Source organism: Sylvia atricapilla, chromosome Z, assembly GCF_009819655.1.
Source record: "Sylvia atricapilla isolate bSylAtr1 chromosome Z, bSylAtr1.pri, whole genome shotgun sequence".
Classification (NCBI taxonomy): Eukaryota; Metazoa; Chordata; class Aves; order Passeriformes; family Sylviidae; genus Sylvia; species Sylvia atricapilla.
In genome coordinates this window covers 2687534-2757655 of record NC_089174.1, presented here as the reverse complement: position 1 = coordinate 2757655, position 70122 = coordinate 2687534, and the positions used below count along the sequence as shown (strand labels likewise).

Sequence of the window (70122 nt, the reverse complement as noted above, 5' to 3'; positions counted from 1 at the left end):
GTGTCACTTGGGAATCTGTGCCTTCCACAGGCAGAGAATGACCTAGGAGAGCAGCAGCACAGTGCTTTGGGAATGTGGGAGCCCCTCAGTCTGTGAGCAGAGCCCACAGCTATTGTATGGGAAGTTGAAACGCAACTTCTCTTGCCTTCTGTGCAGATCCTTCTAGAGAAAGAGCATGAGCAGATCGTTCCATCAGAGATGCCATGCCACACTCAGGGAGAGCTGTTGCCAGGCCAAAAGCAGGAAGAGCAGCTCAGGCTGCAGGTGGAAGAGCACAGGAGAATGGCCAGGTAAGCCTGGCTCAGCAGGTGACAGAGTGAAGGGCAGGAAGAGGGGCATAAAACAGAGCTCTTGGCACTGAGGAGGCCAGGAGTCCCAGGGCATGGAAAGCACAGAGCCTTGTCATGTGCAGAGATCAGCCCTGGGAAAGGAGTGTTACAATGGAAGCAGAGGTGGGCAGGGAAACAGAAAGCAGTGGCAGAATGAGTGTGATTTTGGGGCTGAAAGAGGAAAAAGCTGATACTGATGGCAGCTCCCCACTGTCACTTGCTCTGCATTTGCATGTACAGAACATCGACGCAGAGCTGCAAGCAGCTGGCCGAAGCTCAGAGTGTCATCGAGGCAGTGAAGAGCAGCAACAAGGAAGACCTGAGGAGCATCCAAGAGGGGACGGATCTCCATCAGCAGAGAGGCGATCAGCAAGTGAGGTTGGTGTAAGAGTGACAGCCACTCCACTCATGGAACATCCTCTCTCTTGTTTTTTACAGAACGTCAAGGAACAGCTGCAAGGAGAGCTGGAGGAAATTAAGGCTAGGATCAACACAGGCGAGAAGAGGCTGGGGGAAGAAATAAAAATGCTCAAGACAGACTTCGTTCCAACCCTTGGGCTCTACAAAAGCTAGTGAGTGAAACAGCAATAGCCACCATAGTCACCAAACTGGTGCTTCCTGCCCTTCTTGCCTTTCCTCTGCAGAGCAGCAGGCAAGTGAGGTGATACCTCTGAGTGCCATCCTGCTGTAGGTGTCCAGCACAGCCACTGAGAAAAAGACATTTCCTGATACCTTGAACCTCAGCCGCTGCCCTGGACAGTGGAACTGGTCCTTGGGCTTCTGGTCAGCAGTCATCCAAATTCACTCCTGCTGGCCTCCCCTGCTCTCCTTGTTTATTGAGGTGTTTTATGGGAATGTGGTGACCCAGATGGAGGACTGAAACAAGCCCTGTGTAGCCCTTGTGAATCTGTCTTTCCCTTTCCTCCCAGTTGATGACTCTGGGCTAACAGGGACAAGCCGTAGTCTCTGACTGCTTTGTTCTCTTTGACTCGAGGAGGAAGTGTTGACATCTCACCTGGCAAGCCTGCAAAGACTTCCAGCAAATGGCTGGCACTGAGGAGCCTCAGGATGTGTGTGAGGTCTACGGAAGTTTCTCCACCAGAAGTGCTGCAGGTTGAGCATGACCTGCAGGTGGATGACGAACGACTCCACTCCGCGAGGAGGTAGAACATTTGAATAAGGAGCTGCAAGTGAATCTGCAGTCCTTGGATGGGGCAAGGAGTGCTGGGGGGAAGTGGAATTGGTCATTGGGCAGTCATGCTCCAGAATATCCATGAGAATGGAACATGAATCTGTCATGAACTTTGACTTCAACCAGCCTTTGGTTTGACGTTTGGTTTCAAAATGGACATCCAAAGAAATGCATTAAGAGCCCTGCATGTGGCTGACAGCCTCTTCCTAAAGGCTTGCATTTGAAATGGGGCTCTCAGGGGAATCTGTGCCAGCACCTTTCTGACACAAACTCATTTCTTCTCCCGATCTATGCAGACTCTCTCTTGTAGCTGCGGCAAGCCGCGTTGTCTATCGGAGCCTTTGCTCCCCAGCTGAGAAGTGGAGCCCGGGTATTTTGTTCCTGTCCAGCCCTGCCACAGCTGCTGCTCAGCCACAGCAGATCAAGGACAACTCCCTGCAGCTGCTGAGTACGTCTTGTGTCTTTCTTCTCTGAGGGACAGTGTGTTGTGTGCAGTGTGTCAGCATAGCTGTACCAAATAGTCCTCCTCAGTTTGATGTCACACGGACATTCAGGATTCCTATAGGATCCTGTGGTGGAAAATCAGTCTCTGCTGGCCATCTGTGCTTCAGAGCTGTCGGCTGCTTGTTGTGACCCAGCTGAACCACCAAGGGTTTCAGAGCCGCAGGCCCTGGGGCTGCCTTTGTATCTCCTGCAAGCTGGGATCCTCTGCTTCAAAATGAGCCTCTTGCATTTTGTTTCCCTCAGGGACAATTGTGAGCATGGAAAATCCCACGACAAAATATATGGAACTGGAAAATATCGGCCACGGGTGAGGTCCAATCACAGCTACTTCTACAAAATACCGTGGGCCATTTGTGTTTTTGTGCTGGACATATCTATCACAGTCTGATAGTCAGGCAAGCTGCAACATGTTCAGACACGGAGGCTAGATTGTCCCATCTCTCAGCACCCATCAGAATTTGTGAGCCTGGCCAGAAGGCATTGTCAAAGACTCCTCCACACTGCCAAGGTCTTGCCTGTAGCAGGGAACAGGACTCTGGTAGATCTCCTGGTCTCTCAAGTGTGGACAGCTCCCTGTTAATTTCCTTAGCATTTTTGTTGAGCTCTAAATCATCTGGCCACCACTAACACAGGAGAAGAATCTTCTTGGCCTGAAAGAGAACCTACTCCCTAAGAGCTGTGAGATAACAGGTTCTCAGGAACATTGGCATTCGTAGAGTTTCCTGAAAAAATATATTCCTTGGTCAGGATTAGAACTCTAACACTTTAGAAACTGAAACCCAAGAAGAAAGGAGAGAGCTCTCTTTCTGAGCTGAGGCTTGTAAAACTCCAACGTTGGCGGGCCCAGTGGCCGTGCACTTGAGAGGAAAGTGCATCATCTGCCTTCTGACAGAGCCCTCCTGCATCCTGCAGGGTTTGGGCAGTTCCAGCAGAGATCTCCTGTCTCGGCTGGCTTTCACTCCAACGTCTAAACGGTTTCTCCTTTCTTTGCTGCTCTTTTGTTTCTAGGACTTTTGGAGAGGTTTGTAAGGCACTCAACACTGCCACAGGAGCAGAGGTAAATGTCAACAGCTCCCACAGACTCTGCTGCTCCCCAGGGCTTTCCTCTCTGGTGTCAGCTGTGGCTGGAGCTGTGGGCAGAGCTGTGCAGCAGAGGCACAGGAAGCACAGACTGGTGCCAGCCTGCAAATTGCTTTTAGGACAGTCTTTGTCCTTCTCAGCTTCCAGAAGGAAGGCAAGGAGGACAGCGGTTCCTTTCAGAGAAGGACACGCTCCCTCGCTCTCAGTTACCCAAACAAAGGAGGTGCCTTGGAGCATCTCCCTGCTCTTTGGGGCTGCAGCTTGAGTCCTGAATTCTCATTTCTGGCTGCCAGCAAAGACATATGTATGTTACTGGGAGTTCCTTTAGCCACCTGCAGTGCTGCACTTGGGAACTGCACGTAGGGAGAGATCTACAAGGTGTCCCTAAAAGCCCTAAGCCCTGCCCATAGGCCAAGGTGTATCCACAGATCACTAAGGAGTGGATTACTTCTGAATCCCAAACACAGCAGCAAAGAGCGTGGTCAGAGGTCTGTGGGTGACAGCTGAGACATCCTGGTTACCAAGTGGACAAGAAAAAACATCAGTGCCCATGTGTCCTGTGACTGGCCCCCTAAAGAGCAGAGAAATGGGCTGTTGGAATGTCAGTCTCTAATGACTCCTTTGTCTAATGCCATGGCACTTTGGCACAGCTCAGCTGTGTCATTCCAGAATCACTTGCTCCAAGTGCATTGTGGTCTCGTACCGCTGAAACGGCAAGTGACTGCTTTTCAATATCCTTTTAGGTGGCCATAAAGAAAATCAATGTCCAAGGACCAAGGAGGAACTAATAAACATTAATGAACTCATGGTCATGAAGATGAGTAGGAATCCCAACCTGGTCAAGGCTGTTTAGACAGGTGAGTTGTTGTGCTCCTGTCCCATGAATGTTTGTTTACATTCTGCAAACAAGCAAGGTAAAAGCCCAATTTGGTCACTGGCAGAAAATAGCGCTGGTCAATTACTGGTAATTATTATTGCTGTGCTCATCTGCAATGGAGGGGAGGAGAGTGCATCTTGTCTGCATGACTACTCCCTGGCAGACGTAGTTTGAAAAGTGTTCAAAAACCTGATGGGTCACATCTCAGTAAACCAATAGCCTGTGAGCTCACTGCTACCACATTGTTTTGGGGCTTGATTGTTTCAAGTGTCTTCTTAGGTGTGGAGAAACTAACAAGGATTTGCCTTGGATTGTGTCCTCTCTTTTCCGTGGTTTTGCATGCCAGGAAGGCTAGGTGTTTCTTTCCAGAAATACCATGCCTGCCAGGTTTTTTAATACTGAGAGTTACTAACTGCACGTCTTTGCTTGCTAAGCCATCTAAGACATCTCCCTAATTTGCAGCTATGCCATTCCACTTGAGACTGCATAGACTGCCAACACTGCACAGCTGAGAGGGAATGTGGACTCCTTTTATTCTGCCCTTGTCTCAAAGGGACCTGGAAACAAGAATGAAGCCTTGTCTTCTCCAAACATCACGTAGCCATGTGCGTTGATCTCCACACCCCTGTTTCCATCCTCCTATTCTCAGCTACCTTGTGGATAGCAGTTCTGGCTGGTGATCGGAGTAGCATGGATGGAGGCACACTGAGTGATGTCCTGAGCAGGACCTCGCTGACAGAAGAGGACATGGCAATTATCTGTCGGGGAGGTCAGCGATCCCATCTGTGCTTCTCAGGGCTTGGGCAGGATTGTCTGTGAAACTGGGGCTCAGATCTGGAGTGATTCCAGGCTTTGTTTCTGTGTTGCTGGTATGCTATGGGCAAGCCAGAGCATCTCAAGTGAAGTGCCTGCCAGGCGCCCCTGCACTCCTGGACTCTGTCCTGTACACTTTCTCCTGGTGTTGGATTCTCGCTCTGTCTCTTTCATTTGTATCTGCTTTTCTCCCCTTTGCTATCCACGTGTTTACCTTGATTCTCTCTGCATGGTGTTCCTTGCTGTAAAAGCAAAAGTGCTGTGGCAGCAAAGTTTGAAAAATATTTGAAACAGAAGGAAAAAGAGAGACTCGTTTGTCACAGTCCCTCAGCTGAAAAGGACAGCAGTGCAGCCAAATGCTCTTTGCTTCTGAGCACATGCTCTGCCGCAGCAGTCATTCTGGCTGGTTTGCAGGGGAGAGTCTACACTGGTATGCACTGCCCCGTCCAGGGGACGTGTCCCTGCCATACTGACTGCACAAACGGCTGTTCCAGTGCACACGCAAAACCATAGATGACCTAGTTGGTTCCTCAGCCTTTTTCCCCACTAAGGTATCCTTCTTCCTTCAGCAAGCCCTACAATGTGTTGGTTGATGTTAGCCGTGCAATAAGGGGTGGGAAAGACGGGCGTTTCGACTGAATATCACCAAAGCGTGATTTCATCTGTAGAATTTAAGCAAATGTTACTTGTTAGTGTCAGAAGCACTGGTGGCCAAAGTACTTGGCGTGTGTGCTTGTGCCTGTTTGGAGTTACTTTTGGATCCTTTGATCTTTGGGTTATGGACTGAAAGGGGGGGTTTGTGCTGCTTTGGGACAGAGGAGAACTTTCCGGGTTTCTGTTGCGTTAGCTGTCTAGAAGGTTCAGTTGCTGTGCATGAAGTCACAGAGCACCCTAGGGCGGCTGCTCCTGTGACATCAGGGAAAGGCTGCCAGGTCACAGCGTTGTCAACAGGAGGTTGGCCTGGCGCGCGCAAGGCCTCGGCGTCCAGAGCAGCTCTGGCGTGCTCGTTGCAGGAGGACCCTGAATCGAGGGTGTTCTCTGGCAACACTCTGTGCCCTGAGAAGGGATTCTTTTTTCTTTTGCCTGCTATTGCACGAGTCTGTGGACTTGTGTAGGCATCCTTTTGTTTCCCCTGCGGTTGTAGGGTGTTGCAGAACACGTACAGGTGTCCTTTTTTTTTTTTTTTTGTACTTTTCCTTGCACGGGTCGGGGGACTTGTGCAAGTGGTGGTTTTTTTTCCATTTTTGTTCCATTTTTGTTTTCCGGCCCACGGACTCGAGCAGCCCTGCTGAAAGGATGGAGCGAGTCCGTAGAGCAGTCAGCAGGGCTCTCTCAATGTCATCCGCCGAATTTTTCATGGCCTGAGAGGTAAGTTGAAGCTTTTTCCTTGGGCAGCACATTAAACAAGAGTGCCATAAAGATGCCGTGGGTTTGGTAGAGCTCCTGCCAACAGCTTGGCTAAGACAGGGGCGTCTCTCGCCCAGCAGGGTTTGGACAACTTCCACAATGCCGACTGCAGAGCTTTGGGGGAATCCTTCTAGAACTCTTTGGTTCTCTCCAGAACTGAGAGAAAGCAGCTTTTCTCCGCACTCCGTCCTTAAAGGATGGGCCTGTCTCACTGGACCCTCCCTGTCTGTGTGCTCCAAGAGCAATTGGCTTTGCGCTGGAGGGCAAAGTGCCGAGCAGTTGGTGTGTGCTCCTGAAGCCCAGAGCTGGGCCTGTGTCTGAAGAGACTGGGAGCGCTGAGAGGGATTGGGGGAAGCTTTTGTGGGGAATTGTTTACAGCAACCATGTGGGACATGCCATTTGCTGCATGCCATTTACCAAAAGAAGAAGGAAGTGCAGGAAAAAGAGGAGAAAGAAGCTTTAGCTCTAGGTGGGACAGTGAGCTACAATGTAGGCACTGAGTGCTGAGGGCCGATTTGCATTTTCTCGGCCAACTTTCTAGTTCCTTAGTGGCAAAGCTGAGCAAAAGGTAGGCACAGCCTAGGGTATTGGCCTGTGGTCTTGCTTGCTGTGCTAAAGAGCTGTTGCTTAGGGAGGGATGTTGGGAAAGGAAAATGCGCTGTGCCTGGGTGGCCTTGTTCTGTTTGGAGGGATTCCTCAGCACAGAGAGTTTTCTAACAGCAGCTGGTCCATTTTCCCTTGCCCTTGGCAGGTCGTCTCAGAGGTAGAAGAAGTCAGGTCCACGGTTCGGTGAGTGACACGAGCACCCTTGACATTGCTGGTGTGGGAGTATTGTGGAGCGAGCTGTGCCCTTGGCCTGCTGCAGTTGAGTGCCAGCCTGGCAGGCTGAAAGGAAGTGGACATCCCTGTCTGCATGAGCACTGCCAAAAGGATTCCATTGGTTTCCTCCTTTTCCACCAAAGAGGTTGGAACTAATGAAAGTCAAGTTTGGCAGGCAGGAGGCTGCTTGCCAATTGTAGGCAGGCTGAAAAATCTCCTTTCAGAAGCATATGCAGTCCTGTCCAGACATTAGTCTCATCAGGCCGCTTGAACTGAGTTTTAACGACTGAGGCTCCCATTTGTATTCCAATTGTTGACTTCTCCTTAGGACAGCTGGGGACAGAGCTCAGCAGAAATTAGGTTCTAAATGCCAGCTTACTCTTTGTCCCTCATGCTGCTGTCTGTCTGCAGAGCACCACACCAGAAGCAGAACCTCCTCTGGCTCGCTCTCCTCCTCCAGAGGCCAAAGAGGAGGCAAAGGACAACAAACGTCCACATGTTGTCAGTCCAGGGCCTGAGCATCCTGAACCAGTAAGTGGCAGCTTTGGCTGGCTCAGTGCAAAGCTTTGGTGCAGTGCAGAGCTGCAAGTTTCTGATCAGGCAGCACTTGCCCTTTGTGGCTGAAGATGCTGAGGGCAGGAGCCCTGCCGTGACCCACGGCTTCAGCTCATCCATTGACACGTGGGAAATGGGACCTGAACTTTCACATGTAGGCATCCTTTTTTTGGCATTCTGACGGGGACTGTGAACTTCCCTTGGTGTCAGCTAAGCAGTAGCATGATGTCCCTTAGTGTTGCTGGTGTGAAAGTGAGCCCCGTTTGTGCACAGTGTCTGTGCAGGCTGCCTGTTGTCCGGGCAGAGAGCGGTCCCAAGGCGCAGTTCCCAGCCTTGTGGGCTACACAGGAGCCACCGCTGCCCGCAGGGACCTGCCCCTCTCCACGGCCTATTTAGGTAGCTATAGTCACGGCTTCCACTACAGCCTTCACTTTGACACGGCCCAAGTTTCCTGAGGAGAATGCTGAGCAGCTCTGCATGGCAGAGACAAAGCCTGTCTCTCAAGGGCTGGAATGCAGTTCCTATTGGCTGCTCTCTAAGGCCTGAAATCCTGAAGGGAAGCCACTTGACCACGGTCCAGCAGGGCAATGTTCCCTGCTTCTCTTCAGACGCTTACAGAGCGCGCCAAGGGTTGGTCGATTACCCGCATCAACAGCCCCACACACCAGCTTTTGCTTTCGGGTTGGCTGCGTCTCCGCTTGCTGCTTCTCGCAGCTGTCAGGAGGCAACGTTCCTGCTGTTCACTGCTTGTTTGTACTTTTCCCCCGCCCACTGCTTGCAGGGCTTGCTAGGAGAGCTTTCTGCCGGTCAGGACTCCTCGGCCAGGGCAGGAGAGGCGGAGTGGCAGGAGAGCACGGAGAGAGCGTGCAGAGCCCGGGAGTTCAGGTGTGTGCTGAGCCTTCTCCCTTTCTCTGGGCAGGGGTGGGCATTGCTGGGCTTTAGGAGCAGCCTGTCCAGATGCCACAGCTGAGCCCAAGTGCTTGGAGCTGAAGACTGGGCTTCCTGGGGTCCTTGCCAGCCTAAACCATGCTTGATTATTGGACTGGAAATTTGTACCCATCTCCTCCCCAAGCTATAGCTTGCAAGCTCTTTCCTTGTTTCACCAGTGAAAGCAAGAGTAGCTGTGAGACTGCTCGTCTGGACTTGCCAAGGCTGTCTTAGCCAAAGACAACTTTTGCAAGTCTGCTATCCACTGTTATCGGAGAGGAGCAGAAGACCTAGCAGGCAGGAAGCTGCTAAGCCTTCTGGAAGTACCTGAGCTTTCTGGAAATGAAATGTTTTGCGGCTTCTGGAAGCTTGTTTTACTTTCTCACTGGTATACAGTACAGACTCTTTCACCTGCATGAGTGACAGAGACGTGCTGGTCTAGGGCAGGAATTCCGGCATTCTCTGGAAGTGGCTATAGAGGGCTGTTGGAGACCCCTGAGACTGCCCAACGTGGGACACTGTACAGAGTCCTGGTTTTACCAGGAGACTGTTGCTATTGAAGCCTTGTTTGTCTGTGTCCTTGTCGTAGATGGAAGCAGTTGGCTGCACTTGAGGGGAAACGCCACTCCTCCCCAGAGAGGGCATTGGAAAGATCAACAGAGACAGCCGAGGAATGGTAGCCTCCGAGGGACCTGCTGAAGGAAGAGATTCCTGTGGCAGTGCCAGAAGTATGCTCACCTTATTCCTAGGCAGCGCCTGTGGGAGAGGGAAGCGCCCCTAGCAAGACCAGCCCAAATGCTTCTTCTGACAGACGGAGACTGCGTTGTTGTCGTTGTTCTTGTTGTTCTTGTTGAAAAATGGAGCCCCCCCTTGCTTCCAGGTTTGCCGCCCGCAGCGGCCAGCCCGCAGGGGTGTGGAGAGGCTGCTGCAGAAGTTCTCTCGCCAAGGGCACGCACTGTCCCAGGTGTGCAGGGAGAAGGCAGCGCTGGCAGAAGAGAAGGCTGCCCTGGAAGCTCGACTGGCAGCCTCAGAGAGGGACCTCCGAGGCCTTTCAGAGCAGCTGCTAGAGGCCAGGTAAAGGCAGGGAGGAGACCCTGGGCTGACATTATTGTAGGTCTGTAATTACCAAGGTGGTAAGCGTTAGGTCAAGATTTATTGCCTCTTGTGTGCTCTCCAGATGTCTCTCGGACAGAGAAGCAAAGAGACACGAGAAAAAAGAAAGGGATAAGGTCGCCTGAATATTCTGTTTCTGACAGCTTCAGCTCTCCAAGCTATTTTGGGCATCTGCTTGGGAGCCTTTGCGCATTCCTGTGACAAGTGCAACTTGGCACTGAATTGAGTAGCAGGGAAAGCGTGCAGATGTTTGCTGAAACCAGATGTTTGCCTCTGCTTTTGGCTTCTTCTTCAGTGTATCTGAACATCGAGCTTTCCTTTGCAAGCAGTTTGACCTAGTATTTTCCGAATTCAAGGCTCTTAGATGTGAAAGTTGTGAGCAGGGCGTTGATGCTTTGGGCAAAATCTGGAGGGTTGTGCTGAAAATCTTGAGAGCCTTCTGAGCTAACTCTGGTGAAGTATGGTGCAGGACCTAGAGCTGCTTCCAGACAGCAGCAGCAGCAGCTGCAGAAGGGAAAGATCTTGTGACTTCTCAACAGTGTCTGGGGATTCTTGCTGAGCGGTGATGCTTGCTCTCTTGTCCACACACCTCTGTAGCCTGCCAAGGTCCCTTTGGCTGGTCCCTCTTCCTTTTTAAAGAGTGCCAAGACATTTGGGCACTTAGTTAGCCATAAATAAAGACAGCAAGTGCTCTTGTTCATGAGCTTCCAGTAATTTAAATGGCAGCAACCCTGTCCCTCCTCCAAGGTAGTTCTCGTTCAGATAAAAACCTAGTTCTAGCCGGAGATTTCATCTATCGTGCATTCCCTTAGTGCCTTATACTTAGAGAGCATCTGGAAAACCTGGAAGCACCTCTAGGAACACTATGAATGTTATTAAATAGTGACAAGTCAGCCAGGAGAGCCCTGCGTTGTGTCACCCTGCAGAGTGACTCGGAAGGGCTGATGAGCTCAGGGCTGTGAGCAGGGGCTGGGCTTTTGCTCGTTGGCAGAGACTTTGTGGGCACAGCCACCCGTGTGGGATACGTCAGGCAACAGCAATTTGAGTTTGGCTGCAGAGATCAAACTCGGCTGGACTTTCCGTGCCGGGCTAGGTCATGAGGAAGGGCTGCCCAATCACCTGCAGGGGCCTTGCTTTGCTATTTTCAGTGGTCGAACTAGTCTTGCTGGATCTGAGTTTCCATGCGAGCCATTTTCCATACTCAGACATCGGGATCTGAAGGCACATCTTCCTGAAAAAGGTGCCCATGGCTGCCAGGAACTGTTTCTCTTCATCCTTGCAACTTGTAGGTCAGAGAAGGAGAGCTTGCAAAGCAGCCTGCTGGAGGCTCAGCGGCATATAGCCGAGCTGGAGGTCACCAGGAGCCGTCTGGAAGGCCAAGTTCACACAGCCATGCAGGCCAAGGCGGTGATCCTGGGTAAGAGCCTCGTGTGCTTTGTCTCTGGCAATCGCCCTGCCTAGTGCAGTTGTGCCTTATAGCCAGCTGTGTCTGCAGGGCTTCTGAGGTGTGAAGGAGCTGGGGGCAGGTCCATCCTTGCCTGAAACTGAAAGGGCTTAAGGTCAGTAGAGTGCTCTGCTTGTGTAGTCTCTGACTGTTGCCGTTTGTCCCGTTTGCAGAGGATGTGAGGGGCCTTTGTTGTGAGCTGCTAGCTCTAAGATCTCTCAACACGCAGCAGCGTGAAGAAGCGGCTCAACAGCTCCGCCGGACAGAGGAGCAGTACCTCAAGGCCCTCCGACTGTGCCAGGCTGCTCTACGAGAGGAAAAAAGGCAGCTCCAGGAAAAATGGGTAAGAAACAATATGCACCTGAAGTGTTGAGGCAAACTTGGGGGGCTGGCTTAGCAGAATAGCAGCCTGAGCATGTGACATGGGTGCAAGCATCTGCTGTAGGCTACACGTTGCTGGGCCAGGCAGCAGAGGCCTTCAAGGGCTCGTACTTGAAGACCTGCTAAGACCCAGAGCACGCTGCTGGGACAGTACACGCAGCCACAGATTCAGGATGGGCATGAGCCAAGTTCCCCAAGAGGCTGGGTGGTCGCCACCCAAAGCATGGCAGCGAAGGGGCAGGATCTTGCGCACAGCCTCGTGCCATGCAGCAAGCAGACTGCTGCTGACCTTGCTGCCAACTGCAGTTCCAGCAATGGGGTTCCTTGCTTGCTGTGCTTCCACAGTGGACAGAGGTGGTCCCTTTGGGCTTGAAGCACATGCCACATGCCTCTTGCTGGTATTCCAGCAGGTGGCCTGTCTTGTGACTAGGGCATTGGAGTGCTGGCCTCTTCCTGGTCCTGCAGTCCACCTGCAACTTTTCCCTAATACAAAAGCACAGTAACTCTGAGAAGAGAGCCTCTGAGAACAGGCAGAAATCCTGAGGAGAAAGGGGTCAAGAAGCAGGCCGCCATCAGAGCAGGGAAGGAAAGTGGCACCTCCTTTCCTTCTGCCTGCTGACCTGTCTTGTGACAGTCTTGTGGGCATTGGAGTGCTGGCCTCTTCCTGGTCCTGCAGTCCACCTGCAACTTTTCCCTAATCAAAAAGCACAGGAACTGTAGAAGAGAGCCTCTCAGAACAGGCAGAAGTCCTGAGGAGAAAGGGGTCAAGAAGCAGGCCGCCATCAGAGCAGGGAAGGAAAGTGGCACCTCCTTTCCTTCTGCCTGCTGACCCTCCTCCTAAGTTTCTGCTTAGGACGGGAGTGCTGGAGGGCACAAAGCCGCCAGCCACTGTCAACTCCTCACGGGGCAGGGTTGTGGAAGGGATGAAGCTTGCATTTTTTCCTTTGGAGAGCATAGCTGGGACTTCATGTGGATGTGTCTCTTCTCCTCCTCAGGTGAGACAGCTGGAAGAAGAGCGTTTGGCGGCGCAGCAGCGGCTGGAGCAACAGGCAGACTTCCTGGCAGAGGTACAGAGGGAGCAGGAGAAAAGGCTGCTTGAGGTGAAGCAGGAAGTTGCCACCATGCAAGCTGAATATGAAAAGCTATGAAGCAGAGGCAGTCAAGAGGCAAAGAGTGTGAGAAGAGAGTTTGTGTGTATGTTTTGGACTCCTCTGGGCTCCTCCTGGGCACTGCTTCTCAGGACACCGTCTGTCTGGGCAGGACTGTGTCTTGGCTGGCCCTTGGCAAACACGAGAACGAGAACAACATGCCTTTGGAGAGCATGAGCACATGGATCTTGGTTGTCACACAAGTGGTGTGTGGGAAGTTTGAAGCCCTCTTCTCTTCATTTCTGTGCAGCTCCAGTGCCGGAACGCCATGCTCTCAGAGGAGGTGTGCCGGCTGCAGGGAGAGCTAAACCAAAGCCAGCGGCAGATAGAGCAGCTGAGGCAGGAGCTGGATGAGGAGAGGGAGAACGGGCAGGTGAGCCTGACTAGTCAGGTCGCAGAGGGAAGGGCAGTAACAGGGGCATGGACTGTAGATCTCAGGAAAAGGGGAGGCAAGGGCTGCTGCAAGCACTGGAGGCACAGAGGGCGGCAGGCTCCAGCAGTGGGCAGGGGGAAGAAGAGTAAGGATGGAAGGGGTAGAGCTGTGTATTAAAGCAGAAGGAAGCGGCTCAATGGAAGCGCTCATGAGACCAGAAAAGAAGAAACCCAAGAGACCAGAAAAGAGGAAACCCAAGTGTGATGGCAGGTGCTAGTAAGAGTTTTCTTGACACAATATCAAGAACAAGCTGCAAGAAGCTCAGGGGAAGATGAAGGCAATGGAGAAGAGGCACAAAGAAGAAATGGAAAGGATGCTGAGGATGCAGCTGCATTACGGGCTGCCTGAACAACAGCAGCTGAGTGAAAGAGCAGTAGGCGCTGCAGTGGTGCAACAAGTGGTCTCTCCTCTTGTCACCTTTCCCCTGCAGAGCAGCAGCTGGATGGGGGCAATGCCTCTGACTGCCATGCTCTGTGGCCTCCATGGCAGCTGGTCACAAGGACACTTACTGGGCCGCTGAAATCTCAGCTGCTGGCCTGGGCAGCAGGTCTAGTGCTTTGGCCAGTGGGCCAGCAATCCTCTGAATGCATTTCTGCGGGTCACAAAGTGCTGGCTTTGTGTTTTGAGGGGTTTGTTGGGATGAACGTGGTGAGCCATGCAGATTCGGAACAAGAATCAGAAGAAGAATTGTCCCTGTGCAGGGTGAATGCAGTCCCCAGAAGAGGGTGAAATTTCAAGGTCCTCTTTCCCCTTCACCATCCTAATATGGCTGGCTGTGACAAGCTGCTGTCTCTGTCTCCTTGTCTGGGTTTGACTTGAGGTGGAAGAGTTGACAGTTCAGCTTGTCAGTCTAAGACAGGTGTTGTTCCTAAGGGCTTGCCTTTGAAATGCACTGTCTGGGCCGCCTCTGCCAGCCACCTTTCTGACACTGCCACATTCCTTGTCCCAGGTGGACGCAGGCTCTGCCGCGGCAGCAGCATCATTCGAAGAAGCCTCCGCTCTGCAGCCTGACAACCCGAGCACAAACGGCTCATCCCGCTCAAGCCAGGAGAGAGAGGAGCAGTGCCTGGAGCAGCTGGGTATGTCCTGTGGGTTGCTGGTGCAATGGAGCAGTGGATAACATTGTGTGTGCCTCAGCGTGAGCTGTACCGCATCTTTCTCCTCACTGTGGTGTCAGACAGACATTTTGGACTCCCTACTGAAGCCATTGTTGTGCTTGCAAGCAGCCCGGCAACTCTTGGGGCATTCCTCTGGCCTGTGAGGGCAGCTGGGAGTGGGTGGGCTTTGCCTGAGCGTCCCTGTGCGGTAAAGGCAAAAGCAGGGATTGTTTCCTGAGCGGCAGCAGGCCGTGACCAGCAAACGACCAAGTGAATGGGCTAGTGTGCTAGTGTGGCCGAAGGGATCAGAACACTTGGCTTCCTGGATTCCCTTTAGTCTCCTGACTCGTCCCCAGTCATTGGAGACAAAATGCTTCAGAGAAATGGATTTGCTGTGGGGCTGGTTTCATGCTGGTGTTGTTTTCAGGACTGGTATTTCTTCTACTATTGCTTCTACAGTTGGTTTTGATAAGAATTCTACATTTTGGTTAGCCCAACCACCTTGAAAAAGAACATCAGACGCATCTTGAAAAGACACATCCATGTGGCAGGGTCAGAGAAAACTGCCCTGCAGGCAGTTCTCAGCAGGAAGCCTGCAGCCCCTCTGCTGCACGTTCCTCCGGTACCGGGCCCTTTGTCACGGCTAATGCCCAGCCGGTAAATACTCTTGGAATCCTAAGCATTGGCCTCAATCCCTGCATGGATCATACTGTAGGAAAGCACACCAAGGCCTTGGTGACTCTGCAGTACAACCAAGTGAGTTGCTTCTTGCAAGAGCTGGCAGTGCACTGCTGTCAGAGAGCAACCGGTCAGGTCCAGAGCAGAGCCCATTTGACTAAGTGTCTGCCATCAAGTGTTGGCACAAAGGGTGGATTGATCTAGTCCTCCGTGGCTCTGAACTCAAAGACAATCATGTTCTGTCTTGAGTGGGGTCAGCAGCTTGTAATGGGGCTCACTCTGGCTCTGGCTTCTTCACAGTGCTTGTCAGTGGCCATTTGTGGGCTTTGCCAAGCTTTTTGTCATACCTGCCCCGCTGCCGACGGCTGGTGTGACTGCAGAGGCTGGAGCCTTCCGTAGCTGGGAGGTTTCAGCTGCCGCCCCGTTGCTGCAGCTTTGCCTGGACTCGTGAAAGGCTCAGCATCTCATTTGGGCAGCTGTGTCTGTGTCACGGCAGCGCCTGAGGAGCGGCGCTGTCCTTGTTACCCATCTGGGCTGTGGCCATTTGGGAAGATGGGGCGTGTGGGCGCTGTTTGAGAGGTCGAGTCCAGTGCTGGTGACTGCTGCAGCCCAGGCTGAAGACAAGGAGTTGTAGTTCTTCACTGAATGGGAAATGGGCAGAGTCGTCTTCAGAACTTAGCCTGCTCATAAATGAAGAGGCTCCTAATTCTTACAGCCATTGTTCTTGGTGATAGCCTGAGCTGCCGTTCTCTAAAAATGGCAAGGCATTCTTTAGGCAGACCGCTGAGAGATAGGTGAGGTCCCCTCCTCTCCTGGAATTCACTTTGCAATATTCTTTCTGCTCTGCAAAAAGCAGATGTGGATAAAACTTCACTCCAGATGCCAGGATGCGTTTAAACTTTGGAAGTAGGAAACCTTTGGCTGAATCTCACAAAGGAGTGCTTATTCCCATGAAAATGAAGGGTGATGGTTTTTCAGCCCTCCTCCCACTTTGTAGATGACAGCCACTTGCCTTGGTGCCTTTTCTTTTCTGATCTCTGTCTGCTCTGATGGCTTCTCCCTGGGCTTAGTTTCCTTTCCAGGTAACCTAGCCGAGGAGCCTGGAGAATCAGACTCTGTGCACGCCACGTATGCTACAGAGCCGCCGGTCTTGCTGAGGCTGCCGTTGTTGTTGTTCTTGTCGATGTCACTGTTAGCCAAGCGACCAGCAATTGTTCAGAGCCCCAGAGAGTGGAGCTGAGATTCAGAGCTCCTGGAAGTCAGTATCTCTGTTTTGAAGTTTGCTTCTTGCATTTTGTTTCTTTCAAGGGACACTTGTGAGCGTGGAAGATCCAGAAGAGAAATACACTGGATGGAAAACTATTGGCAGTGGGTGAGTGCGGCCACACTTACTTCTACAGAATTATGGGCCAGGTATTTTGGTGCTGCAGGATCAAGTGGAAGTCAGGCAAGCTGCAAGCATCCTCAGACCCTGGTTTTAGATTGTCCCTGTCTCACTACTGATCGCAAAGCATCATCAAAGATGAGCAGACGCTGACAGTGTCTTGCCTGCCTCAAGGAGCAGCACCTGGAAGCCCTCGTGTCCCTCAATCATGTGGCACCAGTTTGCTTCTTTTCCTAGGAGGCATGGTTTTGTAGGATTGCAAGTAACACGGCCACGCTAATGAAGGAAGAAGTACCTGAGAGAGCAGCTTTCCACCTGATAGCTGTCCGATGATAGCTGATTTCTTTCCAATATCTTGCTGAAAGCAATATTCCGTGGTGAGAACATAAGAAAGGCTGTGTGGTGTTGCCTGAGTTGGGCAGATAAAAACAAGAGAGCGGTGAGAAGGCCCAACAGGACAGTGTTTTTCACTGCCTGGAAGGGCACGCCACACGCACAGACACAAAAAGGAAAAGACAAAGAAAACCCCCATGTTCGTTGTCTAGTGCATACCTTGGAGATTAGTGGCAGCCCTTTTTCTTCCCGTTGGACACATCCTTTTTCTTGGACACGCTGCACGGCAGAGGGCTGCTGGGCTGCTGTGCCATTGGCCGAAGAGTAGAAGAAGCCCGGTGTTTGAGAGACACTTGAGGCAGCAGAGAGCTCCTACCTGGGCTGCCTTTTGCTTCTCAGCACTGAAGAGCTTCTCTGTTCTCGCTGCTGTTCTGTTTCTAGGGGTTTCGGAACCGTTTATAAGGCCTTCGATGCTGCCACAGGACGAGCGGTAAGTGCCAACAGCCCATGCAGATTTTGCAGCTCTTGAGCGCCTTGCCTTGCGATGTGATCTGTGGCCAGAGCTTTGGCATCTGCCCCTGTCTTTGCTGCAAAGGCTGTCCCACAGAAGCAGCCTGCCTAGAGGCAGGCGGCAAAATGTATCTTGGACAGACTTTGTTCCTCCTACCTAGCTGAATGAATGCAAGGATGGCAGCGGTGTCTTTCCCAGGAGGAAATGCATAGAGTAGCCGATGGCTACAGCCCCCATTCCTCTTAAGCCCCGGTTCACACACAGATAGGATTTCCCATGGTTTTCTGTCAGACGCAAAACAATCCATATTTTCAGTTGGATAGACCTAAAGAGGGAGAAATCCTGTCTGGAGTGCAGTTTTACATTTTGGTCCTAGGAAACCTGGGTCACACACACAGAGAGAGAGAGAGAGAGAGAGAGAGAGAGAGAGAAAGAGAGATCAATGAGAAGAAGTTGATGAAGAGCTTTAAATAATACAACCTTGTGGTAGTCCTGTATTGGTGACTTTCCATTAGAGAGCTGCCGTTTGTGCTAAACAGACCTGGTGGTGTCTTGGAGAGTCTCACTGCTCTTTGGGGCTAAAAGTTCAGAGTCCTGAATTCTCGTTTCTGGCTCCCAGCAAATACAACCCCATCTTCCTGCGAGTTCCTTATCCACCTGCAGTGCTGCGCTCAGGAACTGCACTTGCAGGGAGGTCTACAAGGCATGCGAAGGCCCTAAAGCCCACTTATGATCTGGGGTGTATCCACAGTGTACCACAGAAATGATTCTTGGTTTTTAAACCCACTACGTAATGATAAGTCTAAACCGTGTTCAAGAAGGTTCTTGGGAGATGCAAAATTCAACCTGAAGAAGTTGGGATGTGCTAGGACTGTAACTTTAGTTGGAGTCGCCTTGGAGTTCTCTTTTGGACGGCATTTTCTCCGTAACGTACGTGTGTATTTACTGTGGCGCGCAATCGAGAGCGGCAGCAGTTTCGGAAACGCTGGTCAAAGCCCCTAGAAATGCTAACGTATTTTCGGCAGTCTCAATTTATTTTCACAGCAGCAAAATTGCTTTTGGCTTGCAAAATGTCTGTAAGTGATAATAATAGTGATGAACAAAGTCCATTTGAGAAGTCTGTGGGTGCAGAGAGTGTTGCTAGTGCTTTGTGCTTGATGGTTTACAGTCCCTGCTTCCCAAGGTGACAAGGCATCTGGGCCCACGAGTGCACAGAGAGAGAGGCTCTTGCAATGTCTGCTCCTAACGGCCTTCAACGTCATTGTAGGTGGCTGTGAAGCACCTTGACCTCCAGCATCAGGGCTGCAAGGGAGTGTTGAACGAAATCCTGGTCATGAGGGAATTTAAGAGCCCCAATATTGTCACCTACCTAGAAAGGTGAGTAGTTCTGGTCTTTTTCCGGGCATGTTCATTTGCACATTTGCAAGGCAGTAGTTTAAAACCTCTTTCCTCACTGGCAGAAAACTGATCTTTCCATTACCATCCATCCACTGCTGTACGATGCATGGGTGGAGATAGCGTGTTGTCCCCCAGGAATGGTTTCTGGCATAAAGAGTTGAAGATTGTTTCCAGAAACCTGGCTCTCTCACTAAGCCAGCGGCCCCTATGTTCCCTCGCTGCATGTTCTTTTGCTGGTTTGGGGCATGAATTTTTGCAAGTGTCGGGGGAGAAGTGCTGAGAAAACATCACAGCAACGATTTCCCTCGCGCTGTTCCCACCGTTTCCCATTGCTTTGCATGCCAAAAGACTAGGCTGGGAGACACACATAATTGGCCAGGTTCGAAATTGTTTTTCCTGGTTATGTCTTTTATGCAAGGTCTTCCAAAGGCTGTCCACAGCTCGGCACACCCACCACCTTCACTGACCAGTGCCCTGGAAGCAAAACTCAACCGTAGGCTTTTCTTCTGTAGGGCAATTTAGCCGTGTGCATTCAGCTCCACGCTGTTGTTTTCCTCTTGCAGCTACCTTGTCAATGAGTTTGTCCTGCTGGTGTTGGAGTACATGGATGGGGGCTCTTTAACTGATGTGGTCACCAAGAAAAGGATGGCTCCAGGACACATAGCAACTGTGTGTCGGGAGGTAAGGGATCCTGCTTGTGCTTGGGATGCCTTGGCCAGGCTTGTCCTTTGAAAGCGCGGCTAAGTGAGAGATTCCACGTTCAGAGCTTTCGTTCTGTGCTGCTCTTCTGCTTCAGAGAAGAAAAAGCACCTGCACTGAACTGCCTGCCACTGTCCCTGCCCTTACTCTAGTCTGTTCTCTGCTCTCATCTGCTGCTGTTGGACTCTCTCTGTTTTTCATTTTTTATTTTCTGTTCTGCGCTTTGCCTCTGCAAGCCTTTGCCCAGAACTTTTCTGCATTGCCTTCTCTCCCCGTAAGCACAAAGGGACCGGTGTCCGAGTTTTAAAGCAATGGCAAAGCCAAAGAGAGACTTGTCTCTCACAGGTCTCAGCTTCAAGGGACGGCATGGCACCCACCATGGTGCTTGCTGCTGAAAACTGACACATGAGCTACTTCCAAGTCTGCTGTCCAGGCACCCACAGAATCCTTGTCCTCCAGGCTCCTGCCCGACAGCGATCCCCTTGGTAGCCAAGGCAGGGGCTTTTCCTCTTTGGGAAAACCCTGGTTTGTCCTTGGGATGGGGAGAGAGCATCTGCTGCAGCAGCAGTCATTCTGACTGGCTTTGCAGGGGACAGTCTCCTGCAACAACTAATGTTTCCCCCTCAGAAACAAATAGGCCTGCCCTTGGAATATGCCTGCGCTCCTGGAGTTGCAGCAGCAAGCTCGTCCCCTTGCCAGCGTTCCCTGTTTCCGGGAGAACTGTGAATCTTCACGAGCAGTTTCCTTTTGATTGTGATAACACCACATCAGGCTAACTTTTGGCCTCCTGTTTCTTTTTTCTCTCTCAGTGCCTGCAAGGCCTGGCTTTCCTTCATGCCAACCAGGTGATCCACAGAGACATCAAAAGTGACAACATCCTTCTGGGCCGGGATGGTGCCGTCAAGCTGGGTGAGTGTTCTCGGTCAGGTGCGGCGCGCCGGGGAGCTGGGGTGGGGCTGCTTTAGGGTGGCCAGCAGGTGCCCAGCAGCGGTGCTGCTGAGAGTGCACGGAGCGCTGCTGCGGGCTCGGAGCGCAGCTGGGAAGGTGCGGAGAGCTCTAGAGAGGAACAAGGTGTCCAGAGTAACTTTGGTTTGTGTGTGTGTTCCCTCCGAAGAGAAAGACTTAGAGCGTAAGTCTTCATGTGAATGAGGAAAAGCCAGGGTGTGAATCCTGCCAGGTTTATTAAGTGGACAATTTCCAATATTCTTGGCTGCAGCCCTGAGGAAAGAGAGCGCAGCTACTTTTCCAGCTAGATTCAGCCCTGCACCCTGAGACTTCGAGTGAGGAACTCTTCTCCTTGGTTTCCTACCTGAAGCAGTGTTTGTTTTCCTCCTCAGCTGATTTTGGCGTCTGTGCCCTGCTCACCCCTGGGCACAGTAAACGGAGGTCGAAGGTTGGGACCCTTTGGTGGATGGCACCCGAGGTTGTGAGAGGAAAGCCACAGAGCCCCAAAGTGGACACCTGGTCCCTTGGCATTGTGGGGATAGAAATGGCCAAAGGAGAGCCTCCTTACTTTGCTGAAACGGAAGACAGGGTAAGGTGCAAATATGCTCAGGTACCACCAGGGTCCTTCTGATCCTTCTCCATTAGACAAAACCCATTCCCACAGATCGAATGAGTTCCAAGAAGGCCCACTTCTAAAAACGTCCCTGGGGCTTACCTAAGTGTCACGGCAAGGCCTCCTGCAGGTTGGAATAGTTGGGGCTGCACTGGGGCCTTTTTGCTTTTGGGAGAGCAGGCTCATCTCTAGCCGTCTGCTAAGCAAGAAATTGCCACTGCAGACGGGAGCTTAAAATATGGGCTCTAGGTGAGCACTTAAAGATATGGAAGAACCAGGAAGGCTCTCATGTTTCCTTTTCCTTCAGGTGAAGTATCTGATAGGCACGCGAGGGGCACCAGATCCACACAAGCTCGGGCTACCCTCTGGCTTGTGTGACTTTTTGGGCCGGTGCCTGCAGATGGATGTGGACAGGCGAGGCTCTGCCGAGGAACTCCTGCAGGTACGATGCAAAGGGGCCGCAGGCCCAACAGGCTCTTCCCTGTCAGGGTTTGCTCCTCACCCCGACTCCAGGGCATCGGATGGGCCCCCTGTAGTAGTCTCCGCTCTGGCTGCTTTCCCAGTGAAAGCCAAGTAGGATCCAAGACTGGTTGAGATTAGAAGGGAATGGTGAAAGTCATCTAGTCCAAACCCCCTGCCACTGGCAAGGCCATCTTCAAGTAGATCACGTTGCTCAGAGCCTCGTCCAACCTGACCTTGAATGTTGCCAGGGCTGGGGCACCTCCCAGCTCTGCAGGCAGCCTGTGTCAGAGTTTCAGCAGTCCCCTGGAAAACAGTTTCTGCCTAAGAGCCCATCCGAATGGAGTCTCCTTTAGCTTAAGACCATTTCCACTTGTCCTCTTTCAACCGGCCCCGCTAATAGAAGTGTGCCCGTCCTTCTAAGCCCCTTCAAATATTGAAAGGTGTCCCTGGAGCTTGCCCTTCTCCAGGCTAAAGAAGCCCAAGTCTCACAGCCAATCCTCAGAGGAGAGCTCCCAACTTCTGGTCATTTCAGAGGCCCCATTTTTGCTCTTGGCTGATGTACTCAGGTTTCCCTGGCAGCAAAGGAACTGAAGTGTTGCAGTGCTGGCGACGGAGGCCTGCAGTGGGGCTTGAAGAACACAACGAAAGCAGTCCCTGCCAAGCGGTTCTAGATTGCTCTGTGGGAGGGCAGGGGCTGTGGGGGGCTGGTTGTGAGCCTCAGAGGGACCCAGCTTGTTCCTCCTACCCCACTCTTAGAGGTTTCTGCCAGCCAAACAGGGACAGCTGAGCAGGATTTGTGCCAGCCCCACGTGCTGCCTGGCCTGGTCAAGTAGAAGAGATCTGCTGTGGCTTTGCTGCCAGGTTTTGTGGCAGACAGGCAGCTGGTGACCAGCTGGTGATTTCCTTGGCTGTCGCTGCTGTGAAGGAAGATGCCAGCCAGCACAGGAAGGGCAGCACATGCCAAGCTAGACACTGCTCCCACTGCAAGCCAGAGCTGAGTCCATCTGCGCTCTGCTGCTCGTGTCTCTCTGCTCCTAGCTCGCTGCTGAAAACATGCATGTCCAGTGCTCCTGAGAACAACACGTGGGATTGATATTTCACAGAGCTTTTGAGCATCTCTTGAGGATTGGCTTATGCTTCCTATCTCTTTTGGACACTCAGACAGGCCATGTCTGTAGATAAAAGGAGCTTGAAGCCTGTTGAGTTTCCTGAAAGGAGCAAATCCTTTTTGCACAGCAAGCAGCAATCCCACAGTGGTGTCGTGAGAAAAAAAATCCCGAGAGTGAGGACACCTTGAGGGATGGACTAGCGCAGTTACGGACATGTTTGCCTGTGATAGCAGCGTCCTGGCCGTGACGGGAGACAAGCTGATGGTGCCCTCAGTGCCATGTCTGTGTGCTTCTGGGCGCTAGAGGAATCCAGCATGACCCTGTTAGGAACTCTGTTTGGTAAAGCATGGTTCCTTTTTCCTTTGTCTCTTTTCATTTGGTTTCTTTTTTCTTTTTCTTTTTCCCTCTGGACAGCATCCATTCCTCAAGATAGCCGAGCCTCTCTTCAGCCTCTTCTGACAGGCTGATCGCTGTCGTCCCTGCAGCAAAGCAATGCAGGCAGCAGAGGAGATGGCAAGGACCACTTCAGCCCCTTGAGCAAAGAGCCTCTGAGAACAGGCAGAAATCCTGAGGAGAGGGGGGCCAGGAAACACGTAGCCTTCAGAGTGGCAAAAGAAGGTGGCATCTTCTTTTCTCCCACCTGCCGATCCTCCTTCTAAGCTTCTGCTTAGGACAGCATTACTGGAGAGCAAAGTCACTAGTAATGGGCACGTTTCTGCTGGGGAGTTGTGCAAGGCATCAGGCTTCCAGTATTTATTTGGGGAGCTTGGCTGGGAATTCATCTAGAAGTGTCCTCTTCCCCTCATCAGGCAAGGGAGCAGGAACAACGGGGTTTGGAGGCACAGCAGCTGCTGGAGCAATGTGAGAGCTTCCTGGACAAAGTACAGAAGAAGCAGGAGAAAAGGCTGCTGGTGATGGAGTAGGAAGTTGCCACCATGCAGGCTGAAGAAGACGACGTGGGAATCAGAGGCAGTCAAAAAGCAAAGGGTGTGAAAAGAGAGTTTGTGTGTTGTTTTGGACTCCTCTGGGCTCCTCATGGGCACGGCCTGTCTGGACACTGTCTGTCTGGGTGGGATTGTGTCTTAGCTGGCCCTTGTTCAACAGTGCTGGAGAGACCTTGGTGCCATGAGGGACAGGGCCTCTCAGGTGAGAGGCTAGCAGAGCACAGATTTGAGGAAGGCAGGAATGGTGTTGCAGGCCTGAAGGGAATGGGAAGCCCAGAGGAGTGTCTCAGAAGGAAGAAGGTCCCAAAGGAAGGCGCCTGCAGAGCCAGGCTGGAGCTGTGAACCAGGGAATGGGCTAGTGTGCTAGTCTGGCCAAAAGGATCAAGACACTTGGCTTCCTGGATTCCCTTTAGTCTCCTGACTTGTCACCAGTCCTTGGAGGCAAAAATGCTTCAGAGAAATTGATTGGCTGTGGGGCTGGTTTCATGCTGGTGTTGTTTTTAGGACTTGTATTACTTCTCCTATTCCTTCGAGAGACCACATGGGCCCTCGCCACCTCAGTCTCCACTTTAGCTGCTTCTCAGAGGAAAGCAAAGGAAACCTGCAGCAAAGCAGTCCAAGAAACAGAGAAGGTGACCAGGAGCACTTCTATCTTGACCAGGATTTTTTTCTCCAATGCCAGCTCCGAGCTGAGCTCAGAATCAAAATGCTGAAAATCTCCAAGCCTGTTGGAAGATTCCCCTCCTTGTCACCCGGGCTATACAGCTCTACGTTCACTTCCAAAGTGTCCCTCCTTTCTCAGTGATGGAAAGTCTCTCCTGTGGACCTCCTGGCTTGGTTTGGAATCGGGAACAGTCGCCTTGGTTTATCAACTCCAACCTCCACTGCCTTTGGAATACCTCCCACTGGCCTGGTTTTGCCCAGCCATGGACTTCTGGATGAGGAAGAAAGCGCAATTGCACTTCCAGCCAAAAGGCAAGGAAGAGCAGCGCAGCCAAAACGTCCTGTGGAGATAGAGGCTTTCAGCTGTGCACACAGAGGCTTTTGGTTCCTAGCCGGTTCAGCCGGCACATCTCCTCTGGGACTGCTCCCGCTTCCCAGCTGGCCACGGCTACGAGGCTCTGCAAGCGGAACCAAAGAAGGTGTGCACGTCTGCTGACAGTACAGGAGAGCAGAGAGCAAAGAGCCTGCAAGGTCCCTGGCCAACGAGGCAGGGCCCCTGCTGGACCTGCTCTTTGTCAACAGACAAGGACTGGTGGGGGACACCACGCTTGGGGCCCTTCTGGGGCTCAGCAGTTAGGAGAAGTCTCTGTGCTTGACTGGGTTTGTCCCTCTCTTGGTGCCTTCTGTAGCCCCTGTGCTCTGCAGTGTGTAGCCAGGGCTGTGTAGCTGGCACATCGCAAGTGCAGCAGAGCCTCATTTGTCTGCCTTGGAGGTGGCTGCTCGCGGCAGCTTTCCCATCTGGAAGATGCGTGTGTAGAGTGCGTTGCCCTCTGTGTTTGGTCCATGGGGCCAGGGCCTGTCTATCTGCAGTCTCAGGTGGCACTGAGGCCTGCCACAGGCTGGTGTGACCCTACCGCAAGCAGCGGGAGACAGTGGCAGTTGGTTGTTTCCAAAGCCACGTCCTTCAGGGGCGGTGTGCCACGTGTGTCCTTTGCCCAGACCTGCCCCAGACGTAGGGATCAGATGCAGGCACTGCCGCCGCCGCTGCCACTGAAGTCAGCGAGGATTTGGTGGTTGGCTTCTGTTATAAGTATTGAAGAATTAATTTGTGTTTTATAGAAATAGAAGGTGTTGAATCATTTTAATTTCGCCAAAAAAAGTAATTGTGAAATTGCAAGCCTCTGCTGGGAATAGGGGAAGCAATGCATTTGCAACAGAACGAAGGGTGTCTCCACCAGGAGATGGGTCCTCTCCGAAGATGAGATTGTCAACGACCCGGTGATCAACACCTGATGAAAATCTTGTCTGCATCGGCCCGGGTGTGCGTGCCAATGCCGGGTTCTCGTAAATGCAATCAGACGCCCAGCCCTGCCTGGAAAACCATTCATCAGACCTGCAGACGGAGAGAAAAGAAATATGACTATGGAACAACGACTGAGTGGACAAGGGGATGAGGCAACCTTCTTTCTGGCCAAAAAACTGTGTATAAGTCGGCCCTGCAAAGGCGGACTTTGTGAACCTGGGAGGATACGGCATGCTGACGGTTCTAAGGTCCACCCAGCACTGATCCTGGGCTCGGTGCAGACCTTTTCTTGTGGCCTTTTTTTAATTTTTATTTTGCAGTATTTCTTAATAAAATGGCATCTTGATAAAATTGGGCTGATCGCTTATTACAGCTTCCATCCCAGCAGACCGGCTCACTTACAAAGCCAAGTGCTGATGGTGCCCTGCAGATCTCTGGGCAGCATGGGTATGAGGGAGCTGTCCCTTGTTGTTTTCCTCCATCACGGAAAGCCGTGCCATGGTCTGGGTCAACTCAGCAAACAGCGAGTGCAATGAGCTCCATCTGTGTCTGCTGAGAGTTTTGACCTTGGTGATTAAGTGGCACCAAGTCGTTTTGTCTTGGGTGGCTCTTTGTATCTCCGTGTTAGGTTATACTGCTAAATATGCCCGTAGCCTGTGGCACAAAAGGTCCCTCTTTGTATTTCCATGTTAGGTTATGCTGCTAAATCTGCCCAAAAGCCTCTCAGCTCCACAGGTGCCATAAGCTGCCAATGATGTACAGGGAAAAGGCATTTTGTCTTTAAGAGGGAGAGGAAAATTGATTTAGCAGCAAGACAAGGCCGTATGATGGTCCTGAACTTTCCTTCTTTCCTTTGGTCCATTACAAACAGATCTCTATAGGTCATAATGTGCCCATGATTGGCAGCAAAAGGGGCAATCTCTGGTGCCACACCCAGGCTGGGCCATGAATGGTTGGGCCATGAGGTGCTGGGACCGAGAGCATAGTGCTGGGTGGGCTCACCTGCAAATTGTGTGTAGACTTGGACGTAGGTGCCAAAAAGTCAAAAAGTCGATCCGTTTTGGATGTGCAGTGGCCGGTCAAGGAGGATGTTGTCAGGTTTGACAGCTGTTGCTGCTGCTGCTGCAGGTGCTGCTGAAGTGCCAGGATAGTTTGTCTCCAGGTCCATTTCTCGGTTCCCCGTTTGTCCGATCCCCACTCACCCTCACGCTCCCCACGGCCGAGGCCCACTCCCCGGGGCCGCAATGGCTGAAGTCACTAATGCAACATGCACAGAGGTGTGATAAGGAAGCAGAAGTGGCCTTGGCATGTGTGTGTGTCTCCCTTCCAGAGGGAGACAGCTACAATCGAAACCTATAGGAGAATGAAGGCCACTGCTGTGAGCACTGTTAAAAAACCTGGCTTTTGTAGAAGTGGCTGATACCACACTTGGCTTAAACCCCAACCAGAACAAGCATGGACGGCTCTCCAGCAGACTCGACAGCACATTCTTAGAGTGAGAGTGGGGAATTCATTGCTTGGTTTCTTAGTTGGAGTTGGCTTTCATCGTGTGTTGTTTTGTCCACAGCTGATTTTGGCCACTTTGCTCAGCTGCCCCCTGAGCAGAGCAGGCAGAGCTCAGTGGGCAGGACTCCTGGGTGGATGGCGCCTGAAGTCATGAAAGGTCAGCCACATGGCCCCAAGGCGGACATCTTGTCTTTGGGAATTGTGGCCATGGAAATGGTGGAAGGGGAAGTTCCTTACTGGAACAAAACTCCCGTCTCGGTAAGGTGCAAATGCTCTCGGATGCCGCTGTCTTTCTCACCTGTCCCGTGTTCCATGTGCCATTGCACAAAATCCCATTGCCATCTGCTGCCACTGCTTCCACCTCTTTTTGGAAGGTCCCCTTCTAACAATGTCCCCTGCAGCCCATCAGCACCTGCTGTAGCTTTGGTTGCAGCAGAAGGGAAGTGGCAGGTAAGCAGTTCAGGAACCTGCCAGTTCGACCTCCAGCCATGCCTGACATTTCACACTTGATTTTGAAAACTGTTGGAGCTCTGTCTCTGAAGGACAAGACTTTTTTAGTGGAGAGCTTAAACGTGTGGTAAATACCCTGAGAAATGGAGGCCTTGCCAGTTTCAATTTCATAGAAAAAGTAAGACAAAAGAAAAAAAACAAAAGCAAAATGAAAAGAAAAATAAAATAAGCAAAAGAAAACATAAAACTAAGAAAATGCTACAGCAAAAGCAAGACATAGAGAAAATCCAAGAGAAAAACCAAGAGACAAAAGAAAGAACCATCAATGCAAACCCAAAGCAGTTCTGCTTGCTTATTCCTTTTCTAACCACAGCACACCAATTTTCCTCCATGGTGTAGGATCTTTCCCAAAGCCTGTGGGTCTTCCAGACATTCCATCTTTCAAATCATGTGTACATCATTCTGTCGTGTGTCTGGGTGGCCTGTAGAAGTTTAGGATGTGTTTTCTCTGGCTGCAGTTAGAGCTGTATGCCGGAGCCTGGGCTGTTACTGGGTCCTTTCACAAGGTGATGGGCTTGCAGTCGGGTGCCTGGGGCTGGGATCCAAGGTGTGCGCTTGACGCCGGCGCTGTTCCTTTCCCGCAGGAGCAGGGCCAGCCCTGGGCTGCACAGTTCTACTGACACGGAGCACTCCAGCTCCCCACCATGTCCAGTGGCTGAGCTCAGCTGCACAGGGACACGATAAAACCCCCTTTGTGGCCTCTGGTGGTGTGAGAAAAGGGAAGCAAGCTGCCACAATTATTTGTACTCAAGGGGAGTATGCTGGCTGGGTTAGGCTCGGAACTTTTCCTCTGGATTCAAGAGGATAATAACGGAGTCTCTTTGGACACCCTCCATTTCAGTGCCTCCAGCACAGAGCTGTTGGTGTTGTGATGGGTGTTTTAACAGAGCCCAGGCTGGAGCCTGGTGTCATGCAGAGAACCTGCCACAACTTCCCATTCTTTGCCCGGCCCTGTCTGTGCTGGGCACCCCGTTAATGCATTGACTGGGGTATCCAAATGAGCAGAGGGTTATCATAGGGGTGGCACTTCTCCTTCTGCTTTGACCATGAAAAGGTTTCCTTTTGCCACAGAAAGAAGCCTAAACTTGCACACTGCTGAGAGACAGATGTATTAGGTGGCTGCTGTGTGCCCAAATACGACTTTTCATCCCAAAACATTTGTGCAGGTATTTTTTCATGCCTGTGTTGAAAATGAGATTCCAAATGTTTGTTTCCTTCTCTGAGGAATGCCTAGTGGATTTCCTTGCTTTTCTTCCAATTACCATTTTTCTCTGGAGCAGGACAAAAGGCCTGATGTGTTTTCTTTTATGGCAGCTGTGCTTAAGGGACCAATAAGCAGTGCAGAGATAACTTTAATGTACGAAGCCTTGGAAACATTAGGCCTTGGGAGACTAGCTAAGTGCCTGTTCTTAAAAGCCTTTAAAGCTGCTATGAATGCTCCAAGAAGGAAACATGCTTTTGCTGACCTAGTTCACACCAACGAGGTCAGTCAGTGAAATTGCTGCCAAGGCAAGATCTGCTGGATGTTGGAAATCTATGGCTGCATGGGGATTTGGGTTTTTTCTTGGTACAGGAAAGTCACCTCTGCCTCTCTGCCCGGGCAGAAATTGCCACTGCAGAGTGAAGCTTCAGCAATGGGATGTAGGAGGGCAGATAGAGATGTGAAAACAGCAGGTGAGAGCTTCACGTTTCCTTTTCTCCAGCCTCCGTGTCTGAGAGTCACCAGAGGGATACCAAAGCTGGAGCAGCCCAACCTCTTCTCACCCTGGCTGCACGACTTCCTGAACCTTTCCCTGCACCCACACAAGGCATGGCGCTGGTCTGCCAAGGAGCTCCTGCAGGTAAAATGCCAAGGGGCTGCAGGTGAAACAGTGTCCTGGGGATGGGCTCCTCCTCCTAGGAAGTTATGCCATCAGATGAACTCCCCTGCTGCTCACCTGCACTCTTGCTACTGTTGAAATGGGAACGGGGAGGAATTCTGGAGTGGCCTTGTCTGCTAGAGATGCCTTTCAAGGTCATCTGCTCCAAGTGCCCTGCAATGAGCAGGGACATCTTTCAAGAGATCAGGCTGCTCAGAGCCAGTCCCATCGCACCTGGAATAGTAGGGCACCCACCAGCTCTCGGGTCAGCCTGTGCCAGTGTTGCACTGTGCTCTGAGTAAACAGGTTCTTCCTCAGACCTACTCTGACCCCATCCCCACTGTGTTTGAAAATACCAGTCCACATCCTATTGCATCTGGACCTGTTATAAGAGGTGTCGTCTCCCTCAAAGGCATTTTGCAGTTTTGGAAAGTTGCCAAGAAAGTCCCCCTAGGGTCTATTCTTCTCCAGGCTGAATAACTCCAGGTCTCTCAGTCTGTCCTCAGAGGAAAGGCCCTCTGTCCTCTGACTGTTTGTGTCACCCTGTTTTGTAATTTGTTGGGGTGTTCAGTTCTATCTTACGGCAAATAAGTGAGGTAGAGCAATGTGGAGTAAAGAGGCATGAAATGGTGGTGGAGGAACCCAAGGAAACCAGTCCCAGCCAAGCAGTCAGAGATTTGGCCGTGGGCAGAAGGGGCTGTGGGGGCTCACTGGGAGCCTCTGAGGGGCCCTGGTTTGTACCCACCACTCCACTCTTGGAGGTTTCTGCCACACAAACAGGGACAGCTGAGGCTGACTTGTCCCAGCCCCATCTGCTGCCTGGCACAGTCAAGCAGATGGAACAGCCCCAGGGTTACTGCCAGGTTGTGTGGCAGAGAGAGAAGTGCAGGACCCAGTGCCACTCAGCTGCCCCTGCTGGGAAGTAAAGTGCCATCCAACATGGGAGAGCAGGGCACAGAAAGATAGACATTGTTCTGTATCCCTGTGGAAATCAGCACAATGCCTGTCTTTCAAAGAGAGTGACTGTGTGAGTCATTGGAGTTTCCTGAAAGGAAGAAACCCCAGGGACAGAAAGGACCATTTCTAGAGTCCTGGCAGGGCAAAAGTGCCATCCAGATGAAGACACCAGAATGAACAGAGTAGTGGGATTCTGGCCCAGGTTTGCCTTGGATAACAAGGTCCTCTAGGGAAAGATGGAGATGTCGATGCTCCCCTCGTTCCTGTTTCTGGGTCTCTCGAGGAGCCAGTGAAGTCCTGATTGAGCGTGTGAGGCACTCAGCTTAGAAACTCATGGCTCATTGATTTCTGTTGGCTTTTTTTTCTGTTGACAACATCCGTTTGTAACATTAGCCAAGTGAGCATCCACCCTGGCCCCACTCATCATTTCAGTGCAGAGGAAGACAAAGAGGGAGAAATGAATGTAACAACCACCTCCACATGATTATCTCTGTAACCAGCTTAGATTAGGCTTGCAGCGTAGGATTATAGAATAGCATTGTAAAGAAATAAAGGTTCTGCAACATCAGCTCATCTGGAAGGTTCCTTTCTCTATCTCCCTGAGAATAAGCTCAGGATTTCCTTTCGGAGTTGCCACTTTTGTCTTTGTCCTAGGGTGATATTATGATGTTTGTATCCCCATTCGTCTTTTGGCTTTATGCTGGATATTACACCTAGTGTCTTTAATATTGGGTCTGAGAGCAAAGGGGAGGGAGAAGCGTGCAGTTTGTTTTCAGAAACCCTCCTCCTTTGGCTAGCATTTAGAGTCAGAGCTGGCCACACATGGATGAAGGATGGAGAGGTTTCTTTCCTTTTCCTTCTTTTTAGTAAGTTAGTCTAGCTACCTGAAGTGGAGAAGGTTCATTGTCTGGGGGTTTTCCTCTTTTTTTTTTCTTTTTCACTCAGTTTTCTCTTTTGTGGCCTCTTCTCCAGCACCAGAGAAAGACACAGGAGACACTATTATTGATTCTGCATTCTGTGGAAAAGGAGAAAAGTGAGGGACATGCCATGGCCTATCATGCAGAAGCTTCTTTTGTTTCACATCTACAAGCAGGTCTAGGAAGGGGAAATCCTAAATTCTGATAGCAATGGGATACTAAGTCACTCTGCCAAAATGCAAATGAGTTGACACAACAGAGCTGCCTCTGGCTCTGAATTCAGTCTTCCCCCCTGGCTACCATCGACAAGCAAAGTTCACTCTGCAAAATGGAGCTTTTAGTCCTTTACAGCTCTGAAATGGAGAAGCAGGAAATGGCCAGCAGCACCTTGGCCCTTGCTGCTGCAGACATGGGAAATAAAACTGTATCAGAATCTCATCCTGTGCTGGAAAAGGGCAGAAAACTTGTGCAGAAATATGAAGTAATGGTGGAGAAGCTTCATTTTCATTTGGGGTGTTTTTTTTTTGCCTTTCCTTCAAACTGTCCCGATCTCTGTGGACTGAGGACCTGGGGCAGCACCGGGAGGCTTGAACCTGGGAGCACCAAGATCTACTCTGTGCAGCAACTTTCCCCGGCACCATAAGGACTGAGAACAGAGCAAAAACCTAAAGGAGGGACTTCTTTTCTAAGTATGTCATCTCTCCAGAGCAGCACAAAGTTCTTGTCATTCTGGTATTGTTTAGTTTATTGTGCTGTGGAGTGCATTCCCTGTTTAATAAAAAGGTTTGTTTCAACTTCTCTCTGAGGTCTTTCCCAAACCGAATGGTGGAGGGGAGGGAGGGGCTCCTCAGGAGGTTTCCTCCCAAATGTGCCCTAAACCACTATACTCTTAAAGATACAAAATTACATTTATGACTTATTTGGTGCACCTTTAAAGTGTGGAAGGCTCTTGAAAATGGGCTTTTGTATTTCTCAGTCATTAGGGCATCACTTCCTCCACACTGCAGTGTCTTTGGAATACGGCCCACCAGCCGTTGTTTGCACCCCTGTGGTCCTTGTACATGAGGCAGAAAGTGCATTTCCAGCCAAAGGCCCGTGAGCAGGGGGCAGCCAGAGCATCCTGTGCAGTTCCAGGCCTGCAGCTGTGAGTCGAGAGGGTTTTGGTTCCTGCCCAGGGCGGCGGGTGCCTCTCCCCTGTGACCGCCCCTCTTCCCAGGTGCCCTGGGATAGTAGGTACAGGGTCCTGCAAGGGCCACGGAACAGGGTGGTGATGTCTGCTGGCAGCAGAGTGCAGTGGAGAGCAAAGGGTCCAGAGTGCTCCTGGAGTGTGGGACAGAGAACTTCTGACACAGCTGGTGACTGAGCCAGTGAGGGAAGGCACTTCTGGAGCTGCTGTTTGTGAAGAGAGAAGGGCTGGTGGGTGACTGGAGGGTTGGACATGGCCTTGGGCTCCGTGATCATCAAATGCTTGTGTTTGATGCCCAGAAAAGGAACAAGAGATACTGGGGAAGTTGTTACCTGCAATGATTTGTGAATTCCTCAAGCTTTAAGTGCAACAACTTATAAATTCCTTAAATTTTATCATGCAGTGCTTAGTCCAGCATTCCCTCACACTAGTGATTAGGAACCTCAGCCTTGAAAAAAAAGAAAGTGGGGCTACTAGGAAGACAGTTTCAATGCATTCAAGGAGAAGAAAGTAGTTTTAGGAGCCTCTTGACCATAGGAGGAGAATTTGAGGAATGACGTCTTCACCAGACGACTGCTAAAGACCATTAAGACACCCCTCCTCTAAATGTCAGTAACTTTGGAAAAGTGATTTAAACATGTCAATTACTTTGTAATTGATAGCAATGGGATTCTATGTCACTCTGCCTAAATACAAATGCCTCACCTGTGAGTTTCAGCCATATCATGAGTATGTCTTAGTTCCATGGATACAAACACATGGGTGTGCATGTCTTAGGGAAGTGATTCCCCACTCACCCAGTGCCAAAAGACAGTAATGCCTCCTTGGTCACACTGAGCTGGCAGCAGGGATCAGGCCCTGCTTGGGAACTTTCCTTTTGGCCATTTGTGTTGTGCAGGGAAGAAAGGTTGAAATGAAACCTTCTCCAGCTGTTTCCATCTTGTACAACCTTGGGGCGGGGCAAAGCGCTGCACTGCAGGTGACCTGAAGGTGTGCAGAGCAGTGCAGCCCCCAGAAAGGCCTTGGTTTCCCCACAAGTCATCATGACTTGTTCCCAGGTGTGCCTGGCTCTGGCAGAGGAAAGAGCCCGCAGTGCAGTGGGCGCCGTGCCCTGCCCAGCCAGGGCTCTCTGGCACAGAGCAGCAGCAGTGCCAGCACCTCTCAACCTGCTCCTGCCTTGGCTTCACCTGGGACACTGAAGCGTCTGGCAATTGGCACCACCTGGAATGTTGGTTTGCCAGGTGGAGAAGCCGTGTTCACTCCCACCTTGGAGCAGCTGCTGGTGGTGGGCAGATCCTGCCAGTTGGACTCTGTCCAAAGGAGAATAAAGGCTGAGATAAATGTACATACACAAGAGCCCTGGACATGTCTAATAAATGTGCAAAGACATGGAGAGATTCGTTAGGAGTGATTTCAGCTGTTATTCCAATAGCACTTTCTCTCTTGGTTCTGTGCAGTGCTTTGGGCCATTTTCCTGGTGTGGTTTCCTTTACTTTGGTGCCATCAGAGTGCTCAGCTGGGGTAAGGCTGGAGTGCACAGTGCTTGGGGCACTCTCGGTTTTACCCTCAGATCCCTTGAACAACAGGGTTTGGCCAGCCAGAGGATTCTGTACTGCTTTTTGACCCAGGAGAACGTCCTAGGTTTCACAGCATCTTTCAGAGTCTTTGATAGAGGGAGAGTTACTTCCAAAGCAAAAGATGCACAAAGGCCAGTATTGAGCACCCAGCATTCCCTTTGTTTCCCCGATATCCATCCATCTGATCTACCTTGCCGGGAGGGCTGCCCTGTATGGGAAGAAGAGACTGAGGGAGAGCCTGTGATCATCGGGCAGGTGCAATACCTGTGTTTATACATCAATGTATAGATCTGAAGTTATATTTATGTATACATATCTTTCCATTTGTAGATTTATGGAGTTGTGTTTATACATCTGTATGTTTATAGTAACAGATCTGCATAAAATGCATATGCAGACTTATAGATATGATAGAATTCCATTTAAATATAGGGTATTACACTTCTAGCTTTACATAACATGTTTATACATCTCTATAGTAATATTTACAGATACACAAAATTATAGCTATAAATCTGCATAATGATGTAGTTAGAGTTATATGGATGTTTAGATGGATAGACTGATGTTTGTGTAGGCCTAGGCTGCATTTTTACTTCTTCCCCCCTTGGCTGCCTTTTGCACGTTTTGATTTTCCTGCTTTCCTCCCTGTGTCCCCTGTGGCTGGGCTGGGTCCGAGCTGGCGGCCGGGCGGAGCAGCAGTTCCAGCCCTGGTGTCCCTGGAGCGCTGGGAGCTGCCGGTGGCCCCAGGCACTGTCCCCTGAGGAGCTGCTGAAGGACGGGGACACACAGGGGGCTGAGGGGGCTGAGGAGGCGCTGACCCTGCAGGTACGGTGACCTTGAGCTGCTGGGGGCACTGAGGGCTGTGGGGGAGCAGAGGGCCATGGTGGCACTGAGGTGACAGGGAAGTGGCACAGGCTGAGGGGCTGGTGGCTCTAAGGGGCCGGGATGGGTCAGAAGGGATGGAGTGGGGTGAGAGGACTGTGAGGGGCTGAAGAATCCAAAGGCAGCCGGGGCTTTGCCGAGGGGACGGTGGGGCTGAGGGGATGGAGGGGCCAGCAGGGAGCACAGACGGCTCCGGGCCTGCAGCTCTGCCAGGCCTTGGAACCAATTCCAGAGGCTCCACTTTGGCCACAGCTGCCCTGCAGACCTTGAGGGCAGGCGGAGACTGACAGGAGGCAGCAGGCAGAAGCTGAAGGCCACCAGCTCCAGCAGGGAGCTGCTGCTGCCAGCCCAGAGCCCGGGTGAGGCCACAGGGCTGCTGAGGCAGGTGGGGTGAGGTTGGCCTGGGCTTTGGCTTTGGGCCGGGCCTGGCTGGGCAGGAGCAGGCCCTGCCCATGCTGGTGTTATAAACGAGGCCGAAAATCCAGAATTAGAAAAAAAATTGGCCAATCGTTTCTTCTAACAAAAAGACTATTGGAACAGCAAAAGGATGAGGCTTGTCCCAAACCCCTTAAGACAATCCAGAGTAACAAACTACGTATGGTACCATACAGGCACTTGCTTCTTTAAGCAACAGTGTCCCTCAGAGAAAAGGCCATCCCGCAGACTGTCAGCCGCCTTTATCTTCTCCCTTCTTCTCGTGATTGGTGGATTTTAGATCCTCAAGGTGATTGGCTCCTTTTCTGGAGTCTCATTGGTCTTTAGCAGCAGCTCCTCTGGACCAATCATTTTTTCCCGCCTTTGAATGATTGGTCAGTTAGGTCCACCAATTATTGACCCGGAGTGACGTCCTGATTCGGGTGCTGCTGCAGGGGAGGAAGGATCCCTTCTTTCTTCTCTGTCTCTCTCTGCTGGCAGCCTGGCAAATAGTCTAACAACTCTTGAACTGTAACTTCTGACACTCCTACTATTTAAAACTTATAGTGACAATTTCTACAAACTTGCAATCACAACTCTACAACACTTGTAGTAACTACTCCTACAAAGCTACAGCTGGAATTAACACTGATGAGATACATTAACACTTATCACAGACAAGTACAAAGTTACAGATGGAAATGGAAACATATAAGTTACAGTGATACTGACCTCCACAATTTGAAATGCACAACAACAATTCACAGGTCTTATTCTGGCCAGAATTCAGAGCTGCAATTGAAAGATCTCATCAAATATGTTGCTATACTGCAAACATTGAAGGAGAGCAGAAATGCCAACATTTCTCTTAAGTCCTATGGGTTGGAAGGACCATTTAATTAATGCTCCCTAGCTGTAAGCCTAGGGGAACTTTAGATTCATGTTGGACCGTATAAACTTCTTCAGCACCAACTCAGGTGCAAACCTGGTACAAAACCCTTCAGGCATCACACTGATTTAGGGCGACACAACATCACTGTTCCAGCACAGAAATTACTTTACTTGCTCCTGCAAGTCATTTCCACAGTGGAAGTGACATCAGTGCCTTGCTGTCTGGATGTAGTAGGATTTTACACCTGTCCTGATAGAGAAGAGGGAATCATATTTCTTTCGATCATACCATTATATCTAAATGTTTGGTTTGAGAGCAAAAGGAAAATGTTACTTTAAGAAGTAATTTTGGCCTGGATTTTTTGACATGAGGACAAATTGTGGTCTGCTGCCAAGAGCAACACTGTCCCTGTGTGTTGGATTATGCCCCAGATACACACTATGTGAGCCTTCTCTCAGGCTTTAAGAATTCTCTCCAAATCCATTTCCCACATCTGGGTACAAACCCCCCTGAGGGATGGACAGACTCTTGTCACAGGGGCCACATCTGCTGGATGAGAACCCTCTGTGCCATTGATTCGATGCAAACTAAACACAAGTGACACAGCTCTTCATCCTCAGCAAGGACCTGCCATTGCAGAGATGTTATCAACAGACTCAGCTCCTGTGCACAATGTTAAATTGTCAGACAAATCCACCACCTGTCCCTCTCTTGTCCTTCTTGGCATCCGGCTGCTGAGCTGCTGCTGAGAAAGGAAGAGGCAGAATCCTTCAATGTAAACAAAAGCCTTCCAGCGAGTAGAAACTTCCTCCTCTCTTTTGTTTTTCAGAGACAGTAGAGGGGTTTGTCTTCAATCTCTGTGTCAGCAGAGATTGCTGTGCTTGCCCATCACACCTGGGATCTGAACAACGTGGGATTTTTATTGGTATAAAAAACCCACAGTGACCTGACCTTCTGCAAGAAGATGGAGAGAAGAGTCAAAAGGGATTGCTGGGTAGTTGTAATGATGAGTAGAGAGTGGTATTCAACATTTACAGATAGAAAGGTATAAAAGCTCATAAAATTATAGAGAACTGATTTAAACCTAAAAATAATAAAAACCCCATTGTTTAGAAATAAACAGTGAGGATTGCAGATCACAGGAAAAAATTTTCTGGTGGGAAGAACTCTGTTTTTAATGGTAGGACCAGCTCGAAAAGTTTGATTTGTTCCTTCTTTCACACTGCAAGGAAGTCATGGTGCTGCAGAGTAGAATCTGATGCCAAAAGTTTGAGAATAGGATGTGATAAGATCCCCATAATATTTTATCTGTGTCTAGGAGGAAGCCCTGCAGAGCTTCTCTATGGCTTTGATTGAAAGTCCTGTTTTTACCAAGAATTTTGATCTCTTGGTGTTTTGTAGGAAGGAAAAGAAAACAACAAACCACCTGAAGTCTATATTGAAGTGAAATGTATCACAGAGGACTAAAAGCTCACCAAGGCAAGAGACTGTTGTGTAATTTAAACTGTTTTTTCCCAAAAACAATAATTTTCTATTACATATTCATTTCAACAAGAACCAGCAGAACAAGTCCGAATCTCTTTCCTTCTTCTGGCCTTTCACATATCACTAAGGAGAGGTGAGGCCGTGTTATTCTCAGCTAGATTTTAAATTCTTCGCAAGTCAAAACTGAATTTGAGTCAGAGTCATGAACACTGTGACTTCTGGAATCTTGTATCCTCTTATATTTGCCTGGAGACTGGAGCTTATTCCTTTACAGGAAGAAAACACTACATATGGGACTAATACTTTTTTTGATATGCAACAGTTTTCAACAGAAAAGGGGGAAAAAGGGCTTTGAACACATCTTTACTGAAAAGAAGGGTGGCTGCTGCAGCAAATACTTATCAGGACAAAGGGGCTGTAATTTTTGACGTTATTGTGTGTGCATGAAATACTGTTATTAAGCTTCTGGTTTCTAAACTATAAAAACCACACAGCACAATGTAAATCTCTGTTTAATCTCCTTAACAGTGCAACTTATGCTGGATTCTAAGAGCCCTGTTTAATTATTTTAATGCTTTGATTGTTCAATGCTGTGAATGTTCAGAAGCCATTAACTATAGCACTCAGTCTGTGACAGAGATTTGGTCTCAAAGGAAAAACTTTTTACTGATTTTTTCCATATCTCTTTTACAATTCACTGGGTTTAGTTAATATCAAGAGCTAGAAAGCCTAAGCATGTGAGAAAGAGCTGTTTATTATAACAAATATATATGTTGTCTGAAAATGGACTTTAAATAAAATCAGAATTTCCAAGGACTCTATCCTCTTCTTCTCTCCCTTTCTCTTTCCTTTTTTTCACTATGCTTTTCCCATTCCTCTTTTCCCTTTCCCATTCCCTCTTCACTCCTACAGTCTCTTGGTTTCACAGGTTTTAGAATCTTTTCTCTTCAAAGTGATTTACCACCCCTTCATTAACTCTGCCAAATGCTGTTTGAAGGCAAACTCTCTGTTATCTGAGAGGCATCTCTACACCATCCCACCCCTGCAGACACTCTTGCTTGGTGGCAGAGGCTGTCACATCATGGCCAACAACAACTGTAAACCCAGAGCTGCAGAATTAGTCCTTGCTGGCCTGGAAGTGTTCCGTAGCCCTGGAGTGGAGATACCAGTAGAAGGTCACGCTCTGCCTTCCCGTGGTGCCAAACTGCTGCAATGCCTCCTGCTGTGCTCTGAGGGAGCACTACCACAGGAGGCAGAGGATGTGACAAACCCTCAGGGACACCTTGGGCTCAGCTCTGGGCGGCAGGACCTTCCCTTGGCAGTTCTGCAGACAGGTATTGTGTTGGGGGTTAGGTTTGCTCCTTTGGACTCTAAAGCATTTTTTCCCCCTAAGTTACCAAGGAAACTAAGTGTTGATACTACTTAACACTACTTAACAAGAAGAAAGGGGTGGTCAAAGCTCTGAGGGGGAGATGAGGCGAGTTTTGGGGCAGGTAAAGGACAGAGCTTGAGGCAGCCTGGGACTCTGTTTTTCAGCATTCAGAGAGAAACGGCGGGGTTGTTGCTCGCTGCTAGAAGAGTTCACTCTGGAGGGGTCCAGTCCTGGGAAATCTGCCATCATCTGCTCACCCTGGAATTCTGAGTTTCTCTGCCGCCCTGTGAGAGCTGGGCCAGCCCTGCCCTGCCTTCACGGTTTGGTCAGCACTGCTCCTCTTGCCACAGCGTGACTCCGCACCCCCTGCCCTGCTGGGACACCCTGCCCCTGCCTGCAGGGACATCCTGCCATCCCAGCCACCAGCCCAGGACCTTCCACTGTTTCCAGCCTGGTGCTCTGAGGATCCAACACAGGCACCAAGACATAACTGCCCTGGGTTTTTGTGAAGCAAAGTCTTCGAGGTTCTTGGTACTATTTTTGTTATTAATGCTCTAGTTGTTGTTTTTTGTTTGATTTGTTATATATACTACTAAAGAGCTGCTCATTTTATTTCGAAAGTGTTCTGGGTTGACCTGCTTCCTATCCCATATATCCATCCCATATCTTGGATACATTGTTATGTCTCCCAGCTGGCCCCTCCCTCTTGGGCAGGTGCCTGCAGTTTTTTTTCTTTTTTCCTTTCCGGTTTTCAGCCCTTTTTTTTGCTAGCTTGGCTGCCTTTGCCCTGGCTTTGCTTCGCTTTGCTTTGCTTTGTTCTCTGGCTGCCCCTGCTGCCGTTTTCTTTCCCCTCCCCCCGCTGCTTGTGTTTGGTTTTTGTTTCCCTCCTTCCTTCTTTCCTCCCCCCCTCCCTCAAGGTTTGAACGGCTCCGGACCTGACCTGACCTGAGAAGTTGGAGAAGTCCCGGGCTTGCAACAGACACGTCGCACCCTCCTCATCATCACAGTAACCCGTCTTTTTCCCACTATTTGGTGTTGAGGAGTGTATTTTTGTCAATAAACCGGTTTTTCCACTTTTCCTCCAAGGTATTTTTCCTTCCCAAACCTAGGGCTGGGGGGGGAAGGGGTGGTGGAGGTTTTGGTTTAGGGGACTTTTTTGGAAGTTCTTCCCTAATTTATTCCAAACCAGGACACAAAGTCTTTTGTTTAAAGGCTTGTAACTACAAATTTATAACTGGGAAAAAATAAAGGGGGGGGTGGGGGGAGTGGATTACATTCTCTGTTCCAAGGGAAACTCCAGCTTTCCCTAGCAGATACCTGTCTTCTCAAAACAACACAGACACAAGGTAATATTTTGCTGCAGAAGGAAGACATTTAGAAAAATGAAGAAAAGTTGTTGGTTGTAGGTGTTGTTATTTATGGCTTGGATTTGTTCCAGTTACTTTGTTGGGTATTGCTGTGAGCTGGGAGAGGGCCCAGGTTGAAGACCAGACCAAAAGGGAAATAGGAGAAGAGGGGAGGGGACAGAAAGGGAGGCGGTCGGGAGAGAATAGAAGTTCCCCAGTACCCAGCCAAAGGCAAAGGGCACACGGTTTGCCCTGGGCTGGGAGAGGCAATAAAAAGCAGCATTCCATTGGAATGGGGGTGTGTGTTCAGCTCTTGGAGGAGCGAGATACATACCCAGCTCAGGTGGATCCCCTCTAAGAACCAGTTCTCTTTTGCTTTGATGACTTTGTCCCCATTTCTTCTTAGCTACGAGTTGGCTCCTCTCAAACACCTCTCTCCCAGCAGCTCAGAGCTGCAGTGCTCAGTGTTTACTGTGTTCCAGACAGCACAAAGCTGGCTGGCCTGGTGCCCCTGAATATTTCTGTAAAACAGCCTGCATTTCACCCCTTTGCTCTGGCTCAGTGCACAAGTGCAGCACTGCAGGAGCCTCCTCCCAGAGCTGTGTGAGGCCCTGGCTCCTGCAGATGTGAGCTGAGCAGCTGTCCCTGCCTCCCGCTGGCCTCGGCTCCCCCGGCAGCAGCGCCGTGCCTGAAGGACGCTGCCCTGTGCTGGAGCCTGCGGAGCAGCCCGGCTCCCTGCCCTGTGCCCAGAGCGCTGCCCACACTGCTCACCTTGGCCAGGAGTTACAGGGCAGCCGGCACAAGGCTGGGGATCCTCGGCCAGGGCTCCAGCCCTCGGCTGCCGTTTGCCTTTCTCTCCTCCTGGGCAGGCTCCATATGCCCAAAGGCACCAGTCTGTGCTGTGCCCAGCACGGCGACGCTTCCCCTCGGGAGCAGCCGGCTGCCAGCTGGGCTCTGAGAGCGCAGCATTCGCCCGGGGCCAGGCTACAAGGGCCTCCTTCCTGCCTGCCTCTGCCCAGGCTCAGGCTGCTGCGGGCTCTGCCAGGGCTCTGCTGGAGCTCTGCCCTGGGCAAGGCTGGGCCCGCTCTCACCTCACAGTCGCTGACAGCTCTGCACCAGAGGAGACCTTTCAGAGCACCCTCAGTGATCCTTCTGATTCCTCACTTGAGCAAGACTCTCCTCCAGCCAAGGGATTGCACTTACGGATACAAATCCAAGTGGCAGGAACGCAAATGCTCTTGAGTCACAGCTGAAGAGCTGCATCTGCACAGGCTCTTTTGGCTGCCCCACTCCTCCTTTGGTTTTGCCTGCAAATGCCACTGCCCTTTCTACTGAAAATACAAGTACCACAAACAGAAGGTGTGCAAAATCTGGCCAGGGGGCCGTATGCCAAAGGCAGTGTGGTCTGGAGAGGGTGACTGAAGAAAAGCCTTCCCCACTTTCAAGGCCCACCAAAGAAGCTGTAAAGCACACTTTGCACCTTCAAGAGACAGCTGAAAACTCCGAATGACATGCTGAGCTTATTCACAGGGTAAGAGAGAAAGGAATCTTCCAGGTGTGCTAATATATCCAGAAAATTTATTTCTTTAACAATCCTATTCTATAATCGTATTCTACAAGCGTAATCTAAGCAGGGTAGGACGATAATAAGTCTAGACGTGATTATCACAATCATTTCTTGTCCTTCTTCTTCTCTTCTGAAATGATGAGTGGGGCCAGGGTGGATGCTGGCTTGGCTAATGTTACAAACGGATGCTGTCAACAGAAAAAAAAACCCAACAGAAATCAATGAGCCATGAGTTTCCAAGCTGAGTACCTCACAGGCTCAATCAGGACTTCTCTGGTTCCTAGAAAGACCAAGAAACAGGAACGAGGGGAGCATCGACATCTCCATCTTTCCATGGAGGACCTTGTTATCCAAGGCAAACCTGGGCCAGAATCCCACTAATCTCTTGATTCTGGTGTCTTCATCTGGATGGCACTTTTGCCCTGCCAGGGCTCTAGAAATGGTGCTTTCTGTCCCTGGGGTTTCTTTCTTTCAGGAAACTCCAATGACTCACACAGTCACTCTCTTTGAAAGACAGGCATTGTGCTGATTTCCACAGGGATACAGAACAATGCCTATCTTTCTGTGCCCTGCTCTCCCATGTTGGATGGCACTTTCCTTCCCAGCAGGGGCAGCTGAGTGGCACTGGGTCCTGCACTTCTCTCTCTGCCACACAACCTGGCAGTAACCCTGGGGCTGTTCCATCTGCTTGACTGTGCCAGGCAGCAGATGGGGCTGGGACAAGTCACCCTCAGCTGTCCCTGTTTGCGTGGCAGAAACCTCCAAGAGTGGAGTGGTGGGTACAAACCAGGGCCCCTCAGAGGCTCCCAGTGAGCCCCCACAGCCCCTTCTGCCCACGGCCAAATCTCTGACTGCTTGGCTGGGACTGGTTTCCTTGGGTAACACCAAATTACAAAACAGAGTGACACAAACAATCAGAGGACAGAGCAGCTCTCCTCTGAGGACAGACTGAGAGATGACTTGGAGATGACCTTGACAGGTGTCCCTGGCAGCCAAGGTCATTCTAGAATTCCTCCCCATTCCCATTTCAGTAACAAGAGTGGAGGTGAGCAGCAGGGGAGCTCATCTGATGCCATAACTTCCTAGGAGGAGGAGCCCATCCCCAGGACACTGTTTCGCCTGCAGCCCCTTGGCATTTTACCTGCAGGAGCTCCTTGGCAGACCAGCGCCATGCCTTGCGTGGGTGCAGGGAAAGCTTCAGGAAGTCGTGCAGCCAGGGTGAGAAGAGGTTGGGCTGCTCCAGCTTTGGTATCCCTCTGGTGACTCTCAGACACGGAGGCTGGAGAAAAGGAAACGTGAGGCTCTCACCTGCTGCTTTCACATCTCAAACTGCCCTCCCACATCCCATTGCTGAAGCTCCACTCAGCAGTGGCAGTTTCTGCCCTGGCAGAGAGGCAGAGGTGAATTTCCTCTACCTAGAAAAATCCCAAATCCCCATGCAGTCATAGATTTCCAACATCCAGCAGATCATGCCTTGGCAGCATTTTCACTGACTGACCTCGTTGGTGGGAACTAGGTCAGCAAAAGCCTGTTTCATTCTTGGAGGATTCATATCAGCTTTAAAGGCTTTTAAGAAGAAGTACTTAGCTTGTCTTCCAAGCCCTACTCTTTCCAAGGCTTCATACATTAAAGTTATCTCTGCACTGTTTGTTGGTCCCTTAAGCACAGCCGCCATAAAAGAAAACTCATCAGGCCTTTTGTCCTGCTCCAGAGAACAATGGTAATTGGAAGAAAAGCAAGGAAATCCACCAGGCATTGCTCAGGGAAGGAAACAAACATTTGGAATCTCATTTTCAACACAGACACAAAAAGACGCCTGCACAAATGTTTTGGGATGAAAAGTCGTATTTGGGCACACAGCAGCCACCTAATAGCTGTGTCTCCCAACAGTGTGCAAGTTTCAGTTTCTTTCTGTGGCAAAAGGTAAGCTTTTCATGGTCAAAGCAGAAGAAGGAGAAGTGCCACCCCTGTGATAACCCTCTGCTCATTTGGATACCTCAGTTAATGCATTAATGGGGTGCCCAGCACAGGAAGGGCCAGGCAAAGAATGGGAAGTTCTGGCAGGCTCTCTGCGTGACACCAGGCTCCGGCCTGGGCTCTGTCAAAACACCCATCACAACACCAACAGCTCTGTGCTGGAGGCCCTGAAATGGAGGGTGTCCAAAGAGACTCTGTTATTATCCTCTTGAATTCAGAGGAAAAGTTCCAAGCCTAACCCAGCCAACATACTCCCCTTGAGTACAAATAATTGTGGCAGCTTGCTTTCCTTGTCTCACACCATCAGAGGCCACAAAGGGGGTTTTATCGTGTCCCTGTGCAGCTGAGCTCAGCCACTGGGCATGGTGGGGAGCTGGAGTGCTCCATGTCAGTAGAACTGTGCAGCCCAGGGCTGGCCCTGCTCCTGCGGGAAAGGAACAGCGCCGGCGTCAAGCGCACACCTTGGATCCCAGCCCCAGGCACCCGACTGCAAGCCCATCACCTTGTGAAAGGACCCAGTAACAGCCCAGGCTCCGGCATACAGCTCTAACTGCAGTCGGAGAAAACACATCCTAAACTTCTACAGGCCACCCAGACACACGACAGAATGATGTACACATGATTTGAAAGATGGAATGTCTGGAAGACCCACAGGCTTTGGGAAAGATCCTACAGCATGGAGGAAAATTAATGTGCTGTGGCAAAAAAAGGAATAAGCAAGCAGAACTGCTTTGGGATTGGTTTGGTGGTTCTTTCTTTACTCTCTTGGTTTATCTCTTGTTTTTCCTTTTTGTCTTGCCTTTGCTTTTGCTTTTTCTCTTTTATTTTCTTTTGATTGTTTGCTTTTCCTTTTCATTTTACTTTTTTATTTTCTTTTTTCTTACTTTTTCTATGAAATTGAAACTCTGAAGTTTCAGCCTCCATTTCTCAGGATATTTATCACACGTTTAATCTCTCCACTAAAAAAGTCTTGTCCTTCAGAGACAGAGCTCCAACAGTGTTCAAAAAGCAAATGTGAAATGTCAGGCATGGCTGGAGGTCGAACTGGCAGGTTTCTGAACCGCTTACCTGCCACTTCCCTTCTGCTGCCACCAAAGCTACAGCAGGTGCTGATGGGCTGCAGGGGACATTGTTAGAAGGGGACCTTCCAAAAAGAGGTGGAAGCTGTGGCAGCAGATGGCAATGGGATTTTGTGCAATGGCGCACAGAACACGGGACAGGTGAGAAAGACAGCGGCATCCGAGAGCATTTGCACCTTACCGAGACGGGAGTTTCGTTCCAGTAAGGAACTTCCCCTTCCACCATTTCCATGGCCACGATTCCCAAAGACCAGATGTCCGCCTTGGGGCCATGTGGCTGACCTTTCAGGACTTCAGGCGCCATCCACCCAGGAGTCCTGCCCACTGAGCTCTGCCTGCTCTGCTCAGGGGGCAGCTGAGCAAAGTGGCCAAAATCAGCTCTGGACAAAACAACACACGATGAAAGCCAACTCCAACTAGGAAACCAAGCAATGAATTCCCCACTCTCACTCTAAGAATGTGCTGTTGACTCTGCTGGAGAACCGTCCACACTCGTTCTGCTTGGGGTTTAAGCCAAGGAACTTTGCCATTAGTCACTTCGAAACGAGCCAGGTTTTTCAACAGTGCTCACAGCAGTGGCCTTCATTCTCCTAAAGGTTTAGATTGTAGCTCTCTCCCTCTAGAAGGGACACACACACAGGCCAAGGCCACTTTTGACTGCTTGTGCTTCCTTGTCACACCTCTGTGCATGTTGCATTTGTGCCTTCAGCTTGCAGGAAGGGCCCCTACACTCCCACCTGCACCGTTTTTGGGGAGCTGGCAGTCACTCAAGTGCAGCCCCACACCCGTTCAGTGCTTGGAAGGCTGCAGCTGACTAAGAATATACAAACCCAGCTTGACAGAGCCGTAAGATCCCAGAAGGATATTGTGGCTCTTCACATCTCCATGGACAACGTGGTTTGCGTGTAGAAAATTCAGTCCTTGCAGGCACTGAGAGACAAAACAGAAAGATGAGAGCAAAAATGAATGTTGTGATTTCAACCCCACAAGAAAGGAAACAGCCCAAAAAATTCCTGCTCCAGAGGAATGGGGCGTAATGGCAGAACACAGTGCCACTGAGAGGAAGAGCTTGCTGCTCCAAGACTAGCAGGGCAGCAGCTTTCTAAGGAATGGCATGTCAGCTTTGGAAAGAGCAGCAGCAACTGTTGGTGTAGACTGTCCCCTGCAAAGCAGCCAGAATGACGGCTGCTGCAGTGCATGTGCTCAGAAACAAAGAGCATTTTGGCTGCACTATTTCCCTTTCCAGCTGAGGACTGTGACAAATGAGTCCCTCTTTTTTCCTTGCTGTTTCAAATTTTATTTGAAAACTTTGCTGCCACAGCACTTCTGCTTTTACAGGCAAGGAACACCATGCAGAGAGAATCAAGGCAAACGTGTGGATAGGCAAAGGGGAGGAAAGCAGATACAAGTGTAAGAGACAGAGCGAGAATCCAACAGCAGGAGATAAGTGTACAGGAACAGAGTCCAGTGAGTGCAGGGGCCCTGGCAGGCACTTCACTTGAGATGCTCTGGCTTGCCCATAGCATACCAGCAACACAGAAACAAAGCCTGGAATCACTCCAGACTGAGCCCCAGTTTCGCAGACAATCCTGCCCAAGCCCTGAGAAGCACAGATGGGATCGCTGACCTCCCGACAGATAATTGCCATGTCCTCTTCTGTCAGGGAGGTCCTGCTCAGGAGATCACTCAGCGTGCCTCCATCCATGTACTCCATCACCAGCCAGAACTGCTTATCCACAAGGTAGCTGAAAGGAGGAAACAAGGGTGTGGAGATCAACACACATGGCTACGTTGCTGTTTGGAACAGACAAGGGTTCATTCTTGTTTCCAGGTGCCTTTGAGACAAGGGCAGAATAAAAGGAGTCCACATTCCCTCTCAGCTGTGAAGTATTGGCAGTCTATGCAGTCTCAAGTGGAATGGCATAGCTGCAAAATAGGAGATGTCTTAGATGGCTAGCAAGCAAAGAGTGCAGTTTAGTAACTCTAAGTATAAAAAAAACCTGGCAGGCATGGTATTTCTGGAAAGAAACACCTCATCTTCCTGGCATGCAAAACCATGGAAAAGACGGGACACAGTCCAAGGCAAATCCTTGTTAGTTTCTCCACACCTAAGAAGACACTTGAAACAATCAAGCCCCAAAACAATGTGGTGGCAGTGAACTCACAGGCTATTGGTCTACTGAGATGTGACCCATCCAGGTTTTTGAACACTTTTCAAACTACTTCTGCCAGGGAGTAGTCATGCAGACAAGATCTGCTCTCTTCCCATCCATTGCAGATGAGCACAGTAATAATAATTACCAGTAATTGACAGCGCTATTTTCTGCCAGTGACCAAAGTGAGCTTTTACCTTGCTTGTTTGCAGAATGTAAACAAACATTCATGGGACAGGAGCACAACAACTCACCTGTCTATACAGCTGACCAGGTTGGGATTCCCACTCATCTTCATGATCATGAGTTCATTAATGTTTAATTCCTTCCTCCTTGGTCCTCGGACATTGATTTTCTTTATGGCCACCTAAAAGGACATTGAAAATCAGTCACTTGCCATTTCAGTGGTACGAGACCACAATGCACTTGGAGCAAGTGATTCTGGAATGACACAGCTGAGCTGTGCCAAAGTGCCTTGGCATTAGACAAAGGAGTCAATAGGATCTGACATTCCAACAGCCCATTTCTCTGCTCCTTTGGGGGCCAGTCACAGGACACATGGGCACTGATGTTTTTTCTTGTCCACTTGGTAACCAGGATGTCTCAGCTGGGACCCACAGACCTCTGACCACGCTCTTTGCTGCTGTGTTTGGGATTCAGAAGTAATCCACTCCTTAGTGATCTCTGGATACACCTTGGCCTATGGGCAGGGCTTAGGGCTTTTAGGGACACCTTGTAGATCTCTCCCTACGTGCAGTTCCCAAGAGCAGCCCTGCAGGTGGCTAAAGGAACTCCCACTAACATTCACATGTCTTTGCTGGCATCCAGAAATGAGAATTCAGGACTCAAGCTGCAGCCCCAAAGAGCAGGGAGATGCTCCAAGGCACCTCCTTTGTTTGGGTAACTGAGAGCGAGGGAGAACGTCCTTCTCTGAAAGGAACCACTGTCCTCCTTGCCTTCCTTCTGGAAGCTGAGAAGGACAAAGACTGTCCTAAAAGCAATTTGCAGGCTGGCACCAGTCTGTGCTTCCTGTGCCTGTGCTGCACAGCTCTGCCCACAGCTCCAGCCACAGCTGACACCAGAGAGGAAAGCCCTGGGGAGCAGCAGAGTCTGTGGGAGCTGTTGACATTTACCTCTCCTCCTGTGGCAGTGTTGAGTGCCTTGCAAACCTCTCCAAAAGTCCTAGAAACAAAAGAGCAGCAAAGAAAGGAGAAACCCTTTAGATGTTGGAGTGAGAGCCAGCTAAGACAGGAGATCTCTGCTGGAACAGCCCAAACCCTGCAGGATGCAGGAGGGCTCTGTCCGAAGGCAGATGATGCACTTTCCTCTCAAGTGCACGGCCACTGGGCCCGCAACGTTGGGGTTTACTGCCTCAGCTCAGAAAGAGAGCCTCTCCTTTCTTCTTGGGTTTCAGTTTCTAAAGTGTGCAGTTCTAATCCTGACCAAGGAATATTTCCTTCAGGAAACTCTACGAATGCAATGTTCCTCAGAAATGTTATCTCAGAGCTCTTAGGGAGTAGGTTTCTCTTTCAGGCCAAGAAGATTCTTCTCCCTGTGTTAGTGTGGCCAGATGATTTAGAGCTATACAAAAATGCTAAGGAAATTAACAGGGAGCTGTCCCACACTTGAGAGACCAGGAGATCTACCAGGTCCTGTTCCCTGCTACAGGCAAGATCTTGGCACTGTGGAGATGTCTTTGACAATGCCTTCTGGCCAGGCTCACAAATTCTGATGGGTGCTGAGACATGGGACAATCTAGCCTCAGTGTCTGAACATGTTTGCAGCTTGCCTGACTTCAGACAGGATAGATATTCCAGCAGAAAAACACTTGGCCCACGGATTTGTAGAAGTAGCTGTGATTGGACTCACCCATGGCCGATATTTTCCAGTTCCATATATTTTGTCATGGGATTCTCCATGCTCACGATTCTCCCTGAGGGAAACAAAATGCAAGATGCTCATTTTGAAGCAGAGATCCCAGCTTGCAGGAGATACAAAAGGCAGCCTCAGGGCCTGCGGCTCTGAACCCTTGGTGGTCAGCTGGGTCACAACAAGCAGCCAGACAGCTCTGAAGCACAGATGGCCAGCAGAGACTGATTTTCCACAGAAGATCCTATAGGGAATCCTGAATGTCCCTGTGACATCAAACTGAGGAGGAACATTTGGTACAGCTATGCTGACACATGCACACAACACACTGTCCCTCAGAGAAGAAAGACACAAGACGTACTCAGCAGCTGCAGGGAGTTGTCCTTGACCTGCTGTGGCTGAGCAGCAGCTGTGGCAGGGCTGGACATGAACAAACTGCCCGGGATCCACTTCTCAGCTTGGGGAGCAAAGGCTCCAATAGAAAACGCTGGTGCTGATGCTGCAGCAGCTACAAGAGAAGAGTCTGTGTAGATCTGGGAGAAGAAATGAGTTTGTGTCAGAAAGGTGCTGGCACAGATTCCCCTGAGAGCTCATTTCAAATGCAAGGCCTTCTAAACAGGCTGTCAGCCACATGCAGGGCTCTTAAAATGCATTTCTTTGGATGTCCACTTCTGAAACCAAACGGCCAAAACCAAAGGCTGGTTGAAGTCACGATCATGGACAGATTCATGTTCCATTTTCATGGATTTTCTGGAGCATGACTGCCACAATGACCATTCCACTTCCCCCCGGCACTCCTTGCCCCATCCAAGGACTGCAGATGCACTTGCAGCTCCTTATTCAAATGTTCTACCTCCTCGCACTGAGTCGTGTCGTCCTCCACCTTCAGGTCTTGCTCAACCTGCAGCACTTCTGGTGGAGACACTTCCTGTGCCTCACACCCATCCTGAGGCTCCTCTGTGCCAGCCATTTGCTGGAAGTCTTTGCAGGCTGCCAGGTGAGATGTCAACACTTCCTCCTGGAGTCAAAGAGAACAAAGCAGTCAGAGACTACAGCTTGTCCCTGTTAGCCCAGAGTCATCAACTGAGAAGAAAGGGAAAGATCAGATTCACAAGGGCTACACAGGGCTTGTTTCAGTCCTCCATCTGGGTCACCACATTCCCATGTAAAAACACCTCAATAAACAAGGAGAGCAGGGGGAGGCCAGCAGGAGTCAATTTGGATGACTGCTGGCCAGAAGGACAAGGACAAATTCCATTGTCCAGGGCAGCAGCTGAGGTTCAGTGCATCAGGAAATGTCTTTTTCTCAGTGGCTGTGCTGGACACCTACAGCAGGATGACACTCAGAGGTATCACCTCACTTGCCTGCTGCTCTGCAGAGGAAAGGCAAGAAGGGCAGGAAGCACCAGTTTGGTGACTATGGTGGCTATTGCTGTTTCACTCACTAGCTTTTGTAGAGCCCAAGGGTTGGACCGAAGTCTGGCTTTGAGCATTTTTATTTCTTCCCCCAGCCTCTTCTCGCCTGTGTTGATCCTAGCCTTAATTTCCTCCAGCTCGCCTTGCAGCTGTTCCTTGACGTTCTGTAAAAAACAAGAGAGGGGATGTTCCATGAGTGGAGTGGCTGCCACTCTTACACCAACCTCACCTTGCTGATCGCCTCTCTGCTGATGGAGATCCGTCCCCTCTTGGATGCTCCTCAGGTCTTCCTTGTTCCTGCTCTTCACTGCCTCGATGTCACTCTGAGCTTCGGCCAGCTCTGCTTGTAGCTCTGCCTCGATGTTCTGTACACGCAAATGCAGAGCAAGTGACAGTGGGGAGCTGCCATCAGGCTCAGCTTTTTCCTCTTTCAGCCCCAAAATCACACTCATTCCGCCACTGCTTTCTGTTTCCCTGCCCACCTCTGCTTCCATTGTAACCCTGCTTTCCCAGGGCTGATCTCTGCACATGACAAGGCTCTGTGCTTTCCGTGCCTCTGGGACTCCTGGCCTCCTCAGTGCCAAGAGCTCTGTTTTATGCCCCTCTTCCTGCCCTTCACTCTGTCACCTGCTGAGCCAGGCTTACCTGGCCATTCTCCTGTGGCTCTTCCACCTGCAGCCTGAGCTGCTCTTCCTGCTTTTGGCCTGGCAACAGCTCTCTCTGAGTGTGGCATGGCATCTCTGATGGAATGATCTGCTCATGCTCTTTCTCTAGAAGGACCTGCACAGAAGGCAAGAGAAGTTGCGTTTCAGCTTCCCATACAATAGCTGTGGGCTCTGCCTCACAGACTGAGGGGCTCCCACATTCCCAAAGCACTGTGCTGCTGCTCTCCTAGGTCATTCTCTGCCTGTGGAAGGCACAGATTCCCAAGTGACACTGGCAAGACAGTCATGGTCCATGTGGAACTGAAGCTCCAGCTGCCTCTCAGGCAGCTGGCAGGGAAGGTGTGACATTTCTCAAGGTTCTGCTCAGGGCTTCCTTCCACTTCTGCTGTGTCCTGTTTGTCTTTCTGTAGAGACTGACACCCAGCCCTGTCCCACAGCTCCATCCTGCCCCTGCAGGTGGCTTCCTGTGTGAGCTCCCTCCTAATAAGAGACCCTTCTGGAGTTCATGTTCTCTTCAGGCCTGCACTGCCATTCCTGCCTTTCTGACATCTACCCTCTTGTTAGAAATCCTGCTCATTCAGCAGATAAGGATGTGTGCAAATATCCTCTGATGGAGGTCAGAGAGCCTCTACAGCCACCTCAGTGTATGGAGGAGAGGACCAAGGTGCTGATTCTCCCTCTTTTGACAACTGATAATCCTTGAGTGGTAGAAACAGAGACCCCTATTAGGCGCAATCAACAAATTAACTGACACACCCCTGAGGATTCCAAAGATGGAAATGATGATCCATGGAATTGATATATAACCAGAGTCATCAAACACCAGCTAAAATATGGAATTTTTCCACCTCACTAGGACAGGCAGAAATTGAAACAATTAGCTGGAGGATGCAGGGCAGAAGAGGCTGGAGGAGGAAAACAGCTCTGAGGGGAATAAAAAAACCCATGTCAACTCAGAGGACATCACAGCCTGCTCTGAATCTGTCAATGAAACATGTCTTTTCCAGAGAGGAGGGAGAATATCTATTTTCCAGAGCAATCACCCTGAAAATTAAATTCTAAAAAAACCTCTTCCAATACTGGAAGAAGGAAATAAATCATGACCTAAAGGAACATGAGACCCTAGAAAATAAAGAAAATGAACAGTGGTAATACACCTAACAAACCAATTATCGAACAAAACAATGGGAATATATAATCCCCTCCACTGCCAAAATATTTGGATGTAGTGAGGGGACACTGAAAGGAAATCAAATAACACTTTTGTCCAGATAAAAGCTTCGTCAGCACCTCCTCCCTGGCTGAGTCCTCCACCCCAGCTACCCTGTCCCTCTCTGGACACGCTCCAGCCCCTCCATGAGTTTCTGCTCCCCAGGGCCCAGAAGCAGACACAGCACTCCAGCTGTGCCCGCAGCTCTGCCCAGCACAGGGGGACACAGGTCACTGCCCTGCTCCTGCCCTTCCCCTAGTGCTGACACAGGCCACCGTGCCCTTGGCCTTCTTGGCCACCTGGCCTCACGTTCTGCTGCTCTTGACTGGCACATCTGGCCTCCTTTTGTCCCACGCAGATCCCCAGGCACACAGGGGCACTTTTGTCTCTGCACACAGCCTCCAGAACTTCCACATGTCCTTCCCACTCTCGGCATCCTCAGCCAGCAGCAGCAAGTGCTGGCTGGGCAGAGACTTGCACCTCTGCCTTGCACTAAAGACAGCACCTCCCAAAGTGGCACTTACTGTCTCAGGAACATCTGGATGTGGTGTGACCACAGCTGGAAGACTGTGGAAACTTTGCTCAGTTTGCTTTTTCTCATTTTCCCCACCCTTTTTCAGGACTTTTTTTCCTCACACGTTATCTCTCATGCTCCCCTGTATTCCCTTATTTTCTGCTTTATTTTCCCTCATGGTTTTAATAATTTTCCCCTCACTTACCCTGCCGTTTCCTCCCCTCAGGTTTCTCTCATTTTCTCAGGCATTTTTCTCAGCATTTTCTCTTCACTTTTTTCTGTTTTACCCTCCTGTTTCTCACCCTTTTCCTTTCCCATTTCTCACACTTTCCATCTCACATTTATCATTCTTTCCCTGCCATGGTCCTTATACTTCTTCTCTCTGATTTTCTGCCCTTTTTTCACTCCTTTTTTCTGCCACTTTTCCTATCAAACTTCCCACCCTTTTACCCCCTCACCTTTTCTGTCTTTTTCTGCCATCTGCTTTCTCACTCTTTACCCTCAGGATTGTCACAATGTTCCCCTCACATTTGTTGCCTGCTTCTCTCTCTTGGCCAGTAAAGTTTCTCACTCTCTTCCCCTCACATTTCCCACCAGTTTTTACCCTATTTTCTCACCGTTTCCTCCTCATGTTTATAGAATTTTCGCATTGTATTTCCTGCCTTTTCCTCCTCTCACCTTCCTCTGCTATTTTTGCTCACATTTTTCACCATTTCCCCCACAGTTTTCTCACCATTTCCCACTCAGGTTTCCGACCCTTTTCTTCCCTCACAGTTCCCTCTTTTTTCACTCCCATGTCTCACACTCGTCACCTCACGTTTGCTGCCCTTTTCCCCCTCACCTTTCTTAAGCCACTGGTTCCTCTCAGTGACTGTTCCTCTTCAGAAGTTGATGGGCTTCTCTTCTTTTTTCCTGCAATCCCCTCCTCAAAATGATGGGTGCCAGAGCAGGGCCCCAAGAAGCCCCTGCCTGTGCGTCTGCTGAACAGAACGGCTGTGCTCAGCTCAGAATCTCATGAAGAACAACCTCAACTGCACTGGACTTCCTGCTGCAGTTCTGGTGTCAATTCCAATTCTTCAGAGTCTTCATAGTGTTCTAAAGAAACAGGCGTGATAAAAATTGGGCCAGGAGACCAGCTCCCTTTAAATGCCTTTATTAAAATTCAGCTTTTAAATGGGATGCTCGTGGGTCGCCTGCGCCACCGCCGCTCCCTAGCCGATGAGTCACCACGGAGGAGGAGGTCGCTCCTGCTGCCGCTCGGGCTGCAGAGGCGGGGATCCAGCCTCACGGGAAACTCCCAAGGTCCTCCTTTTGGCTCGGAAAGTCCAGGGATGTCACTCTGGTCCAGTATCTTTCAAACTATGGCAAGATAGCGAGAATTAGTCACAGTTAGCCAAATACTTTCCCTACCGGATGGCATTGGTCCGGTGTCCAGGTGTTGCTTCGGCTCGTTGTTCTAGGACTTTGTCGATCCGAATCCCCCTTCCTCTTTAGTGAAGTATGCTGGGAGCCTGAGTGATTTCCATACAGGGCGGTGTTGGTGAGTGGACAGGCAGGCGAGGAGTTGTGAAGGCGAGGTTGAAACAATGTAACGAACAGGCTGGAATGAGGCGACGTAAGCGCCTTCACAGACAGGCAGGAACAACAGGGGCTTGACTTAACAAGAGAACATGGAGGGTTTAGGGGATAGGGGTATGCTATTTAAATTACAAAACTATGGGATTTACAAACCGGGAATATAAGGCGTTGGGGTAGAACTAGGATACAAATTTTCTTACATCTTTTCTAAATAACAGGTTTAACATTTTCTAATTTATCTAAAACAACCACTAAACAGGATTTCTTGAGCCTTTATTTCTCTCAGTCCCCCCTCTATTTCTTTGATCGGGCTTTTGCCCGCATCAACTAATTGGCTGTCTCTGGCTCTTGGGAGTATATTTTTCTTAGTTTTTGGTACTGATTATAAATCTTTTTGGCTTCACTCAGTTCTTCCGGTTGGGACTCGAGTTTCATTATATTTGTGGGCTTAGAGTTGTTTATTTCAGGGAGTTGGAGACTAGCCTGGACCGTAGATGTTATAGTCCGAATGAGACAGGGAAGGATACAAGGGATCAGTAGAAGACTGGCTAGTGCACTGATAATAATAAATACTATCTTTTTCCACCACGCCCCTTTTAGGGACCAAAAGTTGTCCCACCAGTCGGTGGAAATCAGGGGTTTCCACTCTTGGGTGCCCACATAAGCTACTTTTCTAATTTCCTTTGAGATGTTTCTAATCACTTCGCTCTTGTCATCAATTTCTAAGCAGCACTCTGATGAATTGAATTTACCACAGATGCCTCCCTCATTTGCCAATAAGTAATCGACAGCCAATCTGATCTGATATACCACGGCCCGCGTTTGTGCCAATTGGTTACTTATGTGGTCCAGTGCCAGGGCTGTTTTATTTGAGATAACTTCTAATACAGCTTGCAGCCGAATTATCCTGTTTAACATGTAGACGGGAGTTCTGTATCCCCAGGATCCATCTCGCGCCCAGGTCGCTGGCCCATAAGTCTTTATAATTTGTTCGGGAGTCCAAATTTTGCCTTTCCAATTTTGGTTGCTGCCTAGATCTATGATGGCTCTTCTCTTCCGGGTGGTCCTCTTTAGGTTGTCATAAAGAGGTACACCAAGGTGGTTCCCTGATTCCCGAGGGAGTAGAAAGAAGGCAGGTTTAATTACACCAATGGTACAACTTCCTGCCCAGTCTCCCGGCAGATGTGTATATGCCATGTCTCCACATATCCAAAAAAGATGTTCAGGGGCCTTCCACGACTCATCCCCGATGTCAAAGGGGCGTTCCCAATACTTGGATATTCCCCTCACTCCCCAAAAAGGGTTTATACCTTTCTCTGCACACTCATGTAAATTATAGCCTTCATGGTAAATGCATCCTGTTGGTTTTTTCCCGATGGACCAATACCTATTAGGTTCTTGGGGAACCCATTTTTGGTATAATTCTTTCACAATCAAATACCTTTTGCATACCATTTCCCCAACAAATGTTTTGTATCTCTTCCCTGCTCTTTTAATGCATTCTTCTCCGATTATCTTGGATTTTAATTCCCATTGTTCCTTCCTCCTCTCTTGACTACCGGGAGGCTTTTGTTCCATCAATTTCCACCTCAGAATATCTAAGGGGGATAAACTCGTTCCTTCCCAGGGCCATACGTCAGACATTTGGGTACTGCCGCAAATCCAGCAGTTAGTTAGATTTAATTCATGACTGACTCTCTCCATAAGGTCAACAAAGAGGTTTTTACCAAGGACTTCATCTAAATCAGTTTTTTTCTTTACCTTCAAGGCTTTTTCTTTTACTAAATCGGCCACACCCTCCGGATTATTTAGGTTTTCAAAACAAAACCATTCTCTGATAGGGCATTCCCCTGTCAGACGTTGCCGAAAATTGGCTGTGCTCCTGGCAATCCAATACTTCTTCCCATCCTCCTGACAGGAGGATATTTCGGTTTTATCAAAACAGGTGTGCTTCACATGGGTGTGAACTTGTATTAGAGATTGTAAATTCTCCCCATCATAGACTGGTCGGTAACACTTTGAGCATGTTCCTTCAGCAATTCCGCTGATTACTAGGACTGCTACCAGTCCTCCCAAGAGTCCGGTATGAACCATCACGATCTCACCCGGTCTTGCCTCTTGGGGGAGGGGAGTCATATAGCTGAATTAGTCGGGCTTCCCAATGTGTTCTCACCTTTCCTTATCTTTTGGTTGGTCTTTCTGGGGTATGTCCTGTGAGAGATTGGTTAGGACTTTCTTTATTAACTTGTGTAGCGGTTTGAAACTTTATCAATTTCAATTAACTTGGCCTTATCACAACACTTCTTAAGTAATTTCTGATAATACACAAACGGTTCAATTATACACTGGAAACAGCTTTGAATAGCTTAGCACTGGAGAAGTTTCTCAAACTTCCCTAGTCCCTTTTAACGATATCAAAACACCAAAAAATTCCCCAACGATACCGAGAACTTCTCCCCACCACAGTATAGTCTTTTTAATTCTTAGTCCTTCTTTGGCTTCTTCTTAAAAGTCACTTTGAGCGTGTCTGGATCTTGAGTTACAGTCCACTGGGAAGAAGGATTAGGGTGCAGGTCGGGCGGATTCTCTGGAGGTGGTATTGGTCCTTTTACCCGCGACACATGTGTCCAGCCTTTTTCTTGGGTCCTCACTGCCGTGTGTGTTGTCAGCAGGACCTGAAAAGGACCCTCAAACTTAGGGGTCAGTGGAGTGGCGTTCCAGGATTTTACTAGTACCCAGTCCCCTGGCTTTATCTGATGAATATCTGTGTCCAAGGGAGAGGTTTGAGGAAGATACCCTTTTCGTTTCAGATCTGCCAATGTCTTGCCAATTGTTTTTATGTATTCTTTGGTTGCTGCCTCTCCTTCCAGATAATCACCCGTGCTATATGGGGTTAACAAGAAGGGGAGTCCAAACATCATTTCATATGGTGATGCCCCTATATCCGATCGTGGCCTGGTCCGAATTCTTAATAGAGCTAGGGGCAAACACTTTAACCAATTAAGTCCTGTTTCTGTTATTAATTTGGTTAATACATTTTTCAGGGTTTTATTCATCCTCTCGACTCTCCCTGAACTCTGAGGATGCCAGGGTGTGTGTAGCCGCCACTTGATACCTAGTGCTTTGACCACATCTTGCAGCACTTGGGCCACAAAGTGAGGTCCTCGATCTGAGTCTATGTTGTTTACTAAGCCATACCTGGGGATAATTTGTTCTAACAATATTCTTGCTACTGTTTGTGCCGTTTCGGTCTTCGTGGGGAAAGCCTCCACCCAATGAGTAAGATGATCCACAATTACTAGGACATGTTTGTACCCCTGTACTGATGGCATTTCAGTAAAATCGACCTGGATGTTTTGGAAAGGTCGTAGGGCTAGAGGCCTTCCTCCAGGTGAGGCTTTCCTCATCACCTTTTGGTTCACCTTTTGACAGAGCAAGCACCCTTCTGTCACTGCCTTGGCCAAATTGTATATCCCTAGGCATACATGTTCTTTTAAAAAGTGGTCGGCTAGCCCCTGGGTACCCCAATGGGTTAGATGGTGGATTTCCTCTAGCATCTTGCGAGCAAGAGCTTTGTTCAGGAACTTCCTTCCATCTGGAGTCAGCCACTCCCCTTGTTTCCCCTGAAGTAATCCAAGTTTTTTTATTTCATTTAGTTCCTCTCTGGAATATATGGGTTTCATTCCTTCTTGGGCTGGTGCCTTATTCATAGCAAAAACCTTTATCGGGTCTTTTATCTCTTGTGCAGCTGCCTTTGCCGCTTGGTCTACTAAATGGTTGCCTCTCTTTTCGATAGTATCTCCTTTCTGATGCCCTTTTATGTGCACTATTGCAATTTCCCGGGGCTTGAGAAGGGACTCCAGGACCTGCTTAATTAGTTCTTTATGTACTAGATCTTTTCCCTTAGAGTTTAAATATCCTCTCTCTTCCCAGATCTTTCCAAAGGTATGAACTATTCCGAAAGCATATTTGGAGTCGGTATAGATAGTACCTTGGCCTGACTCCAACCGGTCTAATCCCCTTTTAAGAGCGTATACTTCGCAGCACTGAGCTGACCAATTTGGGGGTAACTTCCCTTTTTCTACCACTTCCAGGTTGTCTATTTTTGTTTTCTCAACTATGGCATATCCTGACATCCTCTTCCCATCAACTATTCGGGATGACCCATCCACAAACAGCACCCTTCCATACGGTAAGGGCCTGTCATCCAAATCTTCCCTAACTTTGGTGTGTAAATTCATAATCTCCAAACAATCATGCTCTAAATTTGGTACTGGTTCTCCGGAAAGGAATTGCGCTGGATTTAAACTTTTTGTGGTGGTAAGTTCCAAATTGGAACTATTGGTCAGAATGATCTCATATTTCAGGATTCTCGAGTCGGTTAGCCATTGTTGGGCTTTCTGGCTCAAAACCGCCCTGAGATCATGGGGAGTATGAGCAATGATTTTACCCTGTAAAGTTAGCTTTTGTGCCTCTTCGATTAACATAGCTGTAGCTGCTACAGCTTGGAGGCAAGCCGGCCATCCCCTGGCCACTGGATCTAGTAACTTAGATAAATATGCGACCGGCTTTCTGTGTCCCCCCCATTCCTGGGTCAGCACACCATACGCAATTCCTTCTTCTGAATTGACGAATAGATCAAATTCCTTTTTTAGATCTGGGAGACTCAAGACTGGCGCTGTAGACAATTTTGTCTTCAAATTCTCTAGTTGTTCCTCATCTTTGGTCGCCCATGTTATTGGCTCGGGTTGTACCAATTTCTCATATAGAAATTTTACGCTTTGGGAATATCCTTCAATCCATAATTTGCAATATCCAAATAGTCCCAATAATTTTCTTATGTCCCTCTTAGTGGTGGGAGCTTGGATGGCAAGGATCCCACTGATTCTGTCCGGGGTAAGTTTCTTATACCCTCTTCCAATAAGATGTCCAAGATAGGTCACTTGAGGTTCTACAAATTGCAGCTTGTCCTTTGAGACTTTGAGACCTTTTTCCCCTAGGAAATTCAGGAGATTGATGCTAGTCCTTTTTACTCCATCCTGCCCTTCCCCAGATATTAACAAGTCATCCACATATTGCAGGATTTGTACCCTATCTTCTGGAATGAATTGCTTTAACAATTCTTCCAGGGCTTGTCCAAATAAATTCGGGCTCTCGGTGAAACCTTGGGGAAGGCGTGTCCATCTCAATTGTTGCTTTCTCTTATTTTCAGGATGTTCCCATTCAAAAGCAAACCAATCTCGGCTCTTCTCAGCAAGGGGACAGGCCCAAAAAGCGTCTTTCAGATCTATTACTGTGAACCATGCATGCTCTCTAGGGATTTTATTTAGCAAAGTATACGGGTTTTGGACTACTGGATATCTAGCAATGGTTCTTTTATTTACTTCTCTAAGGTCCTGTACCAATCTAAATTTGCCTTCCGCCTTTTTTATCGCCAGTATTGGGGTATTGTGAGGTGACATACAAGGCTCCAAGATCCCTTCTGCTAATAGATGAGAGATGACAGGTGCGAGCCCTTGTTTACCCTCTATAGAAATAGGGTATTGTTTGATCTTTATAGGAGGTGTTCCTTCCTGCATTTTTATTTCTATATGTGGGATATCCAGGTATCCATATTTTCCTTCTTCTGCCCATACCTCTGGCCTTATTTCATCTAGATCTTGGACTGTCAACCTCATCATTTGCACTACCATTTTTCCTTCCCTAGGAAGGATTCCTACTCCCAGCTGGACTTGTAGATCTCTCCCTAACAAATTACTATCTACCTTCGGTAGATATATAAGATCTACAATACACCTTTTTGAATTTCCTTTTATTTCCACCCCTCGTATTATTGAGGCTTTAAAGGGCTTCCCCTCTGCCCCCAATACCTCACAGCATTGCTCTCCAATATTTAATCCCATGGGGAGCTTGTTTATGCAAGACCGGTCTGCACCGGTGTCCACTAAAAATTCAAACTCCTCATGATGGGGACCTACTTCAAAATTTACTATGGGCCCTTCCTGATGTTTCTCTGGGTCCCCCAACGCAAAGAGCCCATGACACCCCTAATCGTCCTGGCCTTCTCCTTTCAGTATTTTCTCTAAGGCCTCCTGCTCTCTTGCAATGGCCTCATCAAGGGACTCCTTCCTACAGTCCCTTCTTATGTGTCCCATTTCCCCGCAATAAAAACATTTTCTCGTTTCCCCTGCTTGGGGAAACGTTTTCCAAGGTGGCAAATCCCTCTTCTTTATAGGGACTGCATCCCCTCTTTTCGGTGGGTTAGAGTTGCCTACTAGGTCCTTCACACTCTCCCTGGCTACCGCCACCATAATCTTGGTCTTTGACCTTGTCTTTTCTTCCTCCCTCCTGAGATACACTCTCACAGCCTCTCTCAATAACTCATTCATCCCCCTCTCCTGCCAATCTTCCATTTTTTCGATCTTTCTCCTAATATCCGGCCAGGCTTTGGTGACAAATTGTAATTTTAACAATACCTGGCCCTCCTGGCTGTCTGGGTCCACACTTGAGTATTGCTGGAAACTTTCTCTAAGCCGGTTTAACCAGGCTGCAGGAGTTTCATCTTTTTCTTGGGCACCATCAAAAGCCAATTTGGTGTTGGTGCTTCTGGGCACGGATTCTTTGATGCCCCTTACTACTAGACTTCTATGGTCCTCCATGTTTCGCCTTCCTTCTGCCCTATTGGGATCCCACCCTGGATCCGCTATAGGCACTTTCTGGTCACCTGGAGGGCCCATCCGATTTTCCCTTTCCCAGATTCGTATCCCTGCCGTCCTGATTAACCGGACTTCCTCCGGGTTGAACAAGATATGTAATATGGAATTTAGTTCTCCCCAGGTGTAAATGTTAGGTCCCAGGAATTGATCCAATTGATTAGCTACCTTTACTGGGTTTTCCACCAGGTTCCCCAGCTCCTTCTTAAAACTCCTAACTTCAGAGGCAGTTAGGGGAGCATTTACGAACCCGATTCCTCCGGCCGCCCCTCCCATAGGGACTTCCCTCAATGGATAGAGCTTGGTTCGCGACCTGGTGCCACAGTAGGGTCCCTCTGGGGTGTCGGTTACTTGCGGGGACTCCACCTTTGTTGATGGTTGATTTTGGCCCCAATTAGATGGTGGAGCTGGAACTACGGACGGAGGAGGGGAGGAGACCTGGCCAGTATTAGTAGCCACTGAGGAACAGAAGGGGTTAGTTCCAGAGAAGGTCATCTCACTCTGGGGTGTAGTCACTTTTGATGGTTCCATTAAAGAAGTGGTCGGGGAAGGATTTATTGGAGAGGTCATAGGGTTAGTTGGAAGGGGCGGGGAAGTGGGGTATACTGGGGGAGGACTTATGGGAAGGGTTAGGGAGTTAGTGAGAATAGGTGCTGGGGACGGGTCTGCAGGAAGGGTCGGAGGGTTAGTAGAAATGGGTCTGGGGGCTTCAGGATAAACTGGGGGAGGGGGTAAATGGTCTAGGGGGTCCCACCTACGGTGGGTCTCTTCCGGTGTCACTTTCTCTTTACTTTCATTTTGCTCTTTCCCTTGGAGTTTACAAATTTTTGTTGTTCCTGTTTTTGTTAACGACTTCTGCCAACATGCAGCATATAATAGTTGTTCTGCGTCCCCTTGGGTTCTCAGATACTGATCTAACTGCGAGTACATCCAAGGGTCGCTAGTGCCGCACCACGGCCATCTTTCAGGAAGGTCTAGAGTTGGCCAAACCTTCATACAATAATGGATCATCTTTATTTGATCTAAATCTTTTGTCCTCTCATCTACCTCCCACAACCCTAGCATCCGTCCTAACGGGCTGTTCGACGGGATGTTCTTTATCTTTCCCTCTCCTTCCTCACGGGGTCTCTGTTTTCTTATGCATGACCCCATACTTGGGTCAAAAATTGGTGGATTCTTCCTCAAAAATTGATTTTACTCTTAAGAATTAGTTTTTTTCTCAAAAATTGGTTGGCTCTTGCACTCACACTCTCCCTGGGTCAAAATTAAAACTATAAGGTGCTCTTACCCGAACTTAAATTAAAGACGGGCAACTCAAAGTCCTAACATCATTCACACTGGTACCCCGTAACTAGCCTGGACAACCCGCCCCTAGGGTTCCAGCCACTACTCCGGCCTGTACCCACACTCACGTGCCCCGTAGGTAGCCTGGGCAACCCGCCCCTAGGGTTCCAGCCACTACCCCAGCCAGCACCCACTCACTCACTGCACGCGGTAGGCTACCAGCCCGAATACTATCCTGCTCCGTGCAATGCAGGGGTCCCTGTACCAGACTGGATCTTACTCTCCTACCAAACAAACCTTCTGCAGGCGGCCGGTCAACCTGGGCCCAGGGTGCCAGTTACCGTCTTACTTTGCGGTCACCGCCCCAGCCAAGGTCTGCTGCGTACAGCGGCGACTCAATCACTCGCCCTATGTTCAGGCCCCTCGCCTATTGAGGCCCCCCTAGAGTGCAGACTACCAGTCCAAATACTATCTAGCCACGTGCTATGCCAGAGTCTCTGTACCAGACTGGATCTTACTCTTCTGCACTCTCCACTCAAGGAAATACAGACTACCAGCCTGTTGTACTACCCTGCCACGTGCAATGCAGGGGTCCCTGTACTCACTGGATCTTACTCTTCTGTATTCCCGTGTGCAGACTACCAACCTAGAATCTCTTGCTCTGCGCAATGCACCAGGCTGGATTTACTCTTCTGCACCAGACTCTCCCACAACCTGGAAAGGAGGCTACCAGTCCTAGGTACTGGACCGGGTTTACTCTCCCCCTATCCGCGGCGTGGTGTGTGCTTCCACTCACACTCGGCCTCCCTGCACACTCGGGATGGCCTATTCTCTCACACGACGGGCCACTCCCACCTAATCCTTTTCCCTCCGCCCGTTCAGAGGGGGGCCCCCTAATGCCCCTGGAGGCGCCTCAGTCACACAGTGGCCACTCGCTTCCCCCTTTTCCCGGCCGGCCCCCTCGCGGGAGTCCGGAAACGCGGTACAATCAGGGGTCCACACTCGCTTGGGGGGTCCGAGCTGCCGGCCCCCCTCTCATTCACACCACACTCGTTCGCCTCCGCTTCCCGCCACCGGAGGATTTTACCAGTGCTCCTCCGAGGTGTCCCACGCTGCTAGGGTGCGCCGCCTTCTGGGTCCGGTTGGCCAGCAGTCCCGGAGGTCTGAGGTCGGGTGGCCTTCCCGTCCTGGTGTCCTCTTCTGGGCGTGGCTAATCCCGGACGAGCCCCCAGCTGATAAAAATTGGGCCAGGAGACCAGCTCCCTTTAAATGCCTTTATTAAAATTCAGCTTTTAAATGGGATGCTCGTGGGTCGCCTGCGCCACCGCCGCTCCCTAGCCGATGAGTCACCACGGAGGAGGAGGTCGCTCCTGCTGCCGCTCGGGCTGCAGAGGCGGGGATCCAGCCTCACGGGAAACTCCCAAGGTCCTCCTTTTGGCTCGGAAAGTCCAGGGATGTCACTCTGGTCCAGTATCTTTCAAACTATGGCAAGATAGCGAGAATTAGTCACAGTTAGCCAAATACTTTCCCTACCGGATGGCATTGGTCCGGTGTCCAGGTGTTGCTTCGGCTCGTTGTTCTAGGACTTTGTCGATCCGAATCCCCCTTCCTCTTTAGTGAAGTATGCTGGGAGCCTGAGTGATTTCCATACAGGGCGGTGTTGGTGAGTGGACAGGCAGGTGAGGAGCTGTGAAGGTGAGGTTGAAACAATGTAACGAACAGGCTGGAATGAGGCGACGTAAGCGCCTTCACAGACAGGCAGGAACAACAGGGGCTTGACTTAACAAGAGAACATGGAGGGTTTAGGGGATAGGGGTATGCTATTTAAATTACAAAACTATGGGATTTACAAACCGGGAATATAAGGCGTTGGGGTAGAACTAGGATACAAATTTTCTTACATCTTTTCTAAATAACAGGTTTAACATTTTCTAATTTATCTAAAACAACCACTAAACAGGATTTCTTGAGCCTTTATTTCTCTCAAGGCGTACCCCGAGGGATACACATTGCAGGGAGCTGCACCATCCGCCTCAGGTAGCTGCCATCTCTGTTTCCATCCCCTCACAGTCCCTGTGACTCCTGCCTGGACGAAACCAGCCTGAACCCCAGCTGCCATTTTGGGCGTGGCTGCCACTGCCCTCTGACCTCCATCTTGTGTGTGGGTGTTCTGGCTCCGGCCGCCATCTTGTGTGTGACCTCTCCAGCCCTGGCCGCCATCTTGTGTGTGTCATCTTGAGCCCTGGCCGCCATCTTGTGTGTGTCATCTCCGGTTCAGGCCGCCATCTTGTGTGTGTCATCTCCAGCCCTGGCCGCCATCTTGTGTGTGGCTTCCTCAGACCTGGCCGCCATCTTGTGCATCGTCCCAGTCCATCTCTGAAGCGAACGTGTCGCTGTTTTGTCGGCAGTCAGGAACAGCACCAGAGACACCAACAGCAGCTTAAGGAATAAGCGGCATTTCCTGTAGTGCAAAGCAGCAATGAAGTACCAAAGGATAAGCTAAGCAATGCCTCTGATTATTACTGCACGAGACTGCCTGTAGGGATTAAGAAAGGTACATCACCAGTTACTCGAAGGCTTGACCATCCTCCTGACACACTTTTCAGCTGGAGAGACCCTGTCACACCAAAGGATGGGAAAGGAACTCCCAGTGACTGGGGATTCCTATGCAGCTCCCCCGCCCGCAGGCGAGGCCGCAAACTTTGCTGTGAGATGCCCCAGATTTTATCATGTTGAAAAAAACAAGCTACCAAAACTTCTAGTGCAGCAACATCTGGTTTCATCCTCCTCTTGGACCAGGCTCAGAGAGGAATTAAAGGAGTGCTTTGACTATATATCTTCCAACAAGACCAGAGAGAGAGATCAGATTCTGTGGCCTTGTCTGGCTTCCAAGTGTGGAAAGGTAAACACCTGTTGCACTAGTGAGCGGATTCATAGATCAGACTGGTAATGGTTATGTGTATTTTGTTTATGAGGGAATATAAATCCAGTGTTGGTTTTGAAGGTTCGTCAGGAGGTTCGCTTTGGCTTAGGGCCTGTTGTTGAGTCCTTAGTACTTCACTAGAATTGTCCTTTGACAGGCAGTGGTCCTGTCCCCTTGGCCGCAGTGGTGTCTTCAGCTGGTCCCACAGGGATTGCCAAGGCTCTGGTTGTGCTGAACTCCTTGTGAGTGGAGACATCAGCCTCTTGTGTCAGAAGATTGTCTGTCACGAGTGTAAAATTTTGTCCTGGGATCCACCAAAGTAAGAACAGGAAAGCAGGTCTGCAGCTCTGACGTGGAAATTGTCCTGCTGGGTGGGCTTTGCTGTGAGTCTGAAACACAGCAGCTCCCTGGCCAGATGGTGCTGCTGGCAGAGCTAGCTGCTGCCTACTCAAGGCTCAGGTAGGCACGTGAGCTGCCTCTCTGCACTGCAAAACCCATCTCAGTGCTCCTGGCAGCCCCGATCCTTTGTCTCAGTGGGAGTCCCACTGGCAGTGTCAGAGCGGTGGCTCCTGGGGATCGGTGCTGCCCGTGCTCTCCACCTTGGCCCTGGCCCTGGCAGTGCTGGCCTCGCAGCCGTGCACACACAGGGACTGGGAACTGCTGCCTGATGTTGTCAGAGCTGCAGCGCTGCTGCTGCTGCTGCTGCTGCTGCTGCAGACACCTTGCTGAATGGATGAGTGGGACTGTGGGCCATGTTGGCCTGCGACAGCAAGGTCCTGGACATGAGGGCAGAGGTGCAGAGTGTCCTGCCAGTCCTATTTTGGCATATTTCTGGAAGCCAAGGAATCTCTCCTGACCCTGTGAGGCACTGAGTTTGCAAAGCAATGCTTCCATTGTTGCTGTTGTTGTTGCTGCTGCTGTTGTTGTTATTGTTGTTTTCCCATTGTGCTGCACCCATATTTGATGCCACCCGAGCCTCCCTCCAGGTGGGCAACTCTGATCATTGCAATGAAGGAACAGAGGGAGTTCAGGAGATGGTGATGACTATTTCAGGATGACTCTCTCCAGTTCAAGCCCTGAGTGGGACTTCGAATAAATACTCTATCACACTTCAGCTGCATTGGAATGTTCCCTTCCTGGTCACCCTGTGAATAAGCTCTACAATAACTTTCTGAATTGTCCATTGTATTTTTCAATATGGATAGTCCTGTTCATGGTGGTTTAGGTGTGTTTAGGACTTGGCGAAGCTCTCCTTCTGATGCCAAAATGATTTCTGCTTTTATATTTCCTTTCTATATATTCATAGCTCTATTGACTGTGGTATAGATGGAGAATTGCTAGGTGACTTCTGTACTTTTCATCCTCTGATAGGCAGAAAGAACAAACACAATTCCAAAGGCTCCCATCCTATCTTGCATTCTCCGGAAGGCAAGGTTTAAACAGCTTCTCAAGAACTTTCCCATAAATTAACTAGAGCCAGTACAGCTAACACAGCTAGCAGCAGGGAAGAGGGGGTCCAGAGGAGGGGGAAGCAAAGGGGGGACATTCCTTCATAACTTGTGCTTCTGATTGGGAATTCTTGTCAATTACACTAATTTCCCAACTTACAAAACCACATTTGCCCTCTGTAGGGTAGGCATTTTTCTGTATCTGCCTCCAGTTCAAGACCAGATTTGATAATTCCTTCTGTACTAATGTTGTCTTGAAAATGGGTTGCTGCATTTCTCAGTCATTAGGGCATCACTTCCTCCACACTGCAGTGCCTTTTGAATACGGCCCACCAGCCGTTGTTTGCACCCCTGTGGTCCTTGTACATGAGGCAGAAAGTGCATTTCCAGCCAAAGGCCCGTGAGCAGGGGGCAGCCAGAGCATCCTGTGCAGTTCCAGGCCTGCAGCTGTGAGTCGAGAGGGTTTTGGTTCCTGCCCAGCGCGGCGGGTGCCTCTCCCCTGTGATCGCCCCTCTTCCCAGGTGCCCTGGGATAGTAGGTACAGGGTCCTGCAAGGGCCACGGAACAGGGTGGTGATGTCTGCTGGCAGCAGAGTGCAGTGGAGAGCAAAGGGTCCAGAGTGCTCCTGGAGTGTGGGACAGAGAACTTCTGACACAGCTGGGGACTGAGCCATTGAGGGAAGGCACTTCTGGAGCTGCTTTTGTGAAGAGAGAAGGGCTGGTGGGTGACTGGAGGGTTGGACATGGCCTTGGGCTCTGTGATCATCAAATGCTTGTGTTTGATGCCCAGAGAAGGAAGAAGAGATACTGGGGAAGATTTTACCTGCAACTATTTGTGAATTCCTTAAATTTTAACATGCAGTGCTTAGTCCAGCATTCCCTCACACCATTGATTAATGTGTGCAAGTGGATATCTTAGCATTGACAATAAAGGAAGTGGGCCTGCTAAGAAGACAGCTGCAATGCTTTCAAGGAGAAGAAAGTAGTTTTAGGAGGCTCTTGACCATAGGAGGAGAATTTGAGGAATGCACAGTTCACCAGTTGACCCCCAAAGACCCTTAAGAAACGCCTCCTCTAAATGTCAGTAACTTTGGAGGAGTGATTTAAACATGTCAATTACTTTGTAGGAATGCCTCGCCTGTGAGTTTCAGCCAAGTCATGAGTATGTCTTAGCACCATGGATATAAACACATGGGTCTGCATATGTTAGGGAAGTGATTCCCCCTCACCCAGTGCCAAATTACACTAATGCCTCCTTGGTCACACTGAGCTGGCAGTGTTCATTGGGCCCCGCTTGGGAACTTTCCTTTTGGTCATTTTATTACAGAATAAAAAAAGGTTGAAATGAAACCTTTTCTAGCTGTTTTCCTCTGGTTTACCTTTGTGGCGTGGCAAAGCCCTGCACTGCAGGTGACCTGAAGGTGTGCAGAGCAGTGCAGCCCCCAGAAAGGCCTTGGTTTCCCCACAAGTCATCATGACTTGTTCCCAGGTGTGCCCGGCTCTGGCAGAGGAAAGAGCCCGCAGTGCAGTGGGCGCCGTGCCCTGCCCAGCCAGGGCTCTCTGGCACAGAGCAGCAGCAGTGCCAGCACCTCTCAACCTGCTCCTGCCTTGGCTTCACCTGGGACACTGAGGCGTCTGGAAATCAGCACTGCTAGGCATGTTCCTGGCTTGGGGCAGCTGCTGCTGTCTGGGAGGTCTTGCCAGTTTGACTGCTTCCAAAGAAGAATAAAGGCGAAGACATGTACATACAGATCATCCAAGGGAACATCCGAGAAATGTGAAAAATATATAGAGACATTTTTTTGGGATAATTTCAGCTGTTATGTCTACAGTGATTTCTCACTTGTTTTTGTGCAGTGCTTTGGGCCATTTTCTTGCTCTGGTTTCCTTTGCTTTGGTGCTGTCAGAGTGCTCAGCTGGAGTACAGGCTGTAGGTGTTTGAGGCACTCTTGGAGTTACTCTTGGATCCGTTGAACAACAGGGTTTGGCCAAACAGGGGATTTTTGTCTGCTTTATGACCCAGGAGAACCTCCTGGGCCATTTTGGTTTGCTGCAGCGAAGGTTGCGTTGTTTTGTATAAATTCACAGATCAGTGCCGAGCATTTCCTTTGTGATGTCAGGGCATGGTCGCCACGTCCTCGTGGTGACATCACACGGGTGCCTCAGTACGACGGCGCGGTGCTTCTCTTACGGCTTTTGCCCTCTTTCCCTGGCTAGCTCTAGCACTGGCTTCACAAAAAGGCACGGTCCTGTATTCTGGAATACAGTTCCCATCCTATAGGTTCTTGCCTCAGCAGAAGCGTGAACAATGCGAGAAATAAACGGATGGAACTAGTAGAGGTTTTCCTTGGGCATAAGCCAGCCTGGATTTTGTATGTCTTTCTGCTGTTTCTTAGTGATTGAGCCTCTGAAGCACGGACCTTGGAAACTCATGGTTCATGGATTTCTGTTGGTTTTATGTCTGTGTCCAGCATCTCTTTGTAACATCAGCCAAGCCACCCTGGCACCACTCATCATTTCAGAGCAGAAGAAGGAGGAGGAGAAAGGAATGTGACAATCACGTCTAGACTGGTTGAGTAGGATTCTAAAGAATTAAAGTTTCTGCAATTTTAGCTGATCTGGAAGATTGCTTTCTCTCTCACCTTGTGAATATGCTCAGCATTTCTTTCTGAGCTATCAGTTGTCTCATAAAGGTGCAACATTTCCTTATGGCTTCTTTGATGAGCCTTGAAATTGGGGAAGGCTCTTCTTCAATCACCCTCTCCAAACTATACTGCCTTTGGCATACGGCCCCCTGGCCAGATTTTGCACATCTTCTGTTGTTGGTGGTACTTGTATTTGAGGCAGACAGGGCAGTGGCATTTGCAGGCAAAACCAAAGGAGGAGTGGGGCAGCCAAAAGAGCCTGTGCAGATGCAGGTCTTCAGCTGTGACTCAAGAGCATTTGCGTTCCTGCCACTTGGATTTGTATCCGTAAGAGCAATCCCTTGGCTGGAAGAGAGTCTTGCTCAAGTGAGAAACCGGAAAGATCACTGAGGGTGCTCTGGGAGCTGGCTTCACTAGGCAAGAGCACTTGTAGGACTTCTTGACAAAATGCTGGTGTTTGATTCCCAGAAAAGGAAGGAGAGGCATTGGGAAAATGTTTGAGTGTAACAAATAGAGCTTAATCTTGTGAATTCTTTTAGCTTTAAGAGGCAGTGGTGAACCCTGTCTTCTCCCATTGCAGTGGTTAATGTGTGCAAGTGGCTCTCTTACCCTGGAAAATAGAGAGCAGTCCTGCTAAGAAAGTAGCTGGAATGCATTCAAGGGAAGAAAGGCGTTTTAGGAGGCTCTTGACCATCCAAGGAGAATTTGAGGAATGGGATGTTCCCCAAACCACGGTGTCAGTGACCAGCGTTGTGTCCGAGGCCGTGACATAGGTGATCCACGTTTGAGCAGGTTGACAGGACATTGAAGAAAACTGTATTGTGTAAGAGATGGAGACTTGACCCTTGAAAGAGAAACAATGTATTGGTCAGCCAGTGTGCATTTCACCTTTGAAAGAGGAGCAAGGCATAATAAAGCATAATGATTGTTGGCTTGGAGTTGGTATCGTCTACATGAGCCGTCATGGCCTCATCTCATGTGCCAGCTGTGTGTGATCTGATGCTGTAACTTGGAA

At 49.8% G+C, this 70122-nt stretch overlaps 1 protein-coding gene across 1 annotated transcript; it reads right to left on the bottom strand.

Moving 5' to 3' along the window:
- Positions 1-41738: 41738 nt before the first annotated feature.
- On the bottom strand, positions 41739-60754 carry LOC136373866 (serine/threonine-protein kinase PAK 2-like). Its single transcript, XM_066338879.1, has 9 exons — positions 60572-60754; positions 50774-50908; positions 50158-50493; positions 47098-47210; positions 46318-46435; positions 45521-45620; positions 44872-45068; positions 42776-42913; positions 41739-41822 (listed from the first exon to the last, which is right to left on the bottom strand). Exons 1-9 carry the CDS (start codon positions 60752-60754, stop codon positions 41739-41741), a joined length of 1404 nt encoding a protein of 467 aa, XP_066194976.1.
- Positions 60755-70122: the final 9368 nt, after the last annotated feature.

What these genes read in the sequence shown, in the direction of transcription:
- LOC136373866 (XM_066338879.1), bottom strand. Translation starts at nt 60,754, where the DNA reads ATGGAGGACCATAGAAGTCTAGTAGTAAGGGGCATCAAAGAATCCGTG. An exon ending in AGCCACAGGAGAATGGCCAG is followed by an intron (nt 50,494 to 50,773) that starts GTAAGCCTGGCT and finishes TTGCGTGTACAG; the next exon opens with AACATCGAGGCAGAGCTACA. An exon ending in GGAACGAAACTCCCGTCTCG is followed by an intron (nt 42,914 to 44,871) that starts GTAAGGTGCAAA and finishes CCTTTTCTCCAG; the next exon opens with CCTCCGTGTCTGAGAGTCAC.